The sequence below is a fragment of the Nansenia antarctica genome (genome assembly GCF_963989245.1).
Source record: "Nansenia antarctica genome assembly, chromosome: 16".
Classification (NCBI taxonomy): Eukaryota; Metazoa; Chordata; class Actinopteri; order Argentiniformes; family Microstomatidae; genus Nansenia; species Nansenia antarctica.
In genome coordinates this window covers 16037140-16109228 of record NC_137686.1, presented here as the reverse complement: position 1 = coordinate 16109228, position 72089 = coordinate 16037140, and the positions used below count along the sequence as shown (strand labels likewise).

Here is a 72089-nt window from a genome sequence, read left to right as displayed (position 1 = left end):
CACAATTGCACACATGTAAAATCTGTACTAATTCAGCTTGATGTTTTTTCTTTCGTTCTCGATTTCTCCTATCAGTGACGGGCTGCCACTTTCTGCCTTGGCTGAACCTCTTATCTTATCATGGCCTCTTGCAATACAATTATCGAATTCACATCCGCAGTGTTTCCCCTACAATTGGCTTTATAATTTTTTTGTAAGTAATCATATTTTTCTCCCAGTTGTACATGGCCCAAATATGTTTTATGTGGTCGAAATATGCTTATTCTGTGTCATTTGCCTAATTTATGTGCACCCGTTTCATTTAATCTGTTTCTCATCTCTGCATTTTGCTACCAAGCTTGTCTCCTTGAAACAAACCCTCACTCATTGGACATGTCTGTTGGACAAACAATTGACAAAATTGACAACAAAATTCAGTTGAGAGAGTAAGGTCAAAATTACATTATCTGACTGCATTGCCCACAGCAACCAGCAATAGCAATATTGAATTAGAATGATGTTATAAATTGATATGGATCAATTTACACCGCTTATTAGATTATAAATACTCTGGTTGTTATGTTTGCCTTTTGGTTGACAGCAAAAGAGGGGGAGAGGAGGATAGAGTGGGGGAAAAGGAGAGAAAGCAGGATGGAGTTAGCACACCAGAGAGAGAGAGCAAGAACCAGGTGAGAAAGTGGACAAAAGTGGACTTTTCGTTTATATTATAAATAGTCAATAAAGACTCCAAATTCATAGAATTCAAATAATTATAATTTTCCAACAAGTATTTCATGTGATATACTTTATAGGGTTAATGGATTTTTCCAGGTGCAATTCAGCTAATAGCCTTGTAATCAGTTCCTATGTCTTTGCTTTCTTGATTTCTTGCTTCCTCTGGGAACGAAGTCAGACATCCCATAGGGGGTCAGTGGGGTTCTCTTACCGCCGTGTCCCTGTTGAGTAATGAAATGCTGTGTTGAATGTAGTGTTTCCGTTCATTTGCCACATTGTTGGCCAGTATTAGTCGAACCATTCGAAATTCATGAGCTGATCATCAAGATGTCATGGGCATGTCACATCTCCATACCCTTCATCAATGTAAAGTCCCCCGTGTCTGTCCCGGATGAAAAAGGCAACACTGACTCCGCTATAAAGGAATGTCTTGCACTCCATGAACATGAACAATTTTGAAAAATGTGCGTCCCTGATGGTTTGAAGTGGTAGGTTTATAACAGTTATCATACCAAAATATAATCTACAGACATGTATCTTTTCAAAAAAAATATAGTTAAGTTTTGCCTCACCCTGAGTGGTAGCAAAAAGTGACATTTTGGGCTCTGGCCCATGGACTAAACTGCAGTGATAAACGGCTCAGAACCAGAACCAGCATCTGGATCCTCACAAACTGACAATAATATTGTGTACACTAATGTACACCTTTGATGGCTGGAACCTTGCTATCCTGGTCGGTGACCACTGCTCGCACCACCACCATTAGTGAGCCCTTGAGTAAGCCCTAGTTACTTCAGGGAGACCATCCCTGTCATCTCTAATTGGATAATTTGGATAAAGGCGTCTGCTAAATGGTTAAAATGTACATGTGTATACGTACATACTTAGAAACTATCCAGGGGTTCTCTGTTAAATGTTTTTGCCAGCCATCAGAATATTTATACCCGCCTTAAATTTGCAAAACTTACATTTAATGTGAAATGAAAATGCTCAAGCCATCATCCTGACAAAGTAAATTGTCAATTGAAATTAAAACCAAGCCTTACAACACAGTGGTCCTCCCCCAGTTCCATTCTGTCTGTCTTCTCCTGGCCTCTTCCCCTGACGTCACCATAATGTTTTTAACGCTTAACACAACATAATAGAATCTGCAGATTTGTCCTCGGATGTCCTTTTCTCACTCACCATTGTAACATGTATCAGGCACTTACATTTCCTTAGCTTTCCATCTCCATATGTAAGAAGACACATGCACTGGCTTCAATTTATATTTAAATGTATTAATCTAAATGATCCCCCCTATTTAAAACAGTATCTTGTTCCTTTTACATCAAATTACCGATCTAGGCACTCCTCTCAGTTCCATTTCCTCACGGTAAGAAAACAATTGGCAAAAGAGCCTTTAACTTTAAAGCCCCAGCTGATTGGAATAATTTACCAGTCAACATTTGATCCATCACATCTGTTGGTAGATTTAAGCATTCACTGTCTTTTTACTTTGTGACTGATTGTTCTTGTTATCTCTGAAGTTGTCACAATTTTCACATAATATTTTATATTCAGCTGTCTAACATATAGATGTAGATTCACCTGCCCTTCGTTTTTGGTCACTTTGGCCATGTTGTGGTTGTAATGTTTTCAATGTTTTTCAATAAGTAATGTATGTTGTTGTTGTTTGTCTCTTGTATGTCTGTATTTTGTCATAATTGTACACTTTATTATTTTGACACTCTGTTGTTATGATTGTATACAGTATATGTTGGGACCCTCTCTAAAACGAGATGACCCATCTCAAGGGGTTTATCCTAATAAAGAAAAAACAAAAAAAACATGGTGTTGAGTTTTGCTGTTCTGTGACTGCTGTCGACGTGAGAGGGATGGTCGCTCCCATTGCTGCTGATGCCCCCTGCTGGAGAGAAAGTGAATTTCAGTCACTGTTGTGTGCAAAATACGAACTCATACTCAATGAAATCAACGTGACACTCAGAATATGCATGGGATGGGGCTGAGTGCAGGATAAGAAAAGCATGAAATGAACATTTGCTTGACGAAGTTTGTTGAACATGAAGTTTGTGAACGCATCGTTGGTGTGACATTAGAGGCACAGTCCTGATGCAACATGAAAACCTGTATTACAAAAGATATCTTAGGCTGGACACGTTTGTACCTGTACTGTTGCAACACTGCATTAATAGAGAGACGGGGAGATCCATCAGCTACACTCACTAATGGAGAAATAGGGGGATCCATCAGCTACACTCACTAATAGAGAGAGAGAGAGGGAGATCCATCAGCTAGATTGTAACGGTCCAGAGATTTGACCTTTTCTTGCTGTACCTTCAGTTGGGTTTGGGTTTGACTCCTACCCCAGGACACCACTCTCAGATATGTACTTAACCAACTACGTGTTTCATGTAACACAATATGCTGACATGTAATTAATTTCATTAAAGAAAACACTACAAGTTATCTCACTACTGGCTTTATGTCACAGTGTACTGTACTTTAAGTGTCTATTTTACCTTGGGACCAGCCAAATTGTACACACGTTGTATAGACACTGTCCACTGAAAACCGGACATCTGGCAACCCCAAATTAATATTTACTCTACTGTACGTACGTTGTTAAGTGAAATGCATTACAGCAGGGGTCGGCAATAGGCGGCCCGCGGGCCATTGCTGGCCCATCACCAATAATATTTGGCCCAGCAGAATATTTGGAGAATCCACTTTTTTTTTTTTTTTTTTTTTTTTTTTTACAATATCCGACCGACAGTCCCACATATAGCGCCTATAATGTCCGAATAGAGAATCTACCTCCACCTGAATAATGCTTATTGTACTTTTATCCATGTTGAGAGTGAATGACACAGGGACAGACAATCAGGCAGCGGGGTGCACCGAAGCGCACTGACGCTGAACCCCTCATAGTGAATCATAAGTAGGTGGACAACGTGTAGTGCTGAAATAGCCGTGTGTGGTTTGAAAAAAATAACACCAGCTCAGTAAATAATTCAAACGTAATGTTTACGTATATGTGACTGCAACACACATATGAACAGTAACAAAGCAAATTCAGTTTAATATTCTGAAAAACATTGACAACAAAATCGGTGAAAAAAAGAAAAGAAAGAAAAGTAATCAGCTTATGCGAGGGGTGGTGGTGCATAGGCCTATGCTCCTGAAACGACAGAGCAAACACGCTATTATGGATAATAATTACAATGAGCCATTCATTCAAAATATACAAAATACAATTAGGTTATTAAATACAATAACGACAGGCTTGGTACTCACTTAATGTGAAAAGTGGCATCTCCCATCGGTCAGTATTTGCTTGATATCTGGTTATATGGACGTCACTTTAATCCGCAGGCAGTTCTCAAGTTTTTTTTTGCATCAATCGATTCCTCTCGTGCGTCTTTATCACATTCATTGAGGAAAAGGACGACTCGCATGTATAGAAAGGGAACATTGTGAGCACGGAAGATGTGAGTCTCACAACGGCTTTGCGTTGATGAAACCAGGTAGGATGAACATTATAGTTCGCTGTCCATTCCTCTTTAAATGCCCTGTTTTCACCGTCAACTTTCCTCTTTACACCTTTGGAGAGTGACATGATGTTTCTCTTGCTAGTTAGCAGGTTAAATGTTTAGCTAACTTCACCCGGCAGGCAAACAACCAATCCAATAATAATGTGACCTAGTGCTGTCCCAAACGACTATTTTTCTAACGATTAATCTAGCGATTATTTTATCGATTATTCGATTAGTCTAACGACTAATTTATCGATAAGTCTAACGATAATTTTTGTACTGTAAAAAAAAATAAAAAAAATAAATAAATTTGTCTCCACCTCACTGCTATGTTTAGCCAACTTGAATGCCAACATGGCCATTTAGAAGTCTGTCCATCACCACAACACATAGCTAGCTAACGTTACTCTCGCTGCTATGTTATGATTAGCTAAATTAATGCTAACGTAGCATGCGAGCTACGAGCTAGATAACGTACAGTAGGTGCTCGCACCACAATGACAATAGGCTACCGTAGCTAGCCAGCTACATAGCTAACGTTACTAACACCAGAAGAGAAGACATACGAACTGTGGTGAGCTACATTGCTTGTGTAACATTAGCTAGTAGCTATCCATTTTTCACTCATACACTTAATTGTCTCGCCTGGTAAAATAAAGGTTTAAAAAAAAAAAAAAAAAAACGCCTTTTTGTTTATTTACGACTAACCGACGCATATTACGCTAACCGACGTATTGACGTAGTCGATGACGTCGACGACGTCGAATAATCGTAACAGCCCTAATGTGACCTTGTCTGGGAGGAGGGGGGAATCATTCAGAATGAAAGTATGTTAAATAATTATTAGAATAAGCTAGGCTGCGCTACATCGTCAGTCCACACATTTATTATTCAAAACTATGGAAAAGGGTGAAACTACGTTTCAACGTTGTTGAGAATCACAACACAAACTTGCTAGTCAAGCCAAAATACTGCAACGTAATGGATTGGACTGCTACCTAGTTAACTACAACACTACTTTACATTGTTACCTAGTTAACTACAACACTACTTTACATTGTTACCTAGTTAACTACAACACTACTTTACATTGTTACCTAGTTAACTACAACACTACTTTACATTGTTACCTAGTTAACTACAACACTACTTTACATTGTTACCTAGTTAACTAGAACACTACTTTACATTGTTACCTAGTTAACTAGAACACTACTTTACATTGTTACCTAGTTAACTACAACACTACTTTACATTGTTACCTAGTTAACTACAACACTACTTTACATTGTTACCTAGTTAACTACAACACTACTTTACATTGTTACCTAGTTAACTAGAACACTACTTTACATTGTTACCTAGTTAACTACAACACTACTTTACATTGTTACCTAGTTAACTACAACACTACTTTACATTGTTAGCAGGCTCACAAAACAAGCTGTGTTAGTTGACTAGCGATGTGTACATTTTTCGAAAGAAAAGTCAAAGCATTAGAATGTGTCACATTTTTTAACAATCAATTACTTATGAATGAATTAATGGAATGAATGAATGGTCTTTATTGTCATTGCTACAGTACAGGTACCAAACAACGAAATTTAGGAGGGGTGGCTCCCCTGGTGTTAGGAAAAAAAAAAAAAAAAAATCGGGCCCGCCATCTAGTGGCTCAAAACAATTTTGGCCCGAGGCCAAACCTAATTGCCGACCCCTGCATTACAGTATGTCCTCAGTTGAATATATTGTGTTTATCCTATGCCCAGGTTAATGAGGGGATGCAGTGCTGTTGTTGTACCACTGGGGGTCGCTGCATAAGACTGTAGGCTTGTGTGTTGTTAATTTGTAGCGAACGGGAACTTGGTAGTGTAACTCGCCCCATGCGGGGGGTCAAACCCCGATCTCCCGCATAACCGCGCTAACCACAACACCAAGAGAGTTAACTCCCTTGGTGGAGCTGTTAACGGGCCTCGGGGGGGTTTCCTGCATCTGAATAGTGTACCCCATGCGGGGGTCGAACCCCGATCTCCCGCATAACCGCCGGCCGCGCTAACCACAATACCAAGCGAGTTAACTCTAATGGTGGAGCTGCTAACGGATCTCATATTCATAGCTTTCATGTGACGTCACAGCATAGTGGAAACGCCCACCTGACGGGCAAAAGGCACTGCCCGTGAAGTTGCAGAGCACCAGGAATCAATTACAAATCATCAATTACAAATTCAGTTGGGCCAGATTTGAAAACCAAGAAATGTTGCTGGGCCAGACATTTTCAGCGGCCAGTAGCCTAGGCACCAGGTAATGACACATTTCAAACCAACACAAATGAATGTAGGCCTAATGAAATACAAGCAGTTTATTTATAGTTTTCCTTTTAAATTAGGTAACATCTGACACAGGCACGTCAAAAGTCATCTCAAAGTGCATTAAAAAAGTGTACAGTAGTATACATTACCAATAAAAAAATGTCCTTTTGTAAAATATAAATGTTGGTCATAGCTGACCCAGGCACATCACAAAGTGCTTTTAACTGAATGAAAATAACCATCAACGCCTTGAGTGCACAATTTAACAAGTTACAATTACAGTTAAACAATAAAATTGAATCTAATCTAATCTTACCCTGCTGACTTTCTTAGTGTGAGAAGTGACATGTTTTATTCTGAACAAGAGCAGTGACATTTGGCTCATAAGATGTCAATGCAATCCGAAGGCATTGGTGAAGAGTACTGTCAGTCAGGGAACAACGAGAGCTGCTTTTTATTGTGTTCATGTGTGAAAAGCTTGATTCACAGGTGTATGTTGATCCAAACATACTGAGCACATGGATTGCTACTTTCTTAACGTTAGGGAACTGGTGCACGTTGACATCACTCCAAAACTTCGCAGGTCAATTAGTGCGAAGCTCCTGCGCCATGGTTACGGATGACTGCATGTCAACAAGTTCGAGTATGAATTTCCCCTCGTCGATGGAAGGCACCACTCCCTTTCCTCTGGTGGATAAGTCCCCTTCTATTGCAGCAGTGAACGGGTCTCTGGCAAAGCCCATCACCTCTGCGGTCAGAGCAAGTCCATCCAGTCGACCAGCAAAGTTCTCTTTCAACCTCGCAATGAAATCAGTCATCACATCTGTGATGTGTGCCGGGGATGAGACGCATTTGCGGAGCGTCGGAAAATGCAGCATTCTGCCGGTGCAGAAGTCGGCCGCGAAAAGGTCCAGTTTGATTTGAAACGCGCGCGTCTGTTCCACAAGATAAATTACAGTTTTGTCTCTGCCTTGTAGCCCCACATTTAGGTCATTCAGGTGTTGTTTGAATATGTCGCTCAGAAAGCAGCCATCAGCCATGAAGTTGTCGTCCAGTATGCGATTCAAGTGTGTTTCTGCCTTCGTTTGCTTGCTGCTGCGGAGGAAAGTTGTAATCTCCTCTCTGAGATCACAGAAACGCTCCAGTGCCTTGCCTTTGGACAGCCACCTGACGTCGTTATGCAAAAGCAGATCGTGGTGCTCAGCAGACATTTCTGACAGCAGCTTGCGGAATAAGTTAATAATAATAATAATAATGTTGGAGGCTCGAATAAAATTAATTGTAGCCGTCACGTTGTCCATTGTTGTTTTAAGCTCCCCGCTTAGTTTGTTTAGAGTGTTATATTCACGTTCTGTAGGCTACTATAGTAGACATTTCTGCATGAATTTCTGAACACTTGCGAAATACGTTTTTCTCTGCTTTTATGGCTGGGCCAATCGGGGGTCACGTCTGGGCCGCTAATTGAATAGGCCTGGGGCACCACCACCACCACCACCACATTAACCCACCAGTACTGCCTCATCACCACCCACACATTCAACAGTAAAAATATGGACAACAATGGTTTCAAGCCAAAAATATTTATTTGTATGAATTAAAATTACAGGATCTGTAGCAGCAGAATCTGTAGATGCTGCCTTGATAGACTCACGTACCTCAGGCTATGTTCCAGTTGATGTTGATGGGGTGTCTGCAGGCTGTAGTGTTGTGCTTGTTGAGGTTGGGATGTCTGCAGGCTGTAGAGTTGTGCTTGTTGAGGTTGGGATGTCTGCAGGCTGTAGAGTTGTGCTTGTTGAGGTTGGGATGTCTGCAGGCTGTAGTGTTGTGTTTGTTGAGGTTGGGGTGTCTGCAGGCTGTAGAGTTGTGCTTGTTGAGGATGGGGTGTCTGCAGGCTGTAGAGTTGTGCTTGTTGAGGTTGGGATGTCTGCAGGCTGTAGAGTTGTGCTTGTTGAGGTAGGGATGTCTGCAGGCTGTAGAGTTGTGCTTGTTGAGGTTGGGATGTCTGCAGGCTGTAGAGTTGTGCTTGTTGAGGTAGGGATGTCTGTAGGCTGTAGTGTTGTGCTTGTTGAGGTAGGGATGTCTGCAGGCTGTAGAGTTGTGCTTGTTGAGGTTGGGATGTCTGCAGGCTGTAGAGTTGTGCTTGTTGAGGTTGGGATGTCTGCAGGCTGTAGAGTTGTGCTTGTTGTTGAGGTAGGGATGTCTGCAGGCTGTAGAGTTGTGCTTGTTGAGGTTGGGATGTCTGCAGGCTGTAGAGTTGTGCTTGTTGAGGTAGGGATGTCTGTAGGCTGTAGTGTTGTGCTTGTTGAGGTAGGGATGTCTGCAGGCTGTAGAGTTGTGCTTGTTGAGGTTGGGATGTCTGCAGGCTGTAGAGTTGTGCTTGTTGAGGTTGGGATGTCTGCAGGCTGTAGAGTTGTGCTTGTTGAGGTTGGGATGTCTGCAGGCTGTAGAGTTGTGCTTGTTGAGGTTGGGATGTCTGCAGGCTGTAGAGTTGTGCTTGTTGAGGTTGGGATGTCTGCAGGCTGTAGAGTTGTGCTTGTTGAGGTTGGGATGTCTGCAGGCTGTAGAGTTGTGCTTGTTGATGTTGGGATGTCTGCAGGCTGTAGAGTTGTGCTTGTTGATGTTGGGATGTCTGCAGGCTGTAGAGTTGTGCTTGTTGATGTTGGGATGTCTGCAGGCTGTAGAGTTGTGCTTGTTGAGGTTGGGATGTCTGCAGGCTGTAGAGTTGTGTTTGTTGAGGTTGGGATGTCTGCAGGCTGTAGAGTTGTGCTTGTTGATGTTGGGATGTCTGCAGGCTGTAGAGTTGTGCTTGTTGTTCCTTCACCTGCCGGCAAATCCAAACATACACCTCTAATGTCAACTTTATGACACTGTTATGAAGACTTTATGATGGAGGATTCAAGTAAAGTGTTACCAAGTGAATAAATATGAATAAATAAGATGTATTTATTTAGTAGCACATCCATACTGTTACACCACTGCATTAAGTCCTTTGTGTCATTCTACTACATATTGGGCCGGTTTCAGAGACAAGGCTTAAGCCTAGTCCTGGACTAAATCACACTTTCAATGTAAAATCTCCATTGAAGATGCTTTTTAGTCTAGGATTAGGCTTAAGCCTTGTCTGTGAAACCGGCCCATTAAGTAGCACTGTACAAATAAACTTTATTTTATTTGACTAATGCCTACATTACCTGAGGGCTTAGTCCTTTTCATGCTTTATATATGTTGTATACTAGCTGCTACTAGCCTACTAGCTTGTAATTCTGTTGTAATTCTAAATGTTCGAACTATTAATATAGTGTTCCTAATAAAAAAAAATGTGTGTGGGGGGGGGGGTGTTCCCTGGCCAGGTATTTGGCGCCCTAGGCGACTGCCTTTTTCGCCTATGCTAGAACCGGCCCTACACACACACACACACACACACACACACACACAGACACACGTACACACACACATACACACACACACACACACACACACGTACATGTTACATATTTTTGTCAGTCCCAAACTGATCTCGGGAGATCCAAAGAGTAGTTGATGAAGTCAGACCTACACTCTTCAATAATGGGAAAACGGCGCCTCTACTCCTGATGTTACTTTTAAGGCGCAATTCCTAAAAGATTTGATTTAATTAACCGTTAATGAGGTGTTGGAGTAGTTACTGGTGATGGCAAATTGCTAGCTGTCACACAAACCCGCCTGGCCCTGCAGCGATCTCCCGGCCCCACTAGTGGGCGGGTAGTCAGACAGCCTCGGGTGATGCCCTCAAAAACACGCAAGATTGAATTAGCGGCGTAGCCAAGGTCGTGTGCCAGATATCGTAGCCTACGCGGTGAGCTGATGATCAATGTAAGTAGAATAAGTTAGGAATACGTGCGTAATGTTTGGCGTTTGTGTTAAATGTACATATAGGCCTATGGTATGTCTAGTTTTGTTCATCAACATCTTGTAAGATATTAGGCAATCGACTTCGATAACCAAGAAGGTTGTGTGTCAGATATCGTAGCCTATGAAGAATTGAGGCTGTTTTGAGGGAGGCCCTACCCAGTATTAGTATAGTGTTCCTAATAAAGGGAGGCCCTACCCAGTATTAGTATAGTGTTCCTAATAGAGGGAGGCCCTACCCAGTATTAGTATAGTGTTCCTAATAGAGGGAGGCCCTACCCAGTATTAGTATAGTGTTCCTAATAAAGGGAGGCCCTACCCAGTATTAGTATAGTGTTAATAATAGAGGGAGGCCCTACCCAGTATTAGTATAGTGTTCCTAATAGAGGGAGGCCCTATCCAGTATTAGTATAGTGTTCTAATAGAGGGAGGCCCTATCCAGTATTATGGCGCTTTTCCACTACAGGTTTATTATCCTTTCTCCATTGCCAACCGAGCTGGCCCGAAGCGAGCCGAACCGGGCCGTTTTAGCTACCCTTCGCGACCAGGAACTACAGGAGCGAAAGGTACTTTTTTGCCAGGCTTGACGTATTAGTATAGTGTTCCTAATAAAGGGAAACCATACCCAAGTATTAGTATAGTGTTCCTAATAAAATGTTACGTAAGTGTACATGTAGGCCTATGGTATGTGTAAGATCGACAGGCCTACCTTTCTTTTGAATCCCTTTTACTTCTAGCACAGGTAGGCTAAAGTATTGCCTATAACCTTGGTAGGACATTGACAGTGGACCCATAGGTAAATGTGGACAGGAGACTATCTCCGCCTCTCTCTCCAGAGAACTGTAGGTATGAGGACATCCAGGACTGTACAGTGTTCAGGGTATTAATGGTCTTCTAAAAATAAACCTATTCCGCTAAGAATATATCATATCAATTATCATAACCTGCACTACCTGTTCTAGTCGGGTGGTCCGGCAGACAATGATGCCCCTCAACATTATTGCAATTTAATCAATCATCCAGTGATTGGAGGAGTCTGAGAGAGAGTGGAAATGATATCCATGATCAATGTAATATAATAATGTTTTATTTGCCATGCAATCAACTTGTCAATCAATTGAAGAAGAATGTGGTATTTTTTGCTCTAGGCAGAAGGTCAGCCATAGTCAGCGCCCCTGGAGCAATTAGGGGTTAAGTGCCTTGCTCAAGGGCATATACAGCTCCCTCCTGAGGCGGGGATAGGACCAGACACCTTCCGATTGCTAGCAGGTCTCTCTAGTCTAACCTCTAGGCTACCGCCGCCCAGTGTTGGTATGTTGGTCTGTTATCAGCAGTATTTCAAACACTCAAACAAACAAACAATTCACCATAAACTCTCCCATGACTTGTCCTGTTTCTGAACATCTGATACAATACAGATACATAATTCAAATTCTGTTACAAGCCATTTGCAAGAAAGCACTGGGTTACATTTGCATGCATAGATACTAATTGGCACACCCTTATTAATTCCAATTAGAAATGCAAATTAGGAGTCACATCTTTGATTAACTGGTACAAAGTTCCTTGTTGGTTTGTGAATGTCCTCCTAGACTTGTCTGTTGATGTAGCAGTATTGGGAGAGATCATAATTAACCTTAAATGCTAAAGTGAGATATTTTTAATTACTATACATTCCTCCCTCTGTGTTGCATCTCACAGTTTTGGACTCCTAACTTTAGTCTGTGGTTAAATATTATGCAAAAAACGATATGCTAATTACAGTAGATGGGCATTGGGATTCATTAGGCCTGGAATTTACATATGATCTAATTATCATTTAATGAAACTAATTACTAATATTTTAGCTAATTAAAAGCATGAGACGTCTCATTATGTTTTTGTGTGTGTGTGTGTGTGTGTGTGTGTGTGTGTGTGTGTGTGTGTGTGTGTGTGTGTGTGTGTGTGGAAGAAGGACCAAAATGGAACTGCTACACCCAGATGTATATAATGGGCTATATTTTATTTCAAATGTATTTAATCTGACATGTTGTAGTTATTTCTTTTTTTTTTTTTTATTATGTTTGCTTCAATAGTTTTAGTAGTTTAGTTTACTGGCTCCTTTTCCCTGAAGACAATTACATGTCTGCTGTCCTCTATTGGGCAATAATATAAAAGCCAAAGCTGTCTGTCTTTGGTTCAATTTTATGTTAAAATCATAGAACAAGTCTTTTGGAATAATGTTAACACATGGAAATAGAAGATTATTTATATTTAAATATTTGTAATTTATATGTTAATATTATTTAATAAGATATTAAGTAGATATTTAGTTATAATTATTTTGGGTTTGGCTGGCTCCTCTTTCCTGAAGCATGTCTACACTGCCCTCTATCGGGCAATACTATAAAAGACATAACAGCCTGTCCAGTTCAACATTTTATGTTCTAAAAAGCATGCACACCTACCTATTTCTATTTTCATACATTCATGTCTGAATAAGGTATATGAACACACAACAGCTTTGTTACTTGTGTCACTGTCACTCAAATTTTTTTTGTCAAACCAATACATAATATGCCTTCTGTTTTTCTATTTTGTATTGGTTTGACAAAGAAAAAACCCCACAGAATTGAAGAAAACACCATACAGGAGTCACTACCAGGAAGCCCTTTATTATTAGTTAGTCAACCTCACAAGCATGAACTCTACATGACCTTTATACAACATGGTTTACAGCTTTACAAAATCTGAGAACACTGAATATGTACAAAGTTGTGCAAACACAATAGTTCTCTAAAACCACAGATAAATATCGAAATCGTCTAAAAGGCAAAGGCATGCGAAGGAGGAGTAAACTTTGGTAACAAGGTAACAAAAATACTATTGGTGTAGTAGTAGACACAAAAGCATCTCATGCAACCGCATGTAAACATCTGCGACTAATTATGTTTGCAAACACCAGTTATTATGAATAGAAGGGTATCACAGTTTCTTAACCAAGCTATTAGGAATATCAAAATAAACATCAGTTGCCAACCGAAAGGTAAATACAGTACAATATCCACACAGTGCATGTCTTAGATAGGTATACATGATCACTTAATACCAAACACTTTGGTGTTTTAGCACATCTACTGTCTAAACAGGTGTTTAAACCTGTTTTTAAATGTACAGTAGTGATATCGTAAGATCAAAGGATTTGGCAGTGCATAGAAAATCTTGGGAAAACGCCAAGCTCATTTTTTCAAAAAAAATCCACTCAACAACTCTAAGGTAACTGCTACACGACTGATCCTAGATGTAAATATGCTAGCTACACCTATGCCTTCATTCACCTTAAAAAAAAAGAAAAGGTTTTTGTTTCTTTACATAATAAATTGTAATTTGAGATAAAATCTGTCTATCGATCATATAACTTTGGTTCTTATATATTCGTACAAAATATATATATAAACACCATCAATTTATCACACCACAAATCTTTTCACATCAAAAAAATCAAATAAAACCAGTTTTCCAAAAAAAACTCTGCACCACTACACGACAATGGCATTGTAACTCTATCATATCTGCCCCCTTGGCATTTTAACTCTATCATATCTGCCCCCTTGTGTGTTGATAATCAAAATTATTCTAAATGGTGGAGCAACTTTAGATATCAAACCAAAACAGCATGTAACAGCAAAGAAGATGAAAACATAACAAAACAAAATTGTCTTGTTGCCATAAAACCTTAATTTCCTCATACAAACACATTATATCAGTATATTATATCATAAATGATCAATAATATAATGAAAATGTGTGATAAATGATCATGTTATGTCTTTGGAGGCTGAGGCCGGTGTGACTGTGGTTTTGGCTCTGTGTCCACCGGGAGCCATCTTGTGGCCGCTGCTGCCGAAGCTGGGAATGTGAGCCAGGCGAAGACTCCTACCACCGTGACCCGTGGCGGTGGGGGAGGGAGAGAGGAGGGAGGAGGAGGGGGGGGAAGGAGGGGAGGAAGAGGAGGAGGTCGGGGACAGAGAGGAGGAGGAGGGCGAGGAAGAGGAGGAGGAGGAGGAGGACGAAGAGTAGAAAGAGTAGGCGCCGGAGCGGCCGTTGTGGTTCTGCGACGAGAGGGAGAGATGTTGACACTTGTCACCGAGGGAGGAGCTGGGGATTCTGGGAGGGAGGGATTTCGGATGGGTGGAGGAGTGGCTAGATGAAGGGATGAGACGACTCAAGTTGAGAAAAGGGATGAAAGACTTGTGAGAGGAGAATGAGGAAGAGGAAGGAGAGGAAGGAGTGTTAACAGGGCGGGAAGAGTGTGAGTTAGGGTCAGGAGCAGACAGGGAAGAGTGTGAGTTAGGGTTAGGAGCAGACAGCGAAGTGTGTTTGCCAGAGCTACTCTGAGGCATGGCTGGGATCTTAGAAGCAGTCGGTAAAGCAAGGAAAGAAGAAACACAGTCCCCACCACCTCTAGTACTTCTGTTAGCCTGCAAACAAAGATGTCAGGACACACAGGATGTTGAGAAAAGCAAAAGAAGGGTTGTTAATAACACAAGTAAGCATCATAATAGAAAGTTAACTCAAATATGAAAATATACACAACCAAAATAAAAGGGTAATACTGTCCACTAATTCACACATTCAAATCACAACCACATCACACACATGCAATGTTTACATTATGACATCACCACGCCACTACAGGAAGACCAATATAAAGAATACATGGATATGGGCCAACAGACGACTCAACAGTGTAGGGCTGAAAATCTCATGTTTGCTGCAATTCAATTCAAGGAGATCAAATATGTCCCTGCCAATTCCTGCCCCCATCTCCAAGTAAATGAAAGGGGCATGCCCATGGAGTGTATGGTGGACAGGAGGGTGGATGAGGGTAGAGGGAGGTTACACGGTCACAGTCAAGAAACCTGGTAGACAGGCCCTACAAAGAGGCCCCAATATGGTGAGACAGAGGACAACATACGAGGTAAGAGCTGATGGGTTTCAGGGCAGATTCAACAAACACGTCTTACTGCGTCACTCACACAGAATCTGACACGTCACGTGAACTATGAATCTCTTTTACACGATGATTACAGGACTTCCCTAAGACATGATGACAGGGGCAGTCCGATAACACAGGGTGATGATGTGTGCTGTTAACCAATCAGAGGGCAGCTCACAGTAAGACTACCTGTCTGAACTGCCTCTGAGTGTCCTGCAGCTTCTGAGCTTTGCCTGGTTTCTCTGCTGTGGGTGGCGGAGGCTGCTTGTGGGACTTGGCCGACCCAGACCCGGTCTGGGACGTCCGGGTGGAGGAGGTAGAACCACTGGTGCTCTGGAGATATTAGAAAACAGACGGAGAGAAACACACAAAAGTTGTTTATTCAACCAGGCAGGTGACTGCAACAACTAGGTTAGACAGTTTGAGGCAGACTAGCTGAGGTAGCTTGAAGCAAATAATAATAATAATAATAATTGTATTTGTATTTGTATAGCACACTGTATTTTGACAGTTCAGTACAACCATATCACAATAATAAATAGAACAACTTAAATAAAATAAAAGACAATATAATAATCAAAAAAGGAAAAAGAGTAGGAAATAAAAGTATTAGTAGTTGTAATGCTTTAGTCTTGAAACACATGGTAGCAGACATTACAGAAGACACATTTCTGTAGAGAGAGAGATAATTAATGCTTAGGTATACCAACAACCTGCACCAACACTGAGTCCATGCACGACGAACCACAACCACAATTCAAAAATGTCAAAAGGTCATGTTAGAAGACACCACAAAAATACTCTTTCCTCTCTGGATCCCAATTGATTAATTTGTTTATTGTTTGAGGTGAGCACCCAGTGTATCTGTTCTTTTGTACTTTTCTCCCTGTTTAATTTCATTTACTGTGTTTTTTAAAATTTTATTAATTACAATATTTAATTTACTTAATTTATACATTTAGCTTTTGTGCTTGTATTTTTTTTTTTTATATAAAGGGGAAAAAACCCATGTTTTTATTAAGTCATTTGTATACTTTGCATTTGTATATTCTTGTCCCTGACTTGTATGCCTTTGTTCGCCAATAAAAAAAAGATATAAAAAAAGAAGAAAAGAAGACACCACAAAAACACCATGGCAACGGAACCCTCAGGACAATCGTATCCGATGTCATCATCACGAGACAGCTTAAAGAAGCAGCTTCCCTGTTATCCCCCAAATCAGCACCAGGCAACAAACCATAGATGAACCCCTTCAGTTTAGTCAGTGGTTAGAGTGAGAGAGCGCCTCAGGGGGACTCCGGCCACCAGCGTTAGGGGGAGGGTGCAGACGGGAGCGAACTTTAAGGGAAGAGACCTGTTTCTTGGCGTTGGAGCTAGAGACGGTCAGCTGCGGAAGCTGAGGTATAGGCTGCTTACTCTGGGCCTGGGAGAGCTGAGGGGCGTGCCACAACAGAAAAAACATAGGAGTAGGCTATACTTGAATAGCAAGTGGTCCCTCAGCAGAGAGAGAGAGAAAGAAAGAGAGAGAGAGAGAGAATGCCATGTCAAACCTTAATGGGTTCTTTTTTAGGGAAAGAAAGACTATTCATTTATTCATTTTTTTATATTCATAATATTTTTCCTTTAACATGAATCAATTAATTAAAGTAAAGTAAAGTATACTGCCTTGAGCTGCTGGTCATCTTTTCTTTAACATGAACGGAAATTAAATTAAAGTGTACCTTTCTATTATCATACAATATTTCCTTGAACATGTAAACTCTATAATCATACAGTTGTCTTTCTATTAGTTGTCTCTGTCATACTGAACTGTTTGTTATCATCCTGAACTATCTCTGTTGCTCACCTCACCTCAGTTCTGTCTCTGTTGCTGTCCTGTTGTCTGTCTCTCTGTTGCTGTCCTGTTGTCTGTCTCTCTGTTGTCTGTCTCTCTGTTGCTGTCCTCTCCTGTTGTCTGTCTCTCTGTTGCTGTCCTGTTGTCTGTCTCTCTGTTGCTGTCCTGTTGTCTGTCTCTCTGTTGCTGTCCTCTCCTGTTGTCTGTCTCTCTGTTGCTTTCCTCTCCTGTTGTCTGTCTCTCTGTTGCTGTCCCCCATGTTCGCCTCAGTGCTGCTAGCAACACCCGACCCAGTGCTAACTGCTTCGTGGCTCTCACTCTCAACAACATTGGTCGTCGCAGCTGCATTATTCGATTTTTTTTTTTTACTTAGCAAGTCTCACGCATTGGCCGTGAGACACACGCATTTCAACCCGTTCACACGCCGCATTTCAACCCGTGTGTCTCACGCCCAATGCGTGAGACTTGAGAGCCCACTAATGTGCGTCCGCTTAATTTTTGCAGCTTTCTCTTACGAATTTAGCCTAGGCTATGCGTAGCCTACGTCCTGCGTGACTCAGTAAGGTAAACTGGTGAGATGAGATGCGCGAGATTTCTTCTCTCGAATCAAACTATATATAGTATATAGAAAACCTGGATTCCGCGGGCATAAAGTTGCCTCAGGAATTAATTAAAACTGCCTCGCTGTTTTGTGGGGGGGCCTCATCATTTTTTATTTTTTTGGGTATCCAATGTTAGGTGGCCGCCGTGGCCCCCTAGTGGTAGTGGCCCTAGGCTGCAGCCTAGGTAAGCCTATGCGTTAATCCGCGCATGCATATCACAATAATAAATAAAACAACTTAAATAAAATAAAAGACAATATAATAATCAAAAAAGGAAAAAGAGTAGGAAATCAAAGTATTAGTAGTTGTAATGCTTTAGTCTTGAAACACATGGTAGCAGACATTACAGAAGACACATTTCTGTAGAGAGAGATAATTAATGCTTAGGTATACCAACAACCTGCACCAACACTGAGTCCATGCACGACGAACCACAACCACAATTCAAAGCCGGTCATGTCAAAATGTCATGTTAGAAGACACCACAAAAACACCATGGCAACGGAACCCTCAGGACAATCGTATCCGATGTCATCATCACGAGACAGCTTAAAGAAGCAGCTTCCCTGTTATCCCCCAAATCAGCACCAGGCAACAAACCATAGATGAACCCCTTCAGTTTAGTCAGTGGTTAGAGTGAGAGAGCGCCTCAGGGGGACTCCGACCACCAGCGTTAGGGGGAGAGTGCAGACGGGAGCGAACTTTAAGGGAAGAGACCTGTTTCTTGGCGTTGGAGCTGGAGACGGTCAGCCGCGGAAGCTGAGGTTTAGGCTTCTTACTCTGGGCCTGGGAGAGCTGAGGGGCGTGCCTCTTGGACGGACTGCCCTCCCGCTCTCGTCTGGCTTTCCTCTTTGCCTCTTTTTCCTCTGCCTCTTTGGAGGGGCTCGGAGGCGACCCTGGGGCCAGTTTCATGTCGCCGACGGTGAGCTCCAGCTGTTTGATGGTCTCCTCCAGGCTGTTGATGGAGTCGTACGCACTCTTGCAGATCTCCTCCGTCCGGCTTTGGGAGTTGGACCGAGAGAGAGTCTTCGGCCGCGATGACCCGGGGGTGACGGGGGGAGTGACAGGGGGCGTGACAGCGGGGGTGACAGCGGGGGTGGGGTGACTGGAGTTTGCTTGGGGTTTACTAGGGATCTCAAACCTCTTGGTCTCCTTTAACGGGCCCTCCGCCTCCTCCCCTTCCTCGTACACCACCACCTGAAGGGTCTTCTTGCCCGTCTTTGTTCCTGTGCGAAGGGCCTGAGTAATCGCTGCAAGCTTGTTTTTGGGGAACTTGAATTTGAACTTTTTCTTGGCCCCTGGTTTGGTGTCGTTGGAAGGCTCTGTTTTAGACTGGTCCTGATGTTCGAGTGATTCGAGCTGTGGTTCAGTCTTCTGCTGGACGGCCAGAGCACGGGTACTGTTACCACTGGCAGTGTTTTCGGCCTCTTCACTGTTTAAACTCCTCTCTGCCTCTATCTCCTCTTTCTCCTCCTCTATTCTCGGGGGGAGGAGCCTATCCAGCTCCTCTTCACCCTCAAAAATGGTGGACAGGCGTTTGTAGGCCGAGTGGATGTCCATGGGCTCGTCGAAGATGATGATCACAGGCTTCCTGTCAAAATGGTCGACGCCACCCCCCTGCGCCTCCCCATCCCCATCCTCCTGACTGACGTTTGTGATGACATCATCGTCCACCTTGACGGTCTGGACGTCCGACCCTTTAGTGGTGATGACGAGCTCCTGGTACTCCCTGCGCGACAGCGCCTGGACCCGGGTGTTGGTGATCATGAAGGCAATGTGGTCCGAGGGCGGCGGCGGGGGCGGGCCCTCCTCCAGGTCAAGGCTCAGGCTGCTGCCCTCCTCTGTGTAGAATGCATCTCGACCTCTGGATGACCCCGTACTCTCTGATGCAGGAGACACAAGGCTGTCTGACGCCTGACCTTTACTCCCAGAAGGGACTGCTGATTTCACAGTACCGTTACTGGGGAGGGAGCCCTTTTGGGAGGGTAGAGATGTTGTTAAATCTTGCCTCTCGTTTGTACGTTTTGGAGCAGGCATCTGTTTGACCACCTCTTCTATTCGTTTTGGAGCAGGCATTTGTTTAGCCACCTCTATCTGTTTTGGTGCGGGCATCTGTTTAGCCACCTCCTCTATCTGTTTTGGTGCGGGCATCTGTTTAGCCACCTCCTCTGTCTGTTTTGGTGCGGGCATCTGTTTAGCCACCTCCTCTGTCTGTTTTGGGGCAGGCATCTGTTTAGCCACCTCCTCTGTCTGTTTTGGTGCGGGCATCTGTTTAGCCACCTCCTCCGTCTGTTCTGGGGCAGGCATCTGTTTAGCCACCTCCTCTGTCTGTTTTGGGGCAGGCATCTGTTTAGCCACCTCCTCTGTCTGTTTTGGGGCAGGCATCTGTTTAGCCACCTCCTCTGTCTGTTTTGGGGCGGGCATCTGTTTAGCCACCTCCTCTGTTCCTTCTGGAGCAGGCATCTGTTTGGTGACCTCTATACATTCTGGAGCAGGCACCTGTTTAGCCATGTCCTCTGCAGGCTTTGGAGCAGGCATATTCTTGGCCACCACTTCTTCCATCTGAACAGGACTCCTCCTGTGTTTCTCAGGTTCGGGGCTGTCGTTCTCTCCAGCCGTCTTCTGTGATGGAGGAAGACCATCATGGCTGCTCACTACTGAGGAGTCTGATACAAGAGGAGACTCGTCTACTGTTAGTAATGTTGACTGTTGGGTTAGGTCAGGAGGATTTGTGTTCGCCACCTGTGAGGGGGACAGTGTAACTGTTCCCTCCCTGCCCTCGTATTGATCATTCCCTGGCGACGAAAGCTTCTCAATGGTCATCTGTGCCGTGACGTAATACATGACCTGAAAGATATCAGGAAGATACTTTGTCAACATCAAATGTACGTACATGAAACATTACATTTGTTTCACAGTATGTAATAGTTGGAATTTGCAGTTTTGTCAGTGTCATTCAGTGTTTGTATTTGTTTAAGATTTTTTATTTATTTATTTTTTTAAGTGTACAATTTAGGGCCGGTTTTACAGACAAGGTTTAAGCCTAGTCCTGGACTAAATCACACTTTCAATGTAAAACCTCCATTGAAGATGCTTTGTAGTCTAGGATTAGGTTTAAACCTTGTCTGTGAAACCGGCCCATAGACTAGTAGAATATGGGCTACGATGGAGGAGAGAGTCTTACCCTCGGAGTGTGTGGAACAGAATCAGATCTGTCTCCGTCCGTGTTGAGCTCAGGTTTCTCCTGGTCCTGCTAGGACAGGTTATGGGGATACAGTCATTGCACAACTGCTCTATACGGGCCGGTTCCCAGGACACAGATTAAGCCTAATCCTAGACTAAAAAAGGCTCTTCAATGTAGAAGTGTGAGGGACTAGGCTTAATCTGTGTCTGGGAAAAAGTGTTTTTTTACAGGGAAAGGAGTGACAATACCATGGTACAGTATAATCATATTATTATATATTACCATTATTATATTATTATTGTAAAATATACTGTACAGAACACACAACAGAGAGCTAACAGAGGCAGCCCAGAGGGCATGCTTCTAAAACCAGGTGAATTGGTCGATGTTAAGTGGGATCCTTGGGAAGACCCTACCCCTAAACCCTAACCTTTCGCCATAACCCTAACCTTACCCTAATCATCTTAACCCTTCCCTAACAGTTTGGAAATCTCAACGTCAATGGGGTGTCACCAGAGTCGGGCCACTTATCAGTCGGGCTGCTCATTGTAATGCATGGAACGGAATGAGGAATGGTATCAAACATGCTTGTCTGACATCGTTCCTTACTCCGTTCCACGCATTACAATGAACCTGTCCTCCGATTTCTACCTCCACCAGCCTCCACTGGTCCCAAGCATCCCACCGCCCCAGGCAAAAGAGTCAAGCACAACGTGAGATACCATGTTACACCACAGAGGGAAACCTCACACCAATCACAAGAGAGACATGTTGTAAAATCCCAAGCAGTTTCATTCAGTGAGTAGAGCACAGGGAAAATGATGGAAAATGATGGAAAATGGAAATGAAATGATGTTCAAACAAATTTGGCAAAGTAATTAGGCCGACATTTTCCCCAAACCAAGAGACATTGTGTACATTTTTATTTTATTTAGAAAAACAAGTTAACGTTCCTTTAACGCCTCCAGTCAGATCTGAAAGGTTGAGTGAACGTGACAGCGAGGAGAGGACAGATAAACACACCCGACCAATCAACCAGCTCCATTCCAACAGCAACAGCCAATCACAGCAGGGAAGCAGTGTATCTTTGGCTGGTTTCCCAGACACAGATTAAGCCCAATTCTAGACTAAAATGCGTCTTAAATGGAGATTTTCTAGCGAAAATGTTATTTAGTCTAGGCTTAATCTGTGTCCGGGAAAAACTAGCCCTCAGAAGAAAACACAAGCTAAGATTTCTTCGTGGACCAGAGATAGATAGATAGATAGATAGATAGATAGATAGATAGAAAGATTAGATGCCGTTAAAGCAGCCGCTAGATCAGATTAGAGTAAGAAGCAGTACAAAGCAGTGAGTGGGTGTTAACCAGTGAACACAGGCCCCAGGTCAGCTGTTAGAAGCAGTATAAAACAGTGAGTGAGTGATAACCAATCTCCTAGGTCAGATGTCAGAAGCAGTGTAAGGGAGTGAGTGAGTGGGTGTTAGCCAGTAAGTACAGGTCTCAGATCAGCCCATAGCGTATTATGCACACAGAGGAGGTTAGTGGGCCGGCAACGATTGCACACCCATTATTACCTGAGGGTCTTTAGGGGAGGCAGAGAGCTGTGTCTCTGTCTCTATCTGTCTGGCTGGGGGCTCAACCAACCTTCTAGAAGCTACTTCTCTAACAGGGCACTTCTGAAACACCTGAGGGGAGGTCGAAGGTCACATCATACCAGGGATTAAAACACAAATAGTGGGCCGGTTTCACAGACAAGGCTTAAGCCTAGTCCTGGACTAAATCACACTTTCAAAGTAAAAATCTCCATTGAAGATGCTTTTTAGTCTAGGATTAGGCTGAAGCCTTGTCTGTGAAACCGGTCCATTGTGTTATAACTATGACATATATAAGGGGCTGTGTAGGGCGAGTACTAGGACCTCTGTCTTAAACACGGAGTTAAATACTACTGATGCTATACGATGCCTTGTCAAACATGTACTACAATGGATTTCATGAAAGCTGGCATTGTCTGTATTGCTGATAGCTTCTTCCTTCACGCAGAATCATTCTTCTATTGACCAACAGAGGGCGCCATACATACATTGTCAGAATGTTTGATCAAGGGGAGTAATGGTCTGAGTTTGCTTAGGGGATGCTAGTTTATGTCCGGACAGATGATTATGCAGACGTATATATGACAGAGCGTCTAATTAGGGTTATGGTACCTGTAGTTCCTTCATGAATATATCTTCCTCTTCTTCCTCTTCTTCCTCCTCTTCCTCATCCTCCTCCTCCTCCGCTTCCTCCTCTTGCTTGGCGGGTGCTGTGACGACGGGCGGGGTGTGTTGTGGTTTAGGCTTCACCTCTGGGGGAACTTTGGTGGGTTTAGGTGGAGAGGCCTCCTCGTCACCCTCCTGAGAGGAGGGGGTAGAAACAGTTAACAGTAGTTAATAGTTAACTATTACTATTACTACTAAATAGTTCTTAGATTATCTTTGAAAATGTCATAAATGATTTATCTAATGAAAAGAGCTGTCCAAGAATGTTGTTTGGTTAGTGAAACACTCTCTCTTTCTCACACACACACACACACACACACACACACACACACACACACACGCACACACACACACACACACACCTGTGTGGCCACAGTGTCCTTCCTGGTTGTGTAGATGACCTCTCCTGACCTCCCGGTGGTCAGCCCAGGGGACGACGGGTAAAACCTACGCGGAGGGGGCGGAGGAGGAGGGGACTTCCCCGCCTTCTCAGGACCCTCCCTCCTCTCTCTCTCCACACTGGGCTTCTTCTCCACCGCGGGCCTCATCTCCCGCTCCGCGGTGGGCCTCGTCACCTTCTCCTCCGCGGTGGGCCTCGTCACCTTCTCCTCCGCGGTGGGCCTCGTCACCTTCTCCTCCGCGGTGGGCCTGCCAGCGTTGTCAGGGCTCTGTCTCCTCTCTCTCTCTCTCTCTCGCTCCACGCTGGGCCTGCGCGGTTTCTCTACGACAGGCCTGAGTGTTCTCTCAGCACTGGCCTGGACAGGCGCCTCAGCAGCGACGGTAGATGGCTGAGGCCCTTCTGTCAGAAAACACACCGAACACACCGACAACAACAACAAAAAAGCATATTTGTTAGCCGTATTATTACCATGATCTTTATTACTATCATTATTAATATTGTTGTTGTTGTTACTGAATGCATTTGTTTTGTTTCATGAAGCGATGTCCCGGCCAATACATGTAGTGCGGAGCATAATATTGTATTGAATTAATATTGTATTGATTAATATAATATTGAAGTGTAGATTAGAATGTTTTTTTATAATAGGGTTGGGATATTGAGATAGGGACGGATATTTGGATAGTCATATCACAATTAAGAAATTGCCAATAATAATCGACTCAAAACTGAACCTGTCACCCTCCAGTAGTTCCCTACCTGGCAGTGATGCCTCAGGCAGGGGGGTGTCCACCTCATCTGGTACTGGCAGGGTAGGGGGCTGGTCTGGGAGGGGCTGGGAGAGAGGCTCTGGAGGAGGGGGAGAGTTAGCTGTCTGTCCTGGAGCGGGAGGAGAGGGTGAGGGAGAGGGCGGGGCTACAGGAGGAGAGGGAGAGATAGAGGGTTGGGCTGGGAGAGGAGAGGGGGAGGGAGAGGGCTGAGCTGGAGGAGGAGGAGGAGACGGAGAGGGAGAGGGCTGGGCTGGAGGAGGAGGAGGAGGAGGGGGAGGAGAGGGAGAGGGCTGGGCTGGGGGAGGAGAGGGACAGGGAGAGGCCTGGGGTGGAGGAGGAGCAGGAGAGGTAGCCTCCCCCAACTCTTTGATCTCCAGGTCAGGGATGGAGCTCATCATGGAGGCCTGGGCCTCCTGGAGGAGCTGGTCATAGTCTGCCCGGGTGGAGGTGGCACCGCTGGGCCTGGCCTCCTGCTCCAGGTCCCTCTCTGCTGCCTGTGGTGGAGAGAGTCACGTTTTACAGAGCTATCCTAGAAATCCCATATCTGCAATTGATTGAGTTGAGGCACCGGGACTAGGCTTAATCTGCGTCCTTAATCTGTAATCTGACGATGTAAAACTGTTCCCTACCTCAGGGTCCTGTTTGATGCTGGCCCTGCTGGTAAGACTCTCCTCCAGCAGGGGGGGCTGTGTAGCGGTCTCAGTGCTACTGGTAGCGGGGGCTGCTCCTGGTCCCTCCCCCCGCCACGGGACCACCCTCTTCTGCACGGCGGGGCTACTCTCACGGCTGCGGGGGCTCACCTTCATAGAAATAGAATAGAACTCATAGAACAGACATTCCCCATTCAAATCAACATCATTGACGATTTGACTGGCGGCCATCTTTGGTGCACCATCTGGACGTTTTAACGCTTCAATACAGCTTTATTAACAACCACGTCGACTGACATTACAATATTGAACTGATGTGTGGTGTTATGACTGAAAAGAAATAAACAATTGATAATAATAATAATAAGAAGAAGAATCATCGTGATAATAATCAGAATCGTTATCACAAACAATTACTCCCAAAACGGACATTAAGTTATATTACCGTGCTCACCTTGGCCACGGTGGGGGTGTCGCGGCTGCGGGTGGGGGTCAGCGGGGGGCTGGGGTGGTGGTGGTGGTGGGGCAGGGCCGCAGAGTGTTGGCACGGAGGCATCGTCACGGGCGAGCTCTTCACGCGGTGAACGACGCCCGGGGAGACGGGCGAGGTCTCGGGCCGGGCGGTGAGGTCGTGGAGCTGGGTGAGGGGTGGCGGTCTGACGGAGGAGCGGGGCTGGGGTTTGGGGGACTCCTGAGAGTCGGGGGGTTTCAGGGGAGTTGGGGGGAGATGGGGGGTCTCTGCAGCCTCCGCACCCTCTGGTGTGGCTGAGTGGGCCGCTCCAGACTCAGGGACTTGGGGATGGCTCTCTGTCACACATCTGGAGATGACACAGAACACACACAGCTGGATTTGACTATTTGATCTAAACACACTGGTTTTTCTGACTACCGGTATCTACCCAACACAGCTTCATTTGACTATCTACACACTCAGGTTTGCTATGGCACAGCCTATATGCCTTGTCTGTACAGCAATTGTTCCAAAAATGGTTCTAAACACTTTCAAACTATTCATACATTCATTCATTCAATACCTTTTTAAAAAAATCAGTTATGAACAGTTATGAATACACTACACCAATCCACAATGAAAATGATCTACAGTCCATCCTAATAAACCATAACCAACATGCAAGGTGATTATGTTAGAACCAATGGTTCTCAAGCCTAATGGCCCATAGGAGCAGGACCCTATCTCCTGTTTCAGCATGAAGTGGCTTGATGTACAAATACAGCCCCTGGACATGACGCTGGTATCTTAGCCCCAATCCAACCCTTAATGCTGAGTGCCATTTATTATAGTCTTTGGTATGACTCGGCCGGGGATCGAACTCACAACCTCCCAATCTCAGGGCGGACACTCTAACCACAAGGCCACTGAGCTTGTTGAGTGTGTCGTATGAACAGTACAATACCTCCTCAGGCCGCTCAGCGCCTCGGTCAGGGCCTTCACCCTCTTCAGCATGGTGTCCATCTTGTGAGGCTCTTCCTTCAGGAAGCGCACGGCCTCCACCTCCACCCTCAGCACCGTCCGCATCTTCCCCTGCAGTCCCGGGAACTCACCTGGGAGAGGAGGGATGAACATGCTTGTGTGACACATTCTAGGGTTTTGGTCCGCATGTCGGCAACCAATCAAAATGTTCAGACTTTTATTTTTTAACACAGAAATCGATTTCAACGTTGTTGAGAATCACAGCACAAACTCGCTAGTAAAGCCAAAATATTGTAATGCAATGGATTCTGTGAGTAATCCCCACTACTACCTAGTTAACTGTCTATAACACTACATTACATTGTTAGCAGGCTCACAAAACAAGCTGTGTTCATTGACTAGCGAGTGTGTCATTGATTTTCATCAACGCTGAAATGTATTTAACATTTTCAGAATAAAAGTCCGAACTTCCTGACTTGTTCCCGGTTTCACCAGCTGCTTAACAACAAATACATTTGTCTGAGTAAGTCAATCATCTATCTATCAGTCATCGTAAGAAAAAGTAATCTATGCTATGACCAGGGGCCATTGGTAATTACCCTGCTAGAAGAAGCGACACCTACAGGGCGTGGCCTGGGCATTAACACACCCCTTTAGCCCCTACTCACTAGATACCCATATAGACCTGAGAATTTAATAGGTATGAACAAGATGGTGAGACATTCCACCCAGCCAATCAGAGATGAGCATCTTGCTTATGCCTATTCATTTCTTTCAGATATACAGTACACAAATGTAGGTGCAATAGGCCTGTACCACTTTTACATTACAATTTTGGCATTTAACAGACGCCTTTATCCAAAGCGACAACAAATACATTTGATTAAGTAAGTGAATCATCTATCCATCAGTAATCTATGCTTGGACCAGGGGCCATTGTCTGTCAAAATGCTAGAAGAAGGAAGATGTCCCACCCCTCTGTACCAAGGCCCCTTCCTCCTTGCTAGCCTTTAGCGTTAGCCCCAGTGCTACATGCTCACCTTTGAGCCCGGCCAGGGCCTCCCCCACACTCCTCAGGTTGACCGCACCCTCCTCCACATCCCTCAGGGTGATTGACAGGTGTCCGGGGCCGGGGGCGGAGTCTGCACTCAACCTGTCCACGTACTCCTCCAACTCCCTGAGACACACAGAGTCAGAGTCAGAATCAGAATGACGTTTATTGTTACATCCCATTATCTAAGTATAAAAGAGTACAATTCTTAGGCTGATGAAGACAGATAAGACGAGACGACTGAGCAATATAATGATAGAAATATTAATAAGAAATAATAGAAATAGAAATGGAAATAACATGAGTATTGCACTGAAGTAGCAGTAGATGGTAGAGGTAGTATTGGAATAAAGTGCCTGTGTGCGTGGATTGTGCTTACAGTTCAATAGTCACTAGTTCTTAGTATGTTTGTTCTTAAGGCTAATTGCTCGGTGGAAAAGCTGTTGTTTAGCCCCGGGTTTTGGACCCGAGGCTATAGTACCGTTTTTTGCGCGTCAGCACAAACACAAACACAAACACAGACACAGACACAAACACAAACACAAACACAGACACAGACACAAACACAGACACAGACACAAACACAAACACAGACACAGACACAGACACAAACACAGACACAGACACAGACACAAACACAAACACAAACACAGACACAGACACAGACACAAACACAAACACAGACACAGACACAGACACAGACACAGACACAGACACAAACACAGACACAGACACAGACACAGACACAGACACAAACACAGACACAAACACAAACACAAACACAGACACAAACACAGACACAGACACAGACACAAACACAGACACAGACACAAACACTTCAGCTCACGACAGCCGAGAGAACACAATTTCTACATCCACCGCCTCCCCTGATATAGTGCATACACAATACACTGTACCCATGTCTTTGGGAAAAGAAAAAGCACCACGCTAAAATCATTAAACAAAATGCAATAATCAGCACTGGACATCAGGTGGCAGCATAACCTTTAGACCTAAAACTGGCAGCTGTACTTTTTTGGAAAATGTGTAAAATATCAACGACAGATGTGATGGCGGAAACTGTTGAAGGCAAAATCAATGATGTCAACAAAATAACTGCTAATCATTAACTTACAATAGATAAATTATAAAAAAAAAGTAACAAAGTCAATCCAGATCAGATTTAAATATATAACAACAGGGTTCTAAATGAGAAACAATGAGCAAGAACACGGAACCTTTATTATATAATTTCTCCTAAGTATTATTAAGAGGGAGCTAATCTCTCATGACAGGGGGACAACTAGGATACTTGTCAAAACCTGTTCAACACGCTCCAGGGCTGTCTGTTGACAAAAGTCTGACATGACAGGAAAAAGTATTGTCACGTGACACACAAATTACCTTCTTCACAAAAAGGTGTCTTTAAAGACCGGTTATGGAGAGTGACACGTTAGAAGGTAGAAATGTGTTTTATAGAATATAATAATAATTCCGTACCATGGATTACAATGAGCCAAATCCTCTGATTTCGACCTCCACCAGCCTCCACTTCAGTGAACACACCCCAGGCGTGTGTGTGCGCATAATATAGTGGGCATGAGTCATTTCCTCTTTGTGGGAATAATAACAAGGACAAGGACATGAACCTTCATGGGGGATTCTCTGTAGTGTCACAGCTGAAGCCACAGCCACAGCTACCGAGCAAGCACATGCATGTCCCTAACACTGCACGTCCCTGAACTATAAACCACAGCAAGCGTGGGAGAGAGTCAAAAGATTTAAATTATGGATGAACTCTCAACCACACCAATGCCAACAACGATGCTCGATTCAGATCCGACAAGATATCAAGTTATACGCACCCAGTCATGATTTACACTTACTGAGATCACGCCTTTGGACGATTGCCGTAAGCCTAACAACAGCCAGAAGGCAAGCTACAGTTGGCCCATTAGCAAGATATTGCTGCAGCTAATTATCTCTTTTATCAGCATGTGTTCCACATAGGCTAAAAACTACAGAGATTTGAACTAGTGACACAGACAGTACCAGAGTACAGAGATGTGTTCCACAATAGTTCTAGAACACAGACAGCCTAGAGTCCTAGACTAAGAGACTAATTAGCAGTTCTCTGTCATGACATGAATGAATGAATGAATGAATGGTCTTTATTGTCATTGATATAGTACAGGTACCAAACAACGAAATTTAGGAGGGGTGGCTCCCCTGGTGCTAGGAAAGAAAAAAAACACTAAAAAAACAAGAAGGGAAAGGAGCTGGTTTACATAAATAAAGGCTATGTACACTATCCACTATACTATACTGTACAGATAGACGACTAGGGTTGTCATATTGCACATAGTGTTATTGCACATTCATTTAAAGTGTCGCAGTTTGCAGGCTTGAAATGTACATATTTGTGCCTCAGCACTACACCTGATTTTTTCAATCCAGACCCCCATGTCAGACCCCCTGGGACGAGATGTTCAAAACGTTTAATCTGGATCAGAATAGCCGACCAAAGTGATCAGGATCAGATCTATATGGCTGATTTTGAGTCATATAGGGGAAATCAGCCAGCTCAATCTGATCCTGGATAGCAAAAAAAGAATCAGGATCATTCTGATCCAGATTAAACGTTTTGAACAACTGGGCCCTGGTTTCCCGACAGGATCTGGTCACTTTCAACTGAGTGTGAAATAGTTTGAAGTGCTATTCAATTCTTGGCCCTCTGTGGCTCAGTTGGTAGAGCTTGGTGCTAACAATGCTTAGGTTGTGTGTTCGATTCCCGCTGGCATCATCTACGTATACTGACAAATGTATGTACTCGCTGCAATGTATGTCGCTTTGGATAAAAGCGTCAGCTTAATGGCATTATTAACATCACTAGAGATGTTTTGGCAGAGTACCCAATGTTGTCTCTCATGCCTAACATCACTGGGTAATGTTAGGTTTTGTGTTTCCCCAATTCAACTCGCAGACTGGGCAGACTGGGCCTGGTAGGTTAAAGGGACACTTTTTAGTTTCTCCTGGCCCATACACTTCTCCCTGGCCTTTGACCTGAGATGAGCCTGCCTCCCGACAACTGCACTTTTATTTCTGCACCTGTTGTATTCTGTATTGCACCTTGTTTTAGTTTTAGTGTATTTTTATTTGTTTTCTTTTTATTAGTGTTTTATCTGTTAAGCACTTTGGTCGGCTATTTGTCGTTGTAAATGTGCTATATAAATAAACCTGACTTGACTTGACTACTTTCAAGGTAAGGAACCACTCTAACCGCAAGGCCACTGAGCTGGTTGCACAGACCTCTTTGATATAGCCTCTTTTATACATCTGTACATTACATGCTGTACATAAACTACCTTAGTTTAGGGTGTAGTTTAGGGTGTAGTTAGTGTTAGTTTAGAGTGTAGTTGGGTATAGTTTAGGTGTAGGTAGGATGTACTTTTAGTTTAGGTGTAGTTAGTGGTAGTTTAGGGTGTAGTTAGTGTTAGTTTAGGTGTAGTTAGGGTGTAGGGATGTAGTAGTTAAGGTATAGTTTAGTTTAGGGTGTAGTTAGTGGTAGAGTTAGGTGTAGTTTAGGTGTAGGTAGGATGTACTTCAGGTAAAGTTTAGGTGTAGTTAGGGTGTAGTTTAGGGTGTGGTTAGTGGTAGTTTAGGTGTAGTTTAGGGTGTAGTTAGTGGTAGTTTAGGTGTCGTTTAGGGTGTAGGTCTTACCTGAGCTGAGAGAGCACCCTGTCCTCCATGGCCAGGTACTTGTGTCTCTCCTCGTCCACCATGGCCTTCTGGCTCCGAATAGGCTCCTCCTCCTCCTGGCGTCTCAGCCTATCAACCATCATCCCGGTGATCTCCTCCTCCGCCATCTTGAACATCGACCTCACACTCTCCTGGTTCTGCATCTGGATATGGAGGACACACACACGCATGCACGAATGCACGCAAACACACACACACACACACACACACACACACACACACACACACTGTGTTAAGAGTAGTGCGCTTAGGGTGTGTGTCTTCTGTGTGTGGGTGCTTGGTGAGTGTGTGTGTGTGTGTGTGTGTGTGTGTGTTTTGAGTGTTCTCTGCGTGTGTACTTAGTGTGTGTTTTGAGTGTGTGTGTTCTCTGTGTGTGTGCTTATTGTGTGTTTTGAGTGCGTGTCAAGTGTGTGTGTTCTCTCTGTGTGTGCTTGGGGGGTGTTTGTTTCTGAGTGTTTGTGCTAAGAGAGAGAGAGAGAGAGAGAGAGAGAGAGAGAGAGAGAGAGAGAGAGAGAGAGAGAGAGAGAGAGAGAGAGAGAGACAGAGAGAGAGAGAGAGAGAGAGAGTGTGTGTGTCTGTGTGTGTGTGTGTGTGTATGGAGACTATGTGCTATGTGTGTGTGGTGAGAGTGTGCTAAGAGAGTGTGTGTGTGTGTGTGTGTGTGTGTGTGTGTGTGTGTGTGTGCTCCTGTACATGGTTACCTGCAGCTGTCGTAGCTGGTGCAGCTGCAGCCGGAGGTCAGTGACGTGGTTCCTGGCAGAGCTCAGGGTGCTCTCCATCTCCAGCGCCGGGGCTGTGGGAGGGGCCTCCTGGCCTGCCGCAGAGATGTCCGCCAGGGGGGCGGGGCTTCTGGCTGCAGGTACAGGTGAGGCTCCAGCACTGTTGACATTCAAAGGCGAACAGAGGTTTCACAGAGGGTTGGTGACTATGGCTGTGTTTGTTTTTATACAAACTTACCTATATAACATATATAACATAACTATATTAAATATATAACTTACCGTACCTATATCACTATATAACATATATAACTTACCTATATAACATATATACAGTACCTTACCTATATAACTATATAAAATATATAACTTACCTATATAACTATATAACATATATAACTTACCTATATAACTATATAAAATATATAACTTACCTATATAACTATATAAAATATATAACTTACCTATAACTATATAACATATACCTTACCTATATAACTATATAATATATAGAACTTACCTATATAACATATATACCTTACCTATATAACTATATAACATATATAACTTACCTATATAACTATATAACATATATAACTCACCTATATAACATATATAACTTACCTATATCACTATATAATATAGAACTTACCTATAGAACTATATAACATATATAACTTACCTATATAACTATATAATATATATAGAACTTACCTATATAACATATATACCTTACCTATATAACTATATAACATATATAACTCACCTATATAACATATAGAACTTACCTATATATATATATGTAACTTACCTATAGAACTATAGAACATATATAACTCACCTAGGAGCATCTTTTGGTCCAATAGCGAGTGCGTGCTGAACCAGTCCAGCCAAGCTGGCGATCTGCCGCTCCATGGCCTTCATCCTCTCACTGCCAAACACAACACATGTTTGGCTCAGAAATATACAGTATATACCATACATAACCACTGTGGTGGTCTGGGTATCAGAATCAGAATCAGAATCAGAATCAGAATTATTTTATTTGGCCAAGTATATTTGCACATACAGGAAATTGACTTGGTGAGGTTGGTGCATAGGACATAAAAAATATATAATATATAAGCAAACATAATTGAAAAGACACTAGCAAAAAACCAAGAACAGTAAATGTTCTTATATCGTAGATATAAGTGTATTCTAAATTAGAATAAATGTAAAATAATATAACTTATTTTATATTAAAAGATTTTAGATGTAGATGTAGAAGAATTCAAGGAATGTCTCTTAGAATTCATTATGTTTGCGTTAGTTAATGCAGGATAGTCATAGAGAGTATGAAAACAATGTGTATCAATATGAAAGGAAAAAAAAATGTTTATTTGCATTTGTTCCTAAATAAAGTGTTTTCGGAGGCCTTTCATACTGTCAGTCAGAGCTCAGCTCTCATTTACATTCTCTCTATAAAGATACAAAACAGCATTTTATATCAATATATTAGCCTATATATATATATATATATATATGTTTATATATATACAGTACAGGCCAAAAGTTTGGACACACCTTCTCATTCAATGCGTTTCCTTTATTTTCATGACTATTTACATTGTAGATTCTCACTGAAGGCATCAAAACTATGAATGAACACATAGGAAATAAAGTGTGAAATAACTCGGAAAAATATGTCTTATATTTTAGATTCCTCAAAGTAGCCACCCTTTGCTTTTTTGTTGTTAATAAAATATATATTTTTTGTTGTTAATAAAATATATTATAATAATATTAAATATATATATAATAACATATTATTATTAACACATATTATATTAAATATTATTATTATATATTTTATTAACAACAAAAAAGCAAAGGGTGGCTACTTTGAGGAATCTAAAATATAAGACATATTTTTCAGAGTTATTTCACACTTTATTTCCTATGTGTTCATTCATAGTTTTGATGCCTTCAGTGAGAATCTACAATGTACCAAATAGTCATGAAAATAAAGGAAACGCATTGAATGAGAAGGTGTGTCCAAACTTTTGGCCTGTACTGTATATATATCGCTTAAGTTTAATTTGACATATTCGGTGGTGTGTCTCACCTGGTCTGGGGGTCATTGGGGTTCACGTGACCCTGGAACAGCCTATCAGCATGTCCGGTGGGGTCGAGGAACACTGGCGAGGTGGAGGACACGCTCCCCCTCGCCCTGCTCATGTTCACCACCTCCACCGTCCCGCTGCTGTCCCGCCGCACGGACCGGCGAATAGGAGACATCCTGTCCGGGGACGCGCCCCCGGCGGAGCTGTCAATCATCCTGACCTCGTTCACCCGGTGAGGGGACGGCGGCGGGGTCTTGGTGCCGAGCGGGGGCAGCTGGTTCTCCCCGTACCTCTGCGACTTCTGCCTGTAGAGAGAATGCTGCTGCTGCTCCAGGGCGTCCGAGTAGGAGCCGGTGCTCTTCGTGGAGGAGGAACGGTGCCGGAGGCCCCCGCCGTCCACCAAGTCCCCCGCGTGAGAGGAGTTCCCCTGGGACGAGGCGATGCTGAGGCGGCCCCCCTCCTGGTGGCCGTAGGCGTCCGGCAGGTAGCCCCCGGGGTCTCCGGCCCTCGCCAGAGACATGGTCTTGGCGCCCGGGTCCTCGTCCGGCTTCACGTCCCTCCTCTCTAAGATGGCGCTGGGGGGGCCCGGGGTGACGGAGCGGCCCTGCGGGGGCACGCTGGACATGCGGTCCCTGGGGAGGGTGGCGCTGCCGGGCTGGATCACCCCCCCCCCGGCGGGGCGGGGACCGTAGGGGATCCTGGAGGGGGAGGTGGGCATGGAGCGGGCGGTGGGGGGGGACATGGACTCCTGTAAGGCGTGGACAGGGCTCCGGCTGCTGGACTGGAGGTTGTGGACCGGACTGTGGCTGCCGTACAGAAGCTCCCTCTGGATCTGGGGACGGGGCCGGCGTCAGACACACACAACACATCATAAAGGTCTGCTTCACTGACACAAAGCTGTCTGCAGTTTTACAATGGTCCTCGGTGGCTCAGTTGGTAGAGCATGGCGCTAACAGTGCTTAGGTTGTGGGTTCGGTTCCCGCTGGGACCATATGTACTGAAAAACGTATGCACTCACTGCACTGTAAGTCGCTTTGGATAAAAGCGTCAGCTAAATGGCACATATTACAGTGGAAAACACTTATTGTCATGGTAAAATGCTGTTTTGAAAAATGAAAAACTGCAGCAGAGTGCGTCTGATTGTTTTGATGACGGGCATGCCGCAGTGTGTGAGAGAAACGTGAGAGAAAAGAGAGGGATGAAAGAAAGAAAAAGGGTAAAAGATGTTGAATGAAGTCAAAGGTAAACAAGCTGTTTGAGTTTAGACTTGTTGCCTAGTCATGCTTAAGCTTGAACCAACGCGCACACACGCACCCACGCACACACACACTTAACACACACACACACACACACACACCAAATGCACAAACGCACATAGCCTTTGTTGCATGCTCATGCTTAAGCGTGTAATCACACACACACACACACACACACACACACACACACACCAAACCCACACAGACACACACGCACACACACACATATACACAGCGTTTGCGTAAGCCCTGCCATGGAGAGTACAATACACTCTATGCATAACTCCAAACATTACCGTTGACTAATAATTCCCCCTAATCTGCATCATTGTCTGTCTTCATTCCAGAGCCCTTTCAGTGACAACCATTCAGTGAGAAGTGAGAACTTGTTTATGCCACACAGTCACGGAAAAACAACCACTTCACTTCGATTCTGTGAGGAAAAAAACCCACAAATCATCCCAAGTGTCTGCTGGGCCGTGAAATAAAATACGAAGTCTGCTCTACCAAGTAACACGCCGATCACAGCACAAGTAACACATCCATTCGAATAACCATAACCATAACAATGTACTACTGTGTGTCTTTGCTCGTCTTTATTAGGAAGATGATTCCTGTGGTACTCACACTCATAGTCCCTCTTAGTAGTAGTAACAAGACACAGGCTTAACTGGACATAACGCTCTCCCCCCTGCTCACATCTCCGTGGTCCGTCTTGCTGTTGTGCAGCTGTGATCGGAGGTGTGGAGACAGAGAGGAGACAACGCCTCTCACGTAAAGTTAGCCGTCTGAGGCAAGAGGAGGGTGTTGTCAGGTGTTTTTTTTAGCTTCTTCAAAAACTGGATTACTCAGTTATTCACGGCGTCATAAGATGACAAGTCATAACAGATGGAAGATGTGATTTAAATTCTGCATATTAATAACCCCCTGCAGTGAAACCAGTGTCCTGGGCTGTCGTTAAAGTCATTTGTTTCGCTCACAGTCAGTTAGAGTCCTTTTCGAACTTCATTAACTTCAACAGAAGAATACCGGTATTTCATACACACAAGCCAACTGCTCTGGGGATAAGCGTAGTACAGTATGATTTTATTATTTCATTAGTCCCCATTTACTGTATGTCATATTGTGTATAAAATTGATTCCACAATATTGCAGCACAACAAACACAGTGACATTTCACCTATAGCCTAATAATCGAAGACACTGTGTGCATGGGTTTGAGTGTGTGCGCGTGTGTGTGTGTGTGTGTGCGTGTGTGTGCGTGTGTGTGCGTGCGTGCATGCATGGGTGTGTGGGCCCCGGAGGGGCATAACACCTTCAAGACACCATCATAGATAGATAGATAGATCAGTCCCCAAGGGCAATTCAGGTGTTACAGCAGCTCAGACCACAAAACAAAATGAAATGACAATTGAATAATAGGCTATATAAAATAGATAACAAATACAAAATAAAGACAGACCAATAGACATTTGGGACCAGATAGACCAATAACATTTGGGACCTTATATACTGTACAGTAGGTAAGATTTAACATCCTCCAGCCTGACTCGGATCACCCAGATCGAGCCAGCTGGAGGAGGAGTTGTACATTGTACAGTCTTATTGCGGCAGGCAGAAAATATCTCCTATAGCGCTCTTTAGTGCAACATGCAAAGGAGAAAACGCACTCAGAGACGTCAACAACATTCTTCTGGAAACTCTCTAGCAGACTCTGAACATGTGTGTACCACCTGCAGCAGAGCATGTGTGCGGCCCTCGAATCGGCCTCCACAGCCCCACAAGATGGCATCAGCACCAGAAGCACTAACTCTCCACTACCCCCCAACCAGATTAAAGCCAGTGTCATCACTGACCAGGATGGACAGCACAGAGATATGTAGCATAATGTCAGGACTGCAGAGTCACTACCTATCTTCCGCCGTCGATTGAAGACCCATCTCTTCAGGCTACATCTTAACTTTCCCTCCTAAAGACCTCCTCATCCCCTCTACAGTTACAGTTTTTCTAGTGTAAATAAAATGTAAAAAGATAAGTAATTCTTCCTTCTTCTAGTACTGTGACTGCCAATGGCCCCTGGTCCTAGCGTAGATTACTTTTTCTTAGGATGACTGATGGATAGATGACTTACTTAGACAAATGTATTTGTTGTAGGTCGGATAAAGGGGTCTACTTAATCCCTAAAATGGAATTGTAAATGTTGGCCTGACCTAATCATATATGTAGGCGACACCTGGGCTCATCCTCCTCAGAACTCCCCACCCTATTGTACATTACCTGAACTTAAACAAACAAACAAACAACGACAAAAAAGGTTGAGCACTGTGACTGCCGATGGCACATCGAAGGGTTTTACTCACGATGACTGATGAGTTGATTCACTTACTTTAGACAAACGCCTGTCTTGTTGGATAAAAGGGTCTGCTAAATGACTTTAATGTTAACGTGATAACCTGCTCCTACAGTACAGTGTTGACCTGAGATGTGGGTCCAGTGAGGTGGGTCTGATGATGAACGGACGGTCAGGCACTCTCACCGGTGTCTCTGGGCCAAGGGGAGGCTGGTGGAGGTAGAAAACGGAGGACGGGGCTCATAGTAATGCATGGAATGGAATGAGGGATGGTGTTCCTCACACGTGCTTAACACCTGTCCCATGCGTTACAACGAGCCCCGTCCTCCGAATTCTACCCCCAGCAGCCTCTCCACTGCGCTGGACAGACACGGAGGGTACTGGAGGCGGTTTAATGAACCGAGCTACTGACTCGACTCACTGACCCGACTCACTGACACGACTCACTGACCTAGTCTCAGCGACGACTCTTTCAGAGCGACGCCCGCCCGCCTATGAAAGCGGAGCTGAGCTTTCCCAGGATTACACGACATGCTTCCCTGGCTGAGAGCCTCTTGGCTCAGTGGCTGTGAGATAATGTTGATATCTTAGAAAGAAAGACACTTCTCAAGCCTCGGCAACAGTCATCCCAATGTACTGCCACTATCTATATATCTATCTATGCATCCGAATCTGAATCAGAAACAGATTTATTTCCAAGTAGGTTTTCACATACAGGGAGTTTTCACATACAAGGAATCTATCTATCTATCTATCTATCTATCTATCTAATCTATCTAATAACTCCCCTGTCAACAGATGAGAATGTACCAGCATGGTATGGTCCATATCACGAAAGTGCAGACATCCACTATCCACAGAAACAAGACAGGCTATTATCAAACCTTATTATTATTATTATTATTATTATTATTATTATTATTTATTTCTAAATGTATTATTCCATTTTGTTTATTGAGACATACTGCAGCATAAGTGTTGCCAACGTGCTGCCAAATGTGTTTCATGGTGCCAAATGCAACATTCAAACTTCTCTTATCCAGGCTTAAAAGCCTCTGGCGGAGGGAGGGGGGGGGGGGGGTCAGAACACGAAGGAGAAAAACCCCTGGCCCTATCTGAGAGACTCAGTGTGTGTGTGTGTGTGTGTGTGTGTGCAGGTGGTGATGTGCATGTGTGTGTTATATGTGTGTGTGTGCACGTGCAGATGTGCATGTGTGTGTGTTATATATGTGTGTGTTACGTGTGTGTGTGTGTGTGTCTGCTGCAGTCATGGACACACAAGGCAACTTTGATCATCCCATGTCTCAGAGTGGGGAGCTGAGGGTCTCTGGGTCGGGGCTTTGGGACAGGAGGCTTCCTGTCTGTTCCCCTGGACGTCAGACTAGACGGAGGGGATTTAGAGGACTTTGTGCTTGGTGCTGACACACACACACGCACACAATACATGTACACACACACACACACACACACACACATACACACACACACACACAATACGCGCATGCACACACACACACACACATTTGAATACTTTATTTGGTTCCACAAATTATATTATACAAACAGGGAATCAAATATTTCGGGGCTAAGCAGCACTGAACACTTAAGGATACACATAACACCTCCTTCTCCACACGGCCAAGCTGCCAATAATAGCTGAGACAGAGCAAAATTTGGCAACCTGTTTGGCCTTTCTTTTAGTCATTGCAGCAATTCTCAGACCCCTCATGGTGCATTTATATACATGGCCCAGACTTCCAAATACAAGTACACACACACACACACACACACACACACACACACACACACACATACACACACACACCCACACACACAATACGCGCATGCACACACACACACACACACACATACACACACACACACACACACACACACACACATGCGCATCCTCACATGCACCGACACACACAGCTGATGTTGCCATGCGGGGCTTACTCACCCTGGCGTCAGCGTTGCTTGGTCTGCCGTGGCGATTAAAGGCGTGTGCGGGGTCTCTGTGGTACACCTTCAGACTGCTGTGAGGACTGATGTGTCTGGAAGGGAAGAAAAAACAATGTCAAAAGTCAGGGATGGGGGGGTGGGGGTGAAGGGCTATACTATAACCATTAACCTGCCTGCCTGCCTGTCTTTCTGTATGTCTATCTGTCTGTCTTGCTGTCTGTCTGGCTATCTGTCTTGCTGTCTGTCTGTTTGTCTGTCTGTCTTGCTGTCTGTCTGCCTGTCTGTCTTGCTGCCTGTCTGTCTGTCTGTCTGCCTGTCTATCTATCTGTCTACCCACCCATTACGTTTCAATAAAATCCGTAACGTTTACAAAAGCAACCGGAGTCCTCATTCTAATCTAGTAGTGTATCTCACCAGTCAGCTTGTCTATTCTCTAACCCCAGACCGCCCCCATATCCTCCAGTGTGGTGTGCGATGTCAGGCCCCGGCTGTGTTTCCCCAGCCCCGAGTGTACTTAAGCGTCGGTGCATATTAGGGCGTGGCGGTGGTGGCGGTGCTGGTGGAGGGAGACAGCCTGTCGTCTGCACACGCTCAGACAGGGCCTCTTCTGTTGTTGTGCTCGACAATGGCACATTAAATGGTTGCGTGCAGAAACTGAAAGGGCCAGGAGGGGATAGGAGAAGTAGGAAAAGGAGGAGGAGGAGGAGGAGGAGGAGGAGGAGGAGGAGGAAGAGTAGTTATGTCACGTCAGGGGCAGTGAAATGCCAGAGTGGACTGCACTTACAGTATATAGCGCCTTATTCCAAAGTGCTTTACAATGGCCTCTCATTCACCCATTCACACACACATTCACACACCAATAGCGGCAAGCTACCATGCAAGCCGCCGGGCCCGCTCATTGGGAGCAATTTGGGGTTCAGTGTTTTGCCCGAGGACACCTCGACACGTGGCCAGCCGGTGGATCGAACCGCCGAACTGCGATCATTAGACGCTGGCTCTACCTCCTGAGCCACAGCTGCGTCTAATCCGTGTCAGTAGAGAGGAGCTGAGAGCTACTAAAAAGGGCATCTACTGTTAGTCAGGTTAGGAGCTGTTATGGGATCTTAAAAAAAAAAAACGTACATTGAAATCGTTGCCGTTGGTCGGATTCATAAGGCACTTAGGATAGCATAGCCTACCTAGCGAACTGCTGTACAGTACACACATGTTGATAATCCCTTCTGCCCAGCCCAACCCAACCACAGCATACCTTCACGCCAACTATCACATTGTGCTCTGTGCCATCTCCTTTGTGTGTTTTCATGTTGGGACAGTATCTGCTCAGTATTCCATTATAGTATTTAGTATTTCCTTTCTGTGCCATTTATATAATCTTCATGCGGCCAGGTATTGGTGCGTCATTGAGAACCCATTGATATCCGTGATATCCCGGTGGCAGATTGGAGGGGGAAGAGGAAGAGGAGGAGTCACTAGTGTAAATAAACAAATATAGCCTCTCTCAGGTACGAACACACCTAATCCCTCCGACCTCACTGCCAATGGCCTCTGGCCCGAGCATAGATTACTCTTTCTTCCGTTGACTGATGGATAGATGATTCACTTACTTAGACACGTGTATTTGTTGCAAGTCACTTTGGATAAAGGCGTCGGCTAAATGCCGAAGAAAAAAGGAAAAACCCCAACAACTTCATCACAGAGTACATGAGACAACGTTCTGAGCGGTCCACTGTCTGGCTCTGTGAGACTATGACACTCTGGGGGTTCCATGTTCCATCTTTTGGGTTCCATGTTTGAGTTCCTTTATTTATTTATTTATTTACAGAGGGTTCTACATGGGTTCTTCCACAGAGATAGCCGTGAAAAAAAAACACGTTATTTTTTTCTCTAAGAGTGTTTTAAACCTACCTGATGTCGGCGAGTTCGTAGTACATGTTCCTGGTGTCGTCCTTGATGTACACGGCGATGTTAGGAGACTCCAGCATCTTCATGCTGAGGTGCTGGGGGAAGGCGCTGACGAACAGGGCTCTCACCGTGTCTGCAGAGGAGATCTCGTTGGGCATCCGGATCTGCTTGGTCTCCTCTCCGTACTGCAGGTAGAGGACACCTGGGGAGGGAGGGGAGAGGAGGGACGCGTCTGTCACACCAACGGGAGAGAGGAGGGGAGAAGGGGCGGGGGGGGGGTAGGGAAAAAGAAAGAGAGAGAGAGAGAGCAAGGGGAAGAGAGAAAGTGATGGAGGAGGAAGAAGAAGAGAACGAGAGAGTGAGTATGTGAACTAAAGAAGGTGAGATTGAGAGACAAGAGTGTGAGTATTTATTAGTTTATCAAGACCCCCCCGTTAGCATGCAAGCTAGAGACAGTATGAGACAGAAGTAAGATTGTACAGTTGGAGAGAATGTTCTGAGAGAGAGAGATAGAGAGAGAGAGAGAGAGAGAGAGAGAGAGAGAGAGAGAGAGAGAGAGAGAGAGAGAGAGAGAGAGAGAGAGAGAGTGATGGGGATCTCAGTAGTCCCTACCGAGTGATCTGTCCCTGGTCTGGTTGGCTGAGCGGACCACAGGCAGGCTGGCCCGTGTTCTGCAGCCCCGGGTGAAGGCTACCTGTCCGGGGCCGAGGCCCGAGGTGGCGTCCCCCTCTGACATGGTCTCCAGAGACTCCAGAGAGGCCAGGGACAGGTGGTCCAGTGGCTCCCCAACACCTACACCTGGGCCGGGCAAGGGGCTCGCACTGGGCTGGGGGGTCCGGATCTGGAGGGACAGAGAGAGATGGGAGTCACTTCACAGTCTCAAACACAGAGGTTTCTCTCTCTCTCTCTCTCTCTCTCTCTCTCTCTCTCTCTCTCTCTCTCTCTCGGTTCTTTGTGTGTGCTGGCAGCCAACCTTTCATGCCTTCCTCCGATGTCTTCTCTCATACACACGCACGCACATGCACACACACGCACACACACACACACACACACAAAAACAGCCTGCTAAGGGGCACGGTACACTCTAATCTTGTAAAATAACAACTGTCAACATATCTTTAAGTCAAAAAGCAGATACGATGCAGCCGTGATGTGGTGCTTTAAGAGAAGACCTAATAGGTCCACAGACTCCAGTAACTATCAGTTTGAGTTTATCAAACGCCAACCGCAACCTTTTCAAATCAACCCAAGACAACATGTTTTTGACTTTATGATGCGAATGTGTCTCTGATGCTGCCAGCTTCTGTAGGTGGACATGACATCTATGACCTGCCACACACACACACACACACACACACACACACTCACACGCATGGTGCATGCACACACCCACGCACAGTCACATCTGAGTTGACTATTTAGGCTGGCAGTGACTGGGCTACACTGACACACTCTGGTGAACAACTTCCTCAGGCTACCCTAGCCTCCCTCTCCACTGTCACTGAGGGGAGTCTGGTGGAGGCAGAACTTTGAGGACAGGCTCATTGTGACGCGTGGGACGGAGTAAGGAATGGTATCATGGTACCATGCATTACAATGAGCCTGCGTCCTCCGATTTCTCCCTCCACCAGCCTCTGCTGGTTTCACAATGACTTAATGCTGATGATGTGCGTCTAATTCCCAGCACAGATTACAGTATCAACAAAGACCCGTTCTTACTCTGTTGGAGATGTGTAATATCAAAACAAACCCTTCTACCATACTGTATGTCAGCATACGCTTGTTTAAACATGTCTTCTCTCCCACATAAAATCATCAGTGTTTATTATGGGATCAAAAGGATAGCCAGAGTCCTGTAACAAATGAGAAGGGTCAATTTGGCTAGTTGTTTATCAATTCAGCAGTAAAAATGTTGATATTGACAAAATAAATCTATAATGCCATTTAGCTGACTTACATTGCAGTGAGTGCATACATTTTACAGTATATATGGTGGTCCCAGCGGGAATCGCACCCACAGCCTAAGCTGTATTAGGGCAATGCTCTATGAACTGAGCCACAGAGGACCGACCACACATTGCTGATCTTTATAGAACATTACGTTAAAGTTTACGTTAAAGTTTGCATTGAAATCATTTGTTTACCCGTGACTAGTTAGAGAACACTGCTCAAACTTTTTTCAACAGATTTCCTCATTGTTCGGTAACTATGTTTAGCATGTCCTAGCTTACGTAACGCAAGGAGCCTGATAATGATGGCTAAAGTTTGCTGTCATACACATCAGTGACTGGATGCCACAGTGACGCAAGTCTTAGATGTTGGAGGCTGATAATGATCTGGTAATCATACCTGTAAATGTAACAGCTAGGCCTACAGCTATGAGCAGAATGTCATTTCACAGACGCATCCATACACTCATGAAAGAGAATCGGGGGTAGTGGTGGAGAGTGAGTTGGACTGGCGATCAGAACGTTATGAGTTCAAATCCCACCTGGGAACACCACCACTAGTGTGTCTTTGAGTAAGGCACTTTGCCCTAAAATTACTCCATGGAGACGGTCCCTGTAATCTCTAATTGTAAGACACTTTAGATAAAAGCATCTGCTAAATAGTAAAAATGGAATTCTACAGGCTGTGTCTGTATGCACCAGGGGAGGCTGGTGGAGGTAGAACCTGGAGGACGGGCTCATTGTAATCTGTGGAACGGAATAAGGGATGGTCATGTGACGTGTGTGTCCTCCATTTTCTACCTCCACCAACTGTATTATTCCCCTAGTATGCAACGATAAGAAAGTACTGTGTATTTATATATGGATATAATAAAGATAAGTGTGTGTATTTACAAGAGTAAAGGGGAGGTTGAAAACAGAATGAATGGTGCTTGGTGGCGTAGCACACTAAGGCGTCAGCCATGTAATCGCAGGGTCCCCAGGTTCGATTCCGGCAGTCGACATATCCTGCATGTCATCCCTCCTCTCTCACCCATCCTTCCTGTCAATCTCTACGGTCTCTATCCGATTAAAGCAGAAAATGCCCTAAAAACATATATATATATATTAAAGAATACATAAATAATTAACAGCATACCACAGTGCCAATGTCATAAGTAGTTGTATGGAACAATACAACCGACGCTGTAATTACACTAAACAGGCCATGTAATTACAGTGTAATTATCACGTCACAGTTCGACTTACAGTACACTTCTTTACTCACAGGTTCATCGCTCCTCTAGAGAGACCTTGCAATACAAGGGGGGTTCAAATCATTTGAGATTCATTGAGATTCAGAGCTCACAGAACAAGAGGGACTCTACTCTCCAGCTTACCCTTCCCCAAAACCTACTTTAAAGGGGTAATCTGTCATTGGTATATGTTTGGACCTTTAAATTAATGACATAGAGCCATTGATTTTTGAAATATACAACTTATAAATAACTCATGGTAAATGCCTCATGAGCCTCGCTTTGTTATTGTTTGAATTACAGATCGCACCTTTATCTATTTGAGAGAAAATGCTAAACTGAGCATCTATCAGTGGTGAGTGACATCACCCTTTAGTTAAGACAGCCCCAGGTGCACCTGAATAGATCCCATATGTCTTGCACACGGGACGGGAGGCTACTGGGGGCAGAAATCAGAGGACAGGCTCATTGTAAAGCATGGAATTGATTTGTGTTTGATGCCATTCCTCTTTCCCTCCCATGCATTACTATGAGCCTGTCCTTCGATGTCGACCTCCACCAGCCTCCTCTGGTAGTACTGCATTCCTCTTCCCAATCAGGTTACAGTCACACTGGGGTAAGTGTTACCCCGAGTCCAGCCCGGTCCAGTGGAGAGGAGAGAGATGCAGGACAGTACAGTACTGTTGGAGGATGAAAGCAGGCCCATCCAGCCAAGCATCAGATTGCTCCAATGGCGCTCCTTTGATCTCCCCTAATCACTGGCAGATGCATGGGTAATCGACTGCTTTGGTCTGGTGCCAGGTCTTTGAAAGCATTGGCAAACGTTCCATCGTCCATCTCCCTCCCCTCTGTTGCAGACCATTAGAACCACAGAGGACAACAGGTGGGGGGACGCGCACTGGTTCACTCCCATTAACTCCAGGGTCTCATCGCACTACCAGAGCCGGCTTATCCCTACACTTTCTACTTTTAAGTCTAGTCTTAACCTAAGATCTGGTAGGCTACCCATTGCAAAACAGTGAAACACTCTCTTTAATCATTTTAACATTATTTTATATATATATATATATATATATATATACTGTATGTTAAAATGATTAAAGAGAGTGTTTTATATTGTGTTTGTATGTGTAATGCATATTAATATATAATTTATAGATACAGTAAAAGTTGTTCCTCCATAAATAATATTCCATGAAAGTTGTTCCTCCATAAATAATATTCTCGTTTCAATATACACAGACCAGTTGCCTCACCAAAGAAAGTAAAACAATATGCTGGTGGAATTGAACATAGCTCCCGATAACGAAACTAATCATCAACAAATACACATTCAAGCAAGTTGCCAAACAAGTTCAAACAATACCTGAACTGGGAACTCAATCAATGCATAATCCGAAACCTGTTATAGTCCATTTTTGACAACGCCTATATAAAAATTCGACGCTGACTTACAAATCCCCTGGTGAGCGTGCGAGTCTCCGCGTTGACTTCGGGTGGCAGGTTTCTTTCACAACGTCTTAAGGAGCCGTGGAGAACGAGCTTCCCCTGTGGAGATGTGTCATATCAGGTGTGGCCATCAGAGACACGCACCGTGCCCCACCCAGCCAAACCACTGGACTTAAAACCAGTTAAACTCGCAGAGTAGTTGACTATATTGTCGCACTGAAGCCATTGGTGCGCTGAGTCTGAGTGTAACTTCACTGGCGCGTCAGTGCAATATTAAACCCGTGGCTATTTGCGTGTTCATCAACATAATTTACAACATGATTTAAACATCATTCGGTGAGTGGACCATGATATTTGGACCACGATGATTCGCTGTTTATGTTATTTTCCGAGACATTATGCCTATTATTCACACATGAAAACACACCATTTAATTTATAATGCTCTCTCCACTCAACACGGAAAGCTAAACGGTTCCAAAATGCATTGAGATGTTTAAGATAATCTTTCTAACTTTGATAAACCTCATAGTAGGCCTACCAATACAATAGCACCATTCAAATACAAGCATATTATTATGTCCAAACAAGCAGTCAATACAAAACCAACTACAGTAATTTTATGTTTATTTATATCCACCTAGTCCTAGAGCCTATTACTAGAATTTGGAGAGGGAAGCTGATCAACTGGCAATAGGTTATTACAGCACCAACTAAATGTACAACTCCAGTTTATTGTGTTAATAATAAGGGTTATCATTTTATCAGGGAAGGCTAACAAAGTTGTTAAGGTCACACCAACACAGACGCGCGCACACACACACACACACACACACACACACACACACACACACACACAACCCGACAAACTGTGAAAGACTTGACAGTCACCTGGTCTCTGAGTCGGTCATGATGGCCCATGATGACAGCTGCGTGGTGGGGGTACCTCTGCTTCAGGTGTTCCAGAAACACCTCCTTCTTCCTCTCCACCTCTGCGTGCTGCATAGTCAGGGGGTCCCTGCTGCTGCGCTGCTGCCCACCGATGGTGTACCTCCTGGGGACCGTGCTGGGAGAGTGGGGGGGTTCCTGGTGGCGGTGGTGGTGGTGGTGGTGGTCGTTCCCTTGGGTCTGATGCTTCCCAAGCAGGCGATCCACATCCTCTGGGGTGGAGAGTCTGGGGCGACTGTGGCCTGATTCTGGGAAGAGGACAGTGAAGAAAAGAGGACAATGTGTTGGATTATTGACATTGAAGCAAATGCCTTGGTTCCACTAGCTTCATGTCAGACATGTGATTGCAAAATTCTTGGTGGAGGGTTGTTGTTGTTACGAATGATCGCTGTCCATAAAAACTGGACGTAAAATGGAATGTAAATAGTGATGTGTTTAGATTATATACACAGTATATAGCCTATATTTCCTGTAATCAGAGCACACTGATTTCCCCTGTATAATTAAAGAATAAATAAAATAAATAAAAAATAAAACATAGGGATGGAAACTGTTTGAATCAAGTACTGGACTTAGATTGTGGGTTTGATTCCCGCTGGGACCATATATACTGAAACATGTATGCACTCACTGCAACATAAATCTCTTTGGATAAAAGCATCAGCTACAATGGCATATATATTATGTATATATTATATAAAGATGAAGCTAACTTTGGGACATAGCACAACCTGATCTTGAGGTTAATACACTAGCAACAGCCTCTGGTCTTGAGCAAACCCAGTGTCTCCACCATCCCACAATGTATTTATCTGAATTGTTGGTCACAGACACATGTTACCCTGGTGACTCATAATAACCCTGTGTAAGTGCATGCTTAAAAAAATAAATAATAATAATAATAATAATAATAGATAATGATCATAGATTTAATTTAAAAGCGCCTTTCGAAAACTCAAGGACACTGTACAGAAAAACAAAGAAACACAGAACAAAAACAAAAAACAAAAAACAAAAACAAGAACAGAACAAAAATGCAAAAGATGAAATCGTATTTAAAAAGTAAAAAATGGTGTAAGAGCTCAGGCAGCTATGGGGAACAGTGTTACTCGGGAGCCATGCCATGCTGTACGAGGGCCGGTCTGAACAGACGGGTGACAAAGATCATAACTGTCATCAAACATCAGAGATGACATCCCGGAGGACACTCAGTTCCTCTCGTGTCTTTGAAAACTCCAACGTATTTATTCTCCTGTTGAAAAGATTGAATGGAGGCTGGTTGAGGAACGCGTGTTTGATACCACTCCTCATCCCGTTCAATGCGTTACAATGCGCCCGTCCTCCGATTTCTACCTTCACCAGCCTCAACTGAACGGAATGTATAAAATACCACTGCAGCAACTGTGTTTAGAATATGCAGAATGTATAAAATGTATAGAATGTATAGAATGTAACCTAAATTAAAACCCATCATCAACTACAGGAAGCCTTAGGGAAAACAACATTGAGCTCAGTATGCAAACTAACTGGAGAAGTCATGCGCTTGATTATGTGTACACTGGGAACACACTATAAATACAAAGAACGCAGGTTTAAAAACATCAGGCTATGAACTTAAGATTAAGGACACTATGGAGATAGCTTATTAACTATTGTTAGCTTTTCATTCAAAAAAAGGTGGTGTCCCAAAATCATCTTGAATGCGAAGGCCTATATAACCTCAAAGTGTGCAGATTACACGAGAGAGCAGCTGCAATCCTTTTTATTCATCATATCACAGTGATGATTTAGTCTGGAGTCAGGGAGTCTGTTAGTCTCGACGGGGGGAGATGCTGTGTGCGTGCTTAATCTCCTGGGCTGTCATCAAAAGGGTAAGGGGTAGGTTGGTGGTACCGTACGGTCTTACACACACAAACACACTTCTCAGGCATGAAGGGTAAGAACAGGACGGTAAGCAACCCCCCCTTGAACTCAACCCGGGATGAGCAGCTATGCTGGAACTTGAACAGAGAGGTTGAGCAGCAAAAACCATTACGTGACAAACGGTTCCTACCCCCAGGCAGCAGGGGTGAACAGGTCAGTTTGACGAAAACAATAAAGATGCCTCAGATGCTTCAGATACCTGAGTTCAAACAACGCAGAAGTCTCTGTGTTTACTTCACGTTGAGCGACGCCGTCCACTGCAACTCCAGGCAGAGAACGCAGCGGCACGTCAAACTGACATTTTAAATACAGTAGTCCTAAAGGTATGGCGGTAATGAGGAGCGTGTCAGTTGAAGCACAATGTGACTTTTAAGACTGTGCTGGAAGGCTGGCGGGCGGGCGGGTGGGGAGGGGGGCCGGTTGTTTGGGTTGATGTCACGGGAAATGAACTAATGCCATCCTCAGGACATTGTAAATATTGTTTTACTCAGTAAATACTCAGTAATTACTCTAGTCAAAGTATTGGATTTGCATGTTGTTATGCAATTGCTGTTATGCAGTCTTAACTGACCTTCTCATCCCCACTATCCCCACTACATCTAATATAATAATCATAATCATAATAATAATCATCATAATCATAATAATAATAATAGTTCTTCCTTCTTTTAGCATTGTAACTGCCAATGGCCCCTGGTTTTGGCATAGATTACTATTTGTTATGATGACTGGTGGATAGACAATTCACTAACTTAGACAAACATATTTGTTGTAAGCCGCTTTGGTTAAAGGCGTCTGCTTAATGCCAAAAATGTAAATGTAAAATGTAAAATTGCTGCAAAGAAAAGATTCCACGACCGAGACAATAACGACACCAAGACAAGGTTCTTACATGTGTTCAACACCACCATAGGCTTCCTTCCTGCTCTGAACAATGCACAGCGCAGACATCCGGGGAGGCTGGTGGAGGTAGACACCGTAGGACGGGCTCATTGTGATGCATGGAACAGAATAAGGAATGGTATCGAACTCATCGAGCATTCCTCATTCCGTTCCATGGGTTACAATGAGCGTGTCCTCTGGTTTCTACCTCCACCAGCCTCCCTGATCCATAGAGGATAAACTAGCTGGAAAAAGTGACTCTCATCTGCTGCTGATGTTAGCTAGGAACGATCAAGGCTGTTTTCACTCCAATCTACACACACCGTAATGAGGCAATCAGACAGAGACAAACTGATTACCTCACCTTTGGGGGGTGGGAGTGGGGTGTGTGTGTGTGTGTGTGTGTGTGTGTGTGTGTGCAGAGTTAAGAGGATATCCTCCATCCCACTCCTCCAGGATAGGCCTGTTGATTGGAATATAATGACCAGGGGAGGCTGGTGGAGGTAGGAACCGGAGGATGGGCTCATTGTCATGCATGGAACGGAATAAGGAACGGTATCAAACACGCGTCTTTGGCGCCATTACTCAAGCCATTCCATGCATTGCAATGAGCCCGTCCTCTACCTCCACCAGCCTCCCCTGGTGTCAGCGGAGCTCAGAAGCTGAAGTTGCCTCGATGCACAGATCAGCTTACTCTCCCAAAATCCCCCCCAAAAGAGTAAGAAGCAAATAAAGCTAGAGCGGCAGGGACAGTCGGGCTACACACGAAGCGTGCTGTACATTAAAAGAGTAGTAATCCTCCCTGGAATTAGGCAAGAGGAAGTGAGGTAGAGGGAACACACTATGGCGTGTGCGATGTGCTGGAAAGGAAGAGAGAGAGGAGGGGGAGGAGGGGCGGGGGGGGGGGTTGTTGGTTGGATGGGCAGGGAGGCACATGTGCACAGCTGTTGAGAATGTTGGTGCTTCTTTATTTGGCAACAAAACAGGTTTGGTTTTTGTTGTTGCCTCAACCGCTGCTCAGCCCCTTAAAGAGGCAGTACGATGTACTGTTACGTCTCGTATCCAACACCTTCCTAAGGAAAATGCAGATTTTACATCAACACACACACACACACACACACACACACACACACACACACACACACACACACTTCTCTGCCATGAAGGGTAAGAACAGTACGGTAACCTCGAACTCAACCCAGGATGAGCAGCTACGCTGGAACTTGAACACAGAGGTGAACGCACACGTTCCTAAATAATGCTGATTTTACACATCAACATAATATAGCTAGCTTGTTTTTCCACTTTGGGACCTTTCACATAAACATGAAATAAAAAATTCCAGTTCAATCACCAATGTTTAGCTGTGCGAGAAAGAAATCGACCGTGATTCCATACAGTACAATATGCCACAGGCACGTCATTGCCTTTGATACCCTATTAACCTTGCACTTCATGGTACATGTCCGTTGCATTAGTCATGCTTGTCGGTGAGTTCACATGTCTCCTCAGCTTAAGGAGGCTTACTCACTTGCATTGATGAGCTTGCAAGAAGCAGGCTTAATCTATCCACTACAACCCAGGTCATAGAGAACCATACATATTTCCATGTCCTTTATACTGCTTCAACCATTGTGTTTTAAGTGTAGCTTTTCACACGCGATTGAGTAGTTAATTAGGGTGGTAGGCTATTAGAGATGTCTCACTCTGGCTACAGTCACTTTTTTTTTTTTTTTTTTTTTTTTTAACTGTAGTACTGTAGAGTTTACTGTACGTGTTAATCGGGGGATGCTGGTGGGTTTAATACCATGACTCATTCCCTTCCATGCATTACAATTAACCCGTCCTTTGATTTCTACCTCCACCAGCCTCCCCTGATATTATTCCTCAACAACACGTTGGGTAATTATGCAGCTCCAACGTAAGAAGACAAATCATTTGTAATTCAGAGCTACTATATATGTATATATGTATATGACTCACTAACATAAGCACACGTGAGCCTGTGAAGATTATATACTGAAAAATGTATGCACCCACTGCAATGTAAGTCGCATTGGATAAAAGCGTCAGCTAAATAGCATATATTATTATATAATATCCTCCTATGATTCATACTACAGTACTCATTTGCTTGAGAGATACAGTACATTACTGAGTTCTACACCTGATCCACACATCAGCCTCTGACAGCTTCACACAGCAGGGGCGGGGGCGAACACAGACTGGACACCTGTTGTGTATACACTGTGCATATTTGGTATTGTTTTTGTCTATGGGCAGCTGATCCCAGTGTCACACTACCCAAAACACATGGTCTGTCAGCAAACAGCAGCAATACCAGTCCCAGCCCTAGTGTCTTACAGCTCCAGCCCCAGACCACACCCAGCTCTAGACCACACCCAGCCCCAACCCCAGACCACACCCATCTCTAGACCTCACCCAGCCCCAACCCCAGACCACACCCAGTTCTAGACCACACCCAGCCCCAACCCCAGACCACACCCAGCTCTAGACCACACCCAGCTCTAGACCACACCCAGCTCTAGACCACACCCACCTCTAGACCACACCCAGCCCCAACCCTAGACCACACCCAGCCCTAATCCCCAGCTCTAGCCCCCAGCCTCAGCCCTAGCCCTAACCCACACCCAGCCTCAGCCCTAGACCACACCCAGCCCCAGCCCTAGACCACACCCAGCCCCCAGCCTTAGCCCTAGCCCCCAGCCCTAGACCACACCCAGCCCCCAGCCTCAGCCCTAGCCCCCAGCCCCAGCCCTAACCCTAGCCCCCAGCCCTAGCCATAGCCCCATCCCCCAGCCCCCTGCACCCCTACATCCTCTCCTCTCTTCAACAAATGCTACGGATCAAGAGATTTGGCCTCCACATAGCTTTCTTTGTCCACAAACATTTTGATGGGTCACTGAAACAATAGCCTAGAGTTTCATTGGCCAGCATAATTCTTTGATATGCCACATTCAGGAGTGGACACAGAGATACTTGGCACTCTGCTATCGGGTCCTGTATTACAATGAGGAACATTAGGAAAATAACCAGCTGTCTGTTGGAGAGGGTTTGGATTCAAATATAATATTATTTTATTGCTAGTTTATCATGACGGTTTATCAATCCCTTACTGTACTGCACATTGTTTTGTAGATTTAATCAGTTTCTTGTTGCTGTTAATCGGCACATCCACCAAAAGCTTTACACAGAAAATTAACCATACTCTCAAACAGAGGAGATAAATCACATAAAACAAAAAAAAACAATTCGTTTTCTTCTTTTCTCTAGCACTGTGACTGCTGATGGCACTTGTGCTCATCAAAGGTTTTTTACTAACGATTACTGATGTACAGTTGACTTACTTTATTATTAACTGCTTATTGGAAGTCGCTTTGGATAAAAAAGCATTGGCTAAATGACTTCAATGTAAATAAATGTCAGTAGTAACTCTAACATCCTAGCCTTCCCTCAGATGGTGTGATGTACTGTGTGATACCCTCACCTTGTCTCTCCCTCCACAGTGAGTACACTCTCTCTCTGCGGCTCCTCATACTCATCACGTCCCACTCCATTGAACACACACTACAGTCTGCAGTGACAGGACAGACACCGTCCTGGGCATGGAAAGATATGGTCAAAACACGTGTGTGTGTGTGTGTGGGTGTGTGTGTGTGTGTGTGTGTGTTCCTGAGGAAGCTCTATTGTAAAGCTGTCCTCACTTTTTCCAGACCCCAGACTGTTTTCCCGCCCAGGAGTTCACGTTGGGGAGGTCAGCCTATTTCTGAACCAGAACAGACCTACAACCTGATCAAAACAAACACAGTCGGGGTTTTTCAGCGTTGGTAAAAAATGTCCAAGTTTCACTTCACGTCCATCGTTTCCCGCAATGAAGTATTTTCATCAGCCTCAGCCTCGCTCTCTTTGTCTCTGAGATGTAATGCTGTTATAAATGTGAGCTCTCAAGTTTTAATTACTTTGTGTACTTTGTTTTCTGTCTCTCTCTCTCTCTCTCTCTCTCTCTCTCTCTCTCTCTCTCTCTCTCTCTCTCTCTCTCTCTCTCTCTCTTTTTCTTAAAAACTATAAATGTCTTCTCTTTCCAGTTTGAACTTTGCATACAGTATCCGCCCCTCTGGGGTCCTCTAGGCCTTACACGCTGACCATCTAGACATTTAAGAAAGAGACTTGTCCTGGGGATAGTTTTATTAAAACATGTGCTGAATAGTCTGTGGGGCAACATCGACATTTCATATGAAACTAAGCCCCGAAACTCTCCTCTCCTCTCATAGTGCTCTTTGTGACTAGAAAAGTGTACACGTGTATACCAACTGTCTCAGGAAACGTTGTGTAACTCATTTAGTGTATAAAGGGTGAATAAAGTCGCCCAAATTGTCAACACTCTACAGTGCCAAAGGGTGACCTTATTCACAAAAAATGCATAAATTATGATGCTTCATTTTGTAGCCAACATCATCAAGTATTGTTGCTATGTAAATACCATATAAAACACCTGGCACTCTAGGTGGTGAATGTTCCGGAACGCTTTGTCAGTTAGTAGAGTTAAATTAATTAAGAATCAGAGACTCTTGTCTTGACTGGAATGTTCAACATCACCAATAATTAAACTAGTTTCCGGGCCCTGATTAAGACTAATCCTAGACTAAAGACCATGTTCAATAGAGAATCTCCATTTATAAATCCCTTATAGTTGGAGAGCAGGCTTAATCTAGGTCCCAGGAAACCTACAGCATCGCTTAATGTGGAACATCTTCTGCCTGATGCAGACACAAGACAAGTCAACATCTCTGTTTTCTCTAGTTATCGCCTCAGTTGTTAACCTTCACAGAACGTGACGTATTCTCTCCCTAACTAGATTCAGTGTGAAAAGCTTGCCAAGTGGATGTGACACGTAAGGTCTACTATCTGACAGAGCACGCGAGTGGAGTGCAGAGACAGAGAGATGGAGAGACACAAATGTGATGAGAGCAGAGACGAGGAGGCCGCTCTCTTTCTTTCTCTGTCTGTCTGTCTCTCTCTTTCTCTCTCTCTCTCTCTCTCTGTTTCTCTCTCTTCCTCTACCTCACTCTCATTCTCTCTCTCTCTCTCTGTTTCTCTCTCTTCCTCTACCTCACTCTCATTCTCTCTCTATCTCTGTCTGTTTCTCTCTCTTCCTCTACCTCACTCTCATTCTCTCTCTCTCTCTGTTTCTCTCTCTTCCTCTACCTCACTCTCATCCTCTCTCTCTCTCCCTGTCTGTTTCTCTCTCTTCCTCTACCTCACTCTCATTCTCTCTCTCTCTCTCTCTCTCTCTGTTTCTCTCTATTCCTCTTCCTCTACCTCACTCTCATTCCCTCTCTGTCTCTTTCCCTCTCTCCCTCTCTGTCTCTCTCCCTCTCTCCCTCTCTCCCCCTCCCTCCCTCTCTCTATCCTCCGGTTGACAAAGCCGATCTGATTGATCTAGTACACTCCTGCCCTGGAGGTGGATCGCTGGTTTGCCACGCTGCGATGGTTCACCACGCGGCCAGACAAGCAAGCAAACCAACTGCACCGCTGGAAGATTTCATTACGGTTACGGGGGGGAGAACTGTGTGTCTTCTCTGGGAGGGTTTGTGTCCTGTCATACGGCGACCGAGAGGGACCAGGCCGACCGTGAAGATGTGGAGAACAACATTAACACTGCAGCATAAAGGAAGACAGTTGATGATGATGATGATGATGATGATGAGGAAGCACAATATGAATAGGGGACAGTGCTGCTGTGATGTGTAGGCCAGTGGAGGCTGGTGGCGGTAGAAATCGGTGGACGGGGCTCATTGTAATGCATGGAATGGAATGGAATGAGGCATAGTATCAAACACAAGTGTTTGATGCCATTCCTCATTACATTCCATGCATTACAAAGAGCCCCACCCTCCGATTTCTACCTCCACTGGTGTAGACCTACACTCACTGAACACTATTAGGAACACTATACTAATACTGGGTAGGGACTCCCTTTATTAGGAACACTATACTAATACTGAGTAGGGACTCCCTTTATTAGGAACACTATACTAATACTGGGTAGGGCCTCCCTTTATTAGGAACACTATACTATGGCCACAAAAGAACACTGAACTCACTGTCATGTTCATGAAACCGGTTTTAGACGACTTTTACTTTGTGACATGGTGCATTATCATGCTGGAAGTAGCCATTAGAAGATGGGTACAATGCGGCCATGAAGGGATGCACGTGGTCAGCAACAATGTTCAAATAGGCTGTGGCATTCAAATGATGATTGATTGGTATTAACAAGCCCAAAGTGTGCCAAGCACACCATAACATTCCTAATAAAGTGTTTGGTGAGGGTATAACAAATATATGATAGTGTTTGGCCAGCGCTATGGCGAGGGCCTGAGTGTTCCCCTGGTCTCAGCCGACTCTCAGACAGGTCCTTACTCACTGATTAGAATGTTAGACAACACAACTGGGACAAGTGTGTACAAGTGGCACTTCAGGGCGAGTAAACACGCACACTATACACTTTCCAAACTCAATAAATCAAAGTTGAAACTAAAAAGCACTCTAGATATTAGCGGGACTTGAGGGTTTTGTTGTTAATGCCGACGGAACGTCAGCGATGGAGTGGGTAGTGCGGCGAGTGCAAGGGGGAGGCTGGTGGAGGCGGAAATCGGAGGACGACGGGTCCTGGAATGCATGGAATGGAATGAGGAATGGTCATCAACCATGTCTTCATTATGACAGAGAGCCAGAGATGGTGTGTGTGTGTGTGGGTGTGTGTGTGTGGGGGGTGGGGCGGGGTAGCAAGGTGATTAAAGTCTCAGGTGACAACTAGGGAGGCTACATGGGAGGGACACTGAATGATTTGTGAGACAGTTGTTTTTTTTATCTGGTGCAGTTTATGGGAGTTTAAAGAGCTGTATTGTAACACTGAAGATGACCGTTAGCTTTGACGTATACTCTAAACGAGACAGAGCCGGCAAGGTTTGAAAGCTGAGATAAACACTCTTTCAAAAATATATTCTTGTCAAATCGACATCTTACAAAGGCGTTATGAGAGACTCTGGGCTATGGGAGTACAGGTACAACCCTTTCACTGCTTCAAGGCAACATCCTATTCAGCTTCCTGCTTCACAATGACAACAGTCAACACTGACAAGTCAGAAAACACCCCCAGCTCACTTAAGGTGAGATCACTCACTTAACATAAGTCAAGTTTCAAGTGTTTTTGTTCAAGTTATTCATCCTCAGGCTGTCTCTCCTGCAACGAGCCTGAGGGATGCCGCAGAAACTGTGGACTTTCACTGATCTTTCAAACATCTAGATTGCCCAGACAAATTTAACCCTAACCCAGGCAAATGTAACCCTAACCCAGGCAAATGTAATCAGTAACCATATCTATCTTCATACCGAATCAATCTCCTAGTCCGTCTCATCTAGAGACTTAAAACTGGGTGTCAACGTTTGTGACAACATGACCTCTCAGTCCTTTTTGTTGACATGGTACAGGTGGGTAGAGTGTATATATACACACACACACGCACGCACGCACGCACGCACTCACGCACGCACTCAAGCACACACGCACGCACACACAAGGGTACGGTATATATTAATAGGCTGAATAATGGCTTAATAGGTTGATGTTGTCATAAACACCTAACAAACACAGAAACTGAACCTTCCGACAATAACAACAACTATCTATGACGTGCAAAAAGCAGCCTGTTGCTTTGCTCGAGCCGTTCATTTCATCATGTTGTCACCAGAAATGGCACATCCCAGAGAAGCCTGGACTTGTACAAGGATCATGCACCGCTAAGAATAATGCATCATCTTATTCTAACGGTAATATCAGCTGCTAGAAAGTGTGTTTGATACCACTCCTCGTTCCGTTCAACGCATTACAATGAGCGCCCGATCCGCCCTCCACCAGCCTCCCCTGATTTAGGCTCTCTGATCACACTTTGAGACCTCCTACTGTTCAGGGAGGATAATATCCGCCAATTTGACAGAGAGTATTTTTACACTGACGATGACGGCTGAAGTTACAGTGAGTCGGTGTGAACTTACCCGCACGCTGCTTTAAACCCCTTGACTCTAGCCAAGCGTGGCTTAAGGATATGCTCTACTAGGCTATAATCATCAGCTCATTCAGAATGTGCTTAGATTACAGCACTGCTCCCCGACGCCGAGTCCACTCACCCTTACTGCATGACTAGGATCTTACATGAATGCTTCCAGCACCATGCTTCCTCTGTGTGCGTGTGTGTGTGTGTGTGAGAGTGATATAGAGAGTGAGTGTGTGTGTGTGTGTGTGTGTGTGTGTGTGTGTGTGTGTGTGTGTGTGTGTGTGTGTGTGTGTGTGTGTGTGGGAGAGAGATACAGTATATACTGTGTGTGTGTGTGTGTGTGTGTGTGTGTATGTATAAAGGTGTTTTTAACTGCCACAGTAGGTGTCAAACACTCTATAGCGTGTTCAACGCCTTGTCTGAAAGTTAACAAAGATAAAAGTAGACATGAAAGACCTTATACAGTAGGTCATGGAGTATCTATTAGCAGGAGGACTGTATGTAGTATGTATGTATGTGTGTGTGTGTGTGTGCGTGTGCGTGTGCGCGTGTATATGTATGTGTGAATATGTGTGTGTGTGTGTATGTGTGTCCGTGTGTGCATTCCAACTATAAGTGAGTTACAGAATGTGAAGAATTGCTGATGGTTTCCTAATGAGAAAGCTCTAATTATAATATTCATTGTTCAGATGTGAACACTGGCCTGGCCTTGGTGATGTCATGTTCCCGCTTCCTCTCTTCTCGAGACTGAAGCAGCAGAAATAGCACCCCCCCTCATCCTCCCCCCACCCTCCCACACCCTCCCCCCCCACACACACCCCTGCCCCCACCACCACCCCGTCATATAGTATCATCTAAATCGTTCTCAACGAGGGATCAACATGGAAGTCTAAATCGGCCGAGCAGCTGTTTCAGAAGCTGTGTTGGTGGCCAGTCAAGCGTACATCACAGTTAGTGAGGCTATTAAAAAAAAGAGTAATAAAAAAGAGAAAGAAATGTCAGGGGGTGTTGGAGGAGGAAGGGGGGGGGGGTGGGGGGAGAAACACGGACACGGTGGACTTCTGTCTGACCTGAAATCACGCAGCTGTCAGAGCCAATCAGGGTCTCCCGAGGTTGCCGCGGTGACACACTGAGATCAGGCACAATTAGCTGATCACATGAGAGGTTACGGGAGCAGCAGACTCAGGGGGGGGGATGGGGTTACGTAACCGAGGAGAGAGGTGACTTCATCTACAGGAAAAGGCTTTTTTATTTTTTAAGCAAGGAGAGAGGGAGATGAGGGGGTCTGTTGTCAATGGGGGCCGTTGATACTGTACGGTGGCTCGGAGGGGAAAAAAAGTCAATCATGTCCTCAAATCTGCTCGTCATGACAGACTGTCTGGAAGGTTCTACTCAGGGAGGAAATACGGTTCCGATGTCAGAAACACTTTGGTAGTGATGTCATCAGATGGAGACATATCACAGAACGAGCGGACGCACACACACGCATGCACACACACGCATGCCCGGACACGGACACAGACAGACACATATACACACACGCACACACACGCACGCATGCACGCACACAGACAGAAAGACAGACGCACACACACAGACACTCACACTAACACTCACATAGACAAGCACACACACACACACACACACACACACACACACACACACACACACACTCACAGACACACACACACACACACACACACCCACGCACACAATACATTATTTTCATCCTTCCTAAGCAAACCTGTCATTTCCGGCTCAGACAGCATCTCTACCCTGAGCTGTGAGGTGATGGTGACGAACACAAAGTTGACAGTTAGGAACGAGGGAAACCATCTCACTCAGGGGAGGAAGAAATCAGAGGATGGGCTCATTGTAAAGCACGGAAGGGAATGAGGAATGATACCATTCCTCATTCTGTTGCATCCATTACAAGGAGCCCGTCCTCCGATTTCAACCTCCTCGCCAGCCTGTGTACCACAGGATTATCTCATAGAGAGAGATCATTCGGGGACATTCTTACAGCTTTGTAGTGAGTGTAGTACTATAGTAAATATTATTCTAAGCAGTTATGGCCATTTAATCCCTGGAGCACACATCTCCTACCACAAATCTTGACTGCTGTGATCTTAAATAAACATCTTTATTTGACTTCAACTACATAAAAGAGTTCAAATGAAATGCCGCCTTTATAGAAAAAACGACCACCGCAGAAGCTGTTACATTTACACTTTACATTTACATGTTTTGGCATTTAGCTGACACCTTTATCCAAAGCGACTTACAACAAATACACTTGTCTGAGTAAGCTGTTACATAACTCACACGGCAAGTGGATAACACCTCGCTTTGATTTTCTTTCAACAACAGTTTGGGTCGGTGATCCCACAGCCCAGAGAGTGGGTGTTAAATCCCCTGTTCTGACGTTTGACAGTCGAAAAAGAGGAAAAGAGAAACATTATGTTTGATCTGCCGGGATGATGACCATTCCAACAGATTGTGATTAAAAGTGAAAAATGGTACTATTATATATATGTCATATAAGGATTACTCAGGGATTACTGGGGTGTGTCTGTGTGAAGGTCAAACTAGAGCAGCAAAGGGCGGGACCAGTACAGGCATGAGCCACTTCCCACACACACACACGTGCACACGCACACGCGCACGCACACACACACACACACACACACACACAGACACGCCTACGTGCACACACACGCGCGCACACACACACACACACACACACACACACACACACACACACACGAGCACACACACACACACACACACACACACACACACAAAACATTCCAGGCTCAGTTCTATTTGACCCAACACTAGATCACTTGCATTTGACAAGTGTCGTGCAAGTGTACAGATGTGAGTGTTCCGTTGGAGAGCAGAGTGTTAGTCATGTGCAGGGAGAGAAGGGAGACACATCTCAGAAACAGCAGGATGGTTTAAGGGCACAGTAGTCCCGTCCAACTGTCTGGTGTCCAGGGAGGAGGAGACCAGGGAGGAGGAGACCAGGGAGGAGGAGACCAGGGAGGAGGAGACCAGGGAGGAGGAGATCAGGGAGGAGGAGACCAGGGGAGGGGAGCTCTCTCAGAACACACAGAGCCTCTGGTGGTCTGGTGCTATAGACCGCTACTGGCAGCAGCTGGAGATAGAGACTACCAGCCATAAGAAGTGTGTATGCATCTGTGTGTGTGTGTGTGTGTGTGTGTCTGTGTGTGTGTGTGCCTGCGTTCGGGCGTGTGCGTGCGTGCGTGTGCCTGCGTGTGTGTGTGTGTGTGCGTGCGTGCGTGTGCGTGCGTGTGCCTGCGTGTGCCTGCGTGTGTGTGTGTGTGTGTGTGTGTGTATCTGAGTATACTGTAGGCAGCCGCAGCCAGAGGAAATGTCAGCTGTCACTAAGGCCAAGTAGGTTACAGCGGGCGTTCTTCATATCTGCTAGGATGACACCGTGTACAACCAACCTGGAGGGCTGGCCTCTCTGGCAAGAATTCACCGGAAAGATCTACTCGAACAAAATGGGTCTAGAAATGTTTTCGGGGCACTGAGAGGAGCTCCTTGAATGTTGAACTACGTCACGAAGGGAATGTTGTACTTCGACATTACTGTTAGAACATCGTGCCTGACTTGAGGCTAGGTTCTGAACAAGGTTCAGAGAACATTCTCTTGCTGTGTGTTATGGTAGAAAATCGAATGAAAACCAGAAGAAAACTTTCTCTCGCCTATTTTTTTTCACTTAGCCAAGATGCCGGATGGAACTGTGGTCCTGAGTGGCTCAGTCGACGAAGCATGGCAGCTAGCAACCGCTAAAGTTGTGGGTTTGATTCCCCCCCCCGGGGACCATATATACTAAGAATATACTGTATGCACTCACTTTACTGTAAGTCGCTTTGGATAAAAGCCTACAGTATATTATGAAACAATTACCACAAAACCTCTATCCTTTCCACCCTTCTCCGATGTACGAACTGCCCAGGGGATAGAGGCTAGGAGGTCTAGGAGCTAGGAAGTAGGAGCTAGGGTTTGATTTGGAATTCAGCACCAATCAGAATAGGCCACCTGCACCTGCCCCAGCCCCACTCGCGTCCTATCCTCATCCCTAACCCTGAAAAGGACTACAAAAAAAAAGTCAAAGCCGAATCAGGGTCACGGGTACAATTAGCAATCAAGCGTCGACAGTCTACTGCACTACTGTAGCTAGCGCTCGCCATTGAACCCGCCCGGGGGCCAGAGATTAAACCCACTTTGGTGAAAGGGAATGTGTTGATAAGAGAGGGAATGTTTCTAATCAGCACAATGCGAGCTAAAAAGGCCTGACCCCCGCCTTAATCCGCAGGCCGCTGAGAGGGCCTAGCGACCACAATGGGACCAGACTCGAGCTCGCCGGGATTCAGGAATGCATGACAATACAAAATAGCCCTCGGACACGGTGACCTAAGCCCCTCAGCATACTGTACACTCGGTTTGTGTAACAAAACAAAAAAAAGTGTGTGTGTGGTGTGTGTCTGTGTGGGTGTGTGTGAGAGAGGGGAGGAGAGTGGAGTGGGGTGATCGTGGAAGCTATTGTAGTGAGGATGCATACTGTCGGATTGTACAGCAAAACTACAATTCATTTGTGCTTCCGATAATAAAAATAATAAAAAACATTCACAGAATTTAAACATGGTACAGAATTAACGATTCACACAAAGCGTGAGTTAATTGCCTATAAAGTATTTTCTTGTTCAGCAAATCTGTAACCATCTGTCACATACAGTAATAACCCCCCACTAAAGGCATACATTACAGTATTTTCACTCGTGGCTTACAGGACTTATTTCAACAATGTCTTATGGTATTGATTACTCAGACATCCCCAACAGACAAAGAGTACGTTAATTACTCTTATAGTACATACAGTGTCTGAGTGCCTGTGGTGTATGGTCCTCTGTGGCTCAGTTGGTGAAGCATTGCACTAACAGCGCTTAAGTTGTGGGTTCGTTTCCCGCTGGGACCCTATATATACTGAAAAATCTATGCACTCACTGCAACGTAAGTCACTTTGGATGAAACCACCGTCAGCTAAATAGCGTATATATTATTAGCAAGGCGGTACATAAAATCAACATATTATAATTATCTACCGTACTGTATTTGTAGCATTGTGGGAGTTGGAGTCCTACCTTTAGCCTGCTGTAGTCCTTCCTCCAGGGACTGTTGCTGCTTGTGCTGGAGGGGGTGTTGAGGTTTGGGTCTGACTAGGTTGCCCTCACTGCCCGCCCTCATCAGTCTCTCCCCCACCCTCAGCATACAGGATCGGTTGTTCCCGGGGCAGTCCTTGCGCACAGACGGCTGTTTGGAGCCCGCGGACGAGGGTCTGCCCAGCCGCGACGACGTCGACTTGGACATCTTCCCAGTGCCGACGACAGCTTCGTTCAGATACTCCAGAGTGTTGTCCCCTATATCCCCCTGGCTTCTTCTGTGTGTCTCACACTGGTCTCTCTCTCTCTCTCTCTCTCTCACACACACACACTGTCAGTCTGGTGTTCTCTCTCTCTCTCTCTCTCTCTCTCTCTCTCCTCTCTCTCTCTCACACACACACACACACACAGTCGCACACTTCTATCTGATTAAATGTCTAGCTTCCTCTCTCTCACACACTTCCACACACACACAGACACACACACCCCTTCTGTCAGTCTGTCATTCAGTCCTGTTGACAACTCAAGTCTCTGGGCTCCGCTGGCGTCTGCGTGCCAAGCTCGAGTCCCTACTCCTCAGCTCTCTCCTGGAGATGGGAGTCGATCAGCTGTTGGAAGAGGATCCACGTGCTCTGTATCCCTGCTGTACGATGCTGAGCTGAACCTTGCAATACTGACGCTCCACTCATCCGCATGAGTAGAGTCACAAGCCTCTGTCCTCTCTCTCTCTCTCTCTCTCACAGACACACTCTTTCTCCTCTCTCTCTCTCTCTCTCTCTCTCTCTCTCTCTCTCTCTCTCTCTTTTCACACAGACACACTAGCTCTCTCTCTCTCTCACTGTCTCTCAGACATTCTGTTTTCTCTCTCCTTCTCTCCCTCTCTCTGTCAGTAATCTCTTCACATGTTTCTAGTAAAAAAAACAATCCTCTGTTGGTCCCGGCTGGTGTCAAAACGAGCCATAATCTACTGAAACTCCTGCTGTGTAAACCTATGCTATAATATGTGGGTAATCTCAAAGAGGCAGAGAGAAAGAGAGTGTGTGTGTGTGTGTGTGTGTGTGCGTGCGTGTGTGTGCGTGTGTGTGAAAGAGGAAAGAGAGAGAGAGAGGAAAGAGAGAGAGACAGAGAGAGAGAGAGAGAGTAAAGGCAGACAGGGAGAGAGAGAGAGGAAAGAGAGAGAGGAAAGAGAGAGAGAGACAGACAGACAGACAGAGAGAGACAGACAGAGAGAGAGAAGAAAGATAGAGAGAGAGAGAGGAATGTTTACACAGTATTAATGACATAAGGTCGTGGACAGGTGGGCAGAGCAGAGTTTATTACAGTTATTATGACAGTCGTGTGGTCTGCCCGTCTGCTGCTGGGTGTAGCCTGGTCATTCCAATGCAGGCAGCCTCTAGTAGCCTCACTGGCTCACAGAGAGCCAGGCACGTTCTCCAGAGTACCCACTTCCGATAGGCTGCCTCTGGGCGATGTCCCGGCCCTCCCGCCCCTCCCTCCCAGGACTCTGGTGAAAGGAGAGCGATGTGGAAGTTCTGATCTGATGATAAGACGGTCCGAATGAGAGATTACCATTCTCCATCATGCACACCACTGTTCACTGAGCCACTGTCCTTCACGCGTTAGGGAGTGTTCAGGACGTCTGACTGACCCGGTGATGCTCTCCCTGCCACTCAGCAGACAAGCCTTCCAGCGTAGCGGAGGACACGTGTTTGATAGATAGATAGAGAGAGAGACAGATAGACAGACAGACAGACAGATAGATAGATAGATAGATAGATAGATAGATAGATAGATAGATAGATAGATAGATAGATAGATAGGGAGATAGATAGATAGAGAGACAGATAGATTGATAGATAGATAGATAGATAGATAGAGAGAGAGAGAGAGAGAGAGAGAGAGAGAGAGAGACGGACGGACGGACAGACAGATAGAATAATAGGCTCAAATAAAAGATAGAAACACAAAATAAAGGCCATACTACCATTGATACTATTCCTCATTCCGTTTCATGCATGACAATGAGCCCCGTCCCCTTCACCAACCTCCACTAAAGTCCGTAGCCTAGAGGGGATTAGGAGTCAAGTGGTATCACTGGGATCAACACAGACAGGAAATCACGGATGAAGAGATGTCATGTGATCCCATCTGGACACTCTATGGATCTCATTACTCTGAGCTTGCCTTTCTCTGGGGTTCACAATGACAATTTAAAGGCCCAGTATGTAACATTCAAGCTATTTAGAAGTTTCCTAATGGTTGTAATGACTATTATGTTTTATTGGTAGCCAGGGAATAAGACATTTGACAAACGTACCTTCTTTAAATTAATCTCATTTACATTACAACCATGGTTGTGGTGATATTCATCGATCTTTGCTAACCCATAATCAAATCAAATCAAATCAAACTTTATAGAGCACATTTCATACACGGATGCAACACAATGTGCTTCACAGGAAAATGAATAAAAGACAACCAGACAAAACCTACATGTGACACAAAAACGTTGGTTTCTCAGACCCATCAATGGACTACCAACTCGTAGACTACTCACTACAAACCATGCTCAATGGCGTGATTTTTCCGAAGTCGTTATGGACGGGGTGACGAGCAGGCTAGCCCTGTGAAGACCCATGTCTTCAGGCTCCACCTTAACTGTCCCTCCTGAGAACTCTCCATCCCCTCTACCCCCTGTCAGGCCCGTCACTATGGGCGGGCCTCAGGGGGCCAGGCCCCCCCACAGACGTGCGGGTGCCCCCCCAACTGGCAGCCAGATATTTAAAAAAAATAATAAAAAAAAATAAATAAATATTATTCATATTTTATGTTAAATGAAGACATTAAAATTGAGAAACAATAGTGTGTTTTTCATTTTGTTGGACGGGATTCTAGTGACAACCAATCATTTGAAAGTTGAAAGTTGCACGTTACGCACGCTGCTGCTCCCGCCATTTCAGTTGTGTGAGGCGAGCACTGAGCAGTTGAGTGAAATCTGCGCTTTTTGATGGATAACGCTTTTTGAATAAAGATGGATATAAGAAAGTGGATTACCGGTAAATCCTCGAAAGGTGCAGCTGCACCCAACCCCGATGGACATACGTAGCACCAGCATTAGCGACTGTGGGCAGCCTGACACTAGCACCCCGACGGCTACCACTAGTGAGGTAAGTCCTACTAGCCCAACTGTTAGGGCTAGGGCTACTACTAGCCTTGCTAGCCCCCCGATGAAAGTTTTGTTACTTTTCGAGCCACCAAACAGACTGCTACAAAGCGAGAACATGGACCTGTTCACTGCGGTTACTCTTGTGAACAGTGCATCTGAATGCATAAAATCACTGCGCACAGAGGATGAGTTTACTGCGCTCTGGGACCTCTGCTCTCCTCCAGCCTCAGCCACTGACGAGGCTGGTCCCAGCTGTCCAACTAAGAGAAGACGCACAATTAACAAGAGCTTTGGTGCATTTGTAGTTGAAGGAACGGTTGGACAGTCACAGAGGGACACTGGCGAAAAGACAGAGTTCCTGAGAGTGTTTTACAGTGTTATTGATGCTGTGCAAGGAGAGATGGATGCGCGTTTTGGAGAGCGCAGCTGCAAGCTCATTGGTGCGCTGGCTGCTTTAAACCCAGAGGCCGAGGATTTCATGGATCCATTGAAGGTCACTCCTCTCCTAAGATTAGCTCGAACTGAAGTGGTTGAATCTGAATATGCTGTGGCTCGTGGTGGGTTCCTGGTAAAGAAGATGGAGGACACCTCGTTTCCCCCCAAAGATGGACAATGGACAATAGCCAATATTCTCAGTATACATTCCACTCAGCACTCCAGGCCATGCCAACTGTCATCCAAGCTTATACACTCGCCCTAACTTTGGGAGCGTCTACCGCGACTTGTGAAAACTATTTTTCAACACTTAAAAATGTTTTCTCTGAGCATCGGCGCAGCATGTTGCACAAGCGCAAGGCTCAACTGATTCAGCTTGCCTTCGAAAAGGACCTCACCCACAAGTTCAAGGATGAGTGGAAGGACTTACTGATGAGGAGATTCAGCACTGAAAAACGCCGCCTCCTTCTTTTCTGAGCCGGGTGTGTGTGTGTGTGTGTGTCCGTGTGAGCACACGCCGTGGTGATGTTTTGCTAGTTGTATTCTCGACAGCTTTTTCAACTGGAGAGATGAGCTGTTTGCACGGTTATGCTATATTTAATGTGCTTTGTGTATAACGTGTTCAATGATGAGGATCTGGCTGATCCTATTTGCTGTAGATGGGTGGTTTTAATGTGATGATCACACGATCGGTCGGTCATACTGTATCCCTTTTGGAAGTGCACTGATTGCGTGCCAGTCTCCTAATTTTTGTTACGTAGGCTATCCCTGGCATTTATTTAATTCTTGTTCTTGTAAGTGTGCCGGGTTGGTGCCAATTATTGACCTGTGCGCATTGTAATGCACAACTTGGCCTCTCCACGCTATAAAGTAACTTGCATTCAAATAATTTTAGCTTAGGCCTACTCGGGTCGACAAGGCCTTGTAATAAACCAGCTTCGCCTGTGTTTATTGTTATGTTATTTGCTGCATTCTGATAATTTTAGATCTAGTCTTCATCGGTAGGCTACGTGTCCAATTTAGCCTCTGCAACCTACTATGCATGTCAGTGTTGCATGACGAATACCATAGCATATCGGATTATATAAAATAGTTAATAATAATTGTGCCCCCCCATGCAGTTCATTGGCCCACCCTAAGACTGGGCCCTGGTGACGGGTCTGCCCCCTGTACAGTTAGTTTCTCTACTGTAAATAAATACAAAATAAACATCTTAATTATTCCTTCTTCTAGCATTATGACGTGGCCCAAACATAGATAACTTTTTCTTGCGATGACTGACGGATAGATGATTACCTTACATAATACCTTATTTGTTGTAAGTCTCTTTGGATAAAGGCGTCTGCTAAATGCCCAAAATGTAAATGTAAATATAAGACTCACCCCGCTCCTACTACATGACCTGGTGTTCAACTGGCCTAAATCATCTGTTTATAATTACTGGTCTGGACGTCTCACAGTCAGCTGACCCAGTTCAATCACGTGAAGGACTACGGGGATTTCTCTCTGTACTGGTGAGGAAGAGAGAGACTCCTCCTTGGGACTGGTACTTCAGGATGACTCTTAGCTTTGGGTTGATTTGTAGGCTAATTTTTAAAGCTAATTTCTTGGACTGTGGTTTGCCCGGAGAACGAGCGTCTCATTGTAATGCATTGGAATAGAAAGAGGAATGGTATCAAACACACGTGGTGTGGTATCCAACGATTTCTACCTCCAACCGCCTCCCCTGGCCTGTTGGTCCATTCAACTCACAAAGCACAAGTTGGCCTGATCCGCTTGTTAAGTCTGACGTCAAAAGTGACGTTTAGCCATTTCCGAGTCCAAACCAGAAATTCTCTGCACCAGAGTACCTCTGAACTACAGCGGTAGAATGACAGTTTAATCGTTTTTTAGACTCGGATCTATTCATTCAACAAGGGACACAGCACTTTCCCGTTTTCTCCATATTGTCAGGGTATTTGAGCCTCGGAAAAGCGCTATATAAATATAATTAATTATTATTATTTCTCCATTTCGAAGACAGCGCCTCAGCCAACGTTGGACCCGGAAACACGTCACGACTTAACAAGCGGATAGGACAGTTTCAACATTACCAGGCAACATAAGGGAAGGCCTATTTACTTGGTTACGGGTTTATTGCTCATCGGAAACCAAAATAAACCATGTAATCATGTCATTCGTGAAAAATGTATCTCCTACACAATCGTGACAAAAATATATTCGATAAAATAAGCGCAAAGTCCAAACTGGGCTTAATGGGTACAGAGTATACCCTTTACCAAATAAGGCCAAGGTGATCCAAATGAGCCCAGGTCATGATTTAGTGTATTTCTATGTTCGACATGTATAAATAAAACATACATAAGCTATGTGCAATGGTTATATAAGCAAGTAGACATGTAGAGGCATCTTTAGCTGTCATCGCCCCTCATCTCTGTCCTAGCCCTCTGTATCATGGACTGGAAGGTTTGTTGTGGTCTGTATTTTCAAGCTGCCGACCAGAAATATCTCCCATGTTCCAGAGGGAGACACTTTCTGCTGCCATGACTCTCTGAGGCACAGGAATAAAATGGCTTTAATAACAGGAGTGTGTGTCTGTGTGTGTGTGCGTGCGCGTGCATGTGTGTGTGTGTGTCTGTGTGTGCATGCGTGCGCGTGCGTGCGCGTGCATGTGTGTGTGTGTGCATGTGTGTGTGTGGCTATTTTAATCCCTGCTCTCCCTGTTCCCTGTTTGTGGCCTGGGGATGGGCTTGGCTGAGGGGGGTTTCCATAGCCAGGAGAAATAGGCCTTAACACAGCAACGCAGCCCAGCCCTGAGGGTCTGTGTGTGTGTGTGTGTGTGTGTGTGTGTGTGTGTGTGTGTGTGTGAATGTATGTTCTCTCACAATCAGGGTTATGGGAATATGACCTGGCATGGGCACTATGACCACTGTGCGCTGGGCACGTGAGCAGTTGATTCACTGTCCGGGGCTCCCTCGGGGCAAAGACGTGGTACTGCACATTCAACGCACTAGCCTCCACAGCTTTGTATAGAGACATTGAAACAGTGTTTGAGGGAATGTCAAACCATCTATAGCCTAGGCCCTCACTGTGGGTTCACCGTCACATTCATGTAGATGTAACACTAATGGTACGTGTTAATAGCTTCACAAGTTGAGTATTTTTTTTTAATAGCATGTCCCATCATGTAGCTATTTGGTCTCCTGGCTATTTTCTGTATAATTAAACACATCAACACAAAGTAGCCTTTTCCTAATGCTGATGACGCAACTTATTTAGAGTGTTAACTTTTTTTTTTTTTTCCTACAAACTGTACTGCGCGCATAAATAGTTAGAGACCATGTTAAGAGTCCTAAAGCACCTATCACACACACATTGAACAGATGCGATGTAGTAAGCCTATACAAGTTCAGTATTTGCAGCAGTAGGTTATCAAAAATGGATCTCAATGGAACAAGGGTGTCCTCTCAACACTCTCTCGGAGGCCCTCGTGTGGCCAAAGAGTAGTATTACATTCATTCAGTTTAAAACGATCACCTCTCCGTTAAAATGACGAAAAATCCATAAATCACAATCAACATCCACCCTTTTTCAAAACATAGCTAAACATACCGTGAAGGGTTTGTTCCCTGCTCCTGAACACAAGTAACTTCATTCTGGAAGATTAGAGGTTAACAAAGACGCCCTTATACCAGCTGAGTTATCAGGAAATCAGATTGTAGATTCTTGTCACGTTGATTAAGTTTGCTTTCCTTGGAGGAGTGACAGAGTCACATAAAAGCTAGGCCTACATCTGGGCCTCGGAGTTGAGTAGAGAGAGACACACACAGCACTGCAGCGTAAAACATGACAGATTTTTCTTTCTTAATCGGTATTGAAGCACAGGAGATGTATTACAATGCTTAAGCCTTTTATTATTATAGTAACAATGAGATCGAAAGTCTAGAGTTTTCAAAGCCTAGAGTCTGAATGATGATCTGATCAAATTCACAAATGCACAGTGTTATATTGAGACATGGTCACTCCCATAAGGTCATGCTGACCTAAAACAAATTCTGAACTTTGAATGTTATGCCACATCAGGCTGCTTATGTGCTGACATTCTCCACCACAGCATGGTACGCTGGCTGCAAAGTAGTGGACAAAAAGAGACTGCAGAGAGTGGTGAAGTCAGCGGAAAAGATAATCGGCTGTCCCCTGCCCTCCCTGGATGACGTGGCACGCTCTCGGTGCCTCTCCAGAGCAGGAATGATTCTTAAAGACCACCTCCACCCTGGTCACCACCTGTTCAGCCTGATGCGCTCTGGAGTGAGGTACAGGTCAGGAGCATAAAGGCTAGAACAAACAGGCTGTTCAACAGTTTCTACCCATGGACCATCAGAACACTGAACAATAGACATAAGACATGTTCATAAATGTTTATCTTCAGGGGAAAAAGTGCAATAGAAATGTGCAATAACTCTATTCTAAGTGCCTATTTATACATTTATATATTTTTACAGTATTATTATAGTATTATAACGCCACTGACCTCATGTCTTTTAGCTTGCTTTTATAGTTGTTTTTATTTTCTTAAGATTGTTGTCTTTATTTGCACTTGACACCACGGACCTCATTGTCTCTTAGCTTGTTTTATAGCATTTTCGCTTTTTAATTGTCTAGTGAGTAATATTTGTGATATGTTATATGTGTATATGTTTGTGAATATGTGAATATGTTTTCTGTTTTTGCACCTTCAGAAGAACCACTACAATTTCATTGTATAGGCAACTGTACAAGGACAATAAAGTCTATTCTATTCTATTATAGTATAATCAAAAGCAGAGATAAAGGAATGTTGATTCACATTGGAAATTGCATAGTTTCTGATAAACACAAGTAGGATTTTCCACTAGATAATGAATACGGTTATATGGACAAGGACCTGATTCTAGATCAACATTCCTACTCTGAGATGCTTTGTGAATAAAGCTCCCTGCGTCAGGGGAGGCCAGTGGAGGTAGAAATCAAATGTTATACCATTCCATTCTCATTCCATTTCGTGCCTTAGAATGATTTCTACCTCCACCAGCATCCCCTGTGTGAGAGGTGAATAGAGGACCTTAGTGACTGGCTTATGGTTTATTGGTTTGTGTCCCTACTCGTGACCACAAACACGGACTGGAGAAACAACAGAGG

The 72089-nt window shown here is 44.6% G+C and overlaps 1 protein-coding gene across 1 annotated transcript; it reads right to left on the bottom strand.

The window, feature by feature from the left end:
• Positions 1-14241: 14241 nt before the first annotated feature.
• LOC308172000 (sickle tail protein homolog) lies at positions 14242-63518 on the bottom strand (the record flags this gene model as incomplete). Its single annotated transcript, XM_080546910.1, has 22 exons — positions 14242-14535; positions 15612-15755; positions 16777-16854; positions 18576-20705; positions 21043-21111; positions 23384-23434; positions 23662-24098; positions 24459-24573; positions 24823-24963; positions 25099-25269; positions 25574-25937; positions 26535-26682; positions 27592-27728; positions 31323-31504; positions 32063-32240; positions 32922-33011; positions 34188-35017; positions 39752-39845; positions 41659-41857; positions 42268-42496; positions 47179-47483; positions 63293-63518. The coding sequence occupies 22 exons, from the start codon at positions 63516-63518 to the stop codon at positions 14242-14244; spliced, it is 6612 nt and encodes a 2203-aa protein (XP_080403036.1).
• Between the last annotated feature and the right edge of the window lie 8571 nt (positions 63519-72089).